We start from the raw sequence: 70,663 nt of genomic DNA on the forward strand, positions 1-70,663 counted from the left end.
GGACCATATTACTCTATCCCCCCACCCCCATTTTCCCTAATTTGCTCTTTTTTACTTTTCTGTATTTGGCAGGCTGGTTATATTTCTTGGTCTAGGAGGAGTGGTGTCTTGAAGGAGATGACCTATGCATCCCAGCAGTCCACTGCCCTTTTGTCACCAGAGCTCTATGCTCTAGTGTTGCCCCCCTATGGGGACCACGTGGTCCCTTCTGTTGTGGCAGGCTGACTGGTGTGGGCAGCCTGGTAGGCATGGCTGGCCCCTGGTCTGCTTGGGCCTTGCCTTGTGCCGAGGCTGCTGATCACTGGTGGCCAGGGCTGGGGCATGAGGTGTCTGGCTGCAGAGACCTGGCTGGTCCCAGGCCTGGTGCTGGCCCACCGGTGGGTGGAGCAGGGTCCTGGGATGGGTGGTTACAGGGCCAAGGGTTCTCAGATCTAGTGTCAGCCTGCTGTTGGCTGGGGCTCTTTCGTGACATAGCTGGTGTCGGGGTCCAGGGTGCCCTGAAGCGGGTGTTGGCCTGCTGGTCTGGAAATCCAGGGCCTAGGGGGTCCCAGTTCTGCTGCTGGCCTGCTGAGGGGTGGGCTTGGATCTGACATAGCAGGCTTCAGGACTACAGTGGTCCAGGGGCTGGTTCCTGCTCCCTGGTGCATACAGCCCGATCCTGGGGCTAGCGTCAGACCACTGGTGGATGGAGCTGTTTCCTGGGGTCTCTGGTTACAGAGCCTGGCCTGCTGGAAGAGGTGCCAGCTGGCTGGTAGGCAGACCTGGGCCCAGGGTCTCTGGCTGCCGAGCCCTGGGGTTGCTGAAGTTGGTGTCGGCCTGCTGCTGGATGGGGCAGGGTCTGGACAGCTGGCTGCAGGGCGGAGGGTCCCGGGGCTTGTTCGCCCACACAGGTGGCTGGAGCAACCTCCTGGGTGCTCTGGTGGCAGGCCAGGTCCTGGTAGGCTGGGGCTCAGAGGGTCCTAAATCAACTGGCCTGCTGGTGGTAGAGCTGTTTCCATGCTCACCTAGTGGCTTGGCCTGAGGCTTCCCAGTCCTGATGCCAACAGGCTGGTGGGCATGGCTGAGTCCCCTTGCCAATAAGCTGGAGGGAGGCCTCCAAAATGGCACTTGCCAGCAGGAGCGTCCTTGTGCTACAACGAGCGCCTCCACATGGCTGCCACCAGTATCCATGCCCCAGGGTCAGCTCCAGCCACTAACTTCCTCTGCAGGAGGCTATCTGTGATGAGCAGGTGGGTCTGATGGAGACTCTTTCAAATGACTGCTGCTGCACAGGGTCTTGGAGCAGGTGAGATTTGGTGTGCGTACTTTAAGAGGGGAGTCTCTAGTTCCTACAGCTGTCTGGCTCTGGTGAAAGTAAGACCCGCTCATCTTAAAAGCCAAATGTTCTCTGAGCACGCGGTCCTGGTGCATGAACTCCAGGCTAAGGTGCCCAGTGTGGGGCTCAGACCCCTCGCTTCTGGGGGAGAATATCTGCAATTGTAACTATCCTACTGTTTGTGTGTTGCCCACCCAAAGATATGGGTCTTGACTATACCATGAGTCTGATCGTCCTACCCATTTTGTTGTGGTTTTGTCTCTATATCGTAGTTAGGTATATATGTAGATAGATAGATAGACGAGTACTATGTTATGTTTATCACAGAGACTAATGCAGAATCCTCAATGTTGTACCATTCCTGAAGGAAATCAATGGACCACTTATGGTTAGTTGATTACAACATCTCACTTCCATCCTGGAGGGGGAGAGGGTCATCTTGACTGCAATGTGTATCACACATTCTAGATGTGGGTTTGACTTTCCTTCTTTCAGCGCCTCGCCTGGTGCCACTAACTGAGGCCTTAGAGAAGGCAGGACGGATTGACACAGGATATTTCACAGGACTACCCGGGACTTGTACAGCAAGCGAGGGGATCAGACGGCAGGTGGCCATGAGACACAAAGCCACAGTGTCAGCCCACACCTTCCAGAAGCTGCGGGTCTTCTGGAGCAGTGGAATGGCCTCGACAAAGCACACATGAGGTGTACGTTTGGAGATGAGAGCCCATGGTGGTGGGGTGTCATCCTCCAGGTTCTCAGACACAGTCGACATCCGTCATCATTATTCTACCACTAGATGGGAAACATGGTCCTTGAACCAGAGGGTAGAGTGACCCCACTTGCCATCACTCCCGCTGGCCCACACAGGAAGTTGTGCTTCCTGTCCCCCAAGTTTAGGGTCCGTAGTTCCACACCTGGGCTGTCCAGCCATTAGGCACATCTAGCTATTGACATTTAACTTTAAAGTGTCTTAAGGTAGAAGTCCAGGCCCTGGGACACACTAATCACATGTCAGTACTCAATAGCAGCCTCATGTGGCTACTGGTACCCTATTGACAGGGCTGGCAGGACCTATGGTTCCCAAAGCGAGACTGCTTCCCCCAGGAGACACGATAAGGGTCCTACTGACCTGTAAGCCACGGTTCCCACCTGGGCACTGTGGGCTCCTCTCCCTAGAGGCTCAGGTGCCAGTTCCCCATCCCCGAGTCTGCTCTCCACCCGGCCAGGCCCTACCACGTGGGCAAGAAGGCTTGTCCCCGGAATGAGGCTAGTGGTGAGAGGGCTGCAGGGTCCTCACGGGGTTCTTTGTTTTTTGTTTTTTTGTGGGTTTTTTTTTTTTTTGCGGTATGTGGGCCTCTCACTGTTGTGGCCTCTCCCATTGTGGAGCACAGGCTCCGGACACGCAGGCTCAGCGGCCATGGCTCACGGGCCCAGCTGCTCTGCGGCATGTGGGATCTTCCCAGACAGGGCACGAACCCGTGTCCCCTGAATCGGCAGGCGGGCTCTCAACCACTGCGCCACCAGGAAGCCCCTCACGGGGTTCTTGCTTGCAGCTCAGCTCCAGGCTCCTAGGCTGCATCCCTGCCCCCTGCTCCCGGGGATCTCGGCCCCTCCTGGGTCCCTCTGGATGTACCACCCCTAGGACACCTTCTGCACTGCCCAGAATCCACAGTGTTTCCACACCAATGTATTATTTTTGCTTAAGTGGAAAGTTTCTTCTGTCTTTGTATTTAAAAGAGAGATTTAAACACCATCTTATTTTTAAATATTTGTGGGTTTACATAAAGGATCCCAGATTCCCTGCAGGCAGCTGCCAGGAAGCAGAGGAAGACAACATATGGGCCAGGACTTGGAGTGAGTCTCTCCCCTGCAATGCTGTGTACTAGGTGTTCCACAAAAAGAAGCTGCTATAACTTTGCGTTGAAAAAAATTCCATTCATTAGGTGGAGGAGCTTCCGACAAAGCCAAATGGGCCTTGAATCTGCAACTACTTCTAGTCACTTCTCTGTGACGGGTACTTTCTAATACAAGATCCCATTGACTTTCCAAGGCTCTTGTGAATGTCAACAGGGAGGGTTCCCCCTATTCCCTCCAGAGCACCTCCTGCCCTTCCCTCTGCAATCAAGCCCGTAGTCGCAGCAGGCTGAGGATGTGCCCCTTCCTCCTCACGCAAGGACGCACCTCAGCCTGGGAGTCTCAGCTGCCGCCACACGATGGAACGTGCCTGAGCACCTGCACAGGTGCCCTTGGGCACCCTGACAGCCACGACCTTCCTGTGGGGCAAGGACCAGACACCAGACTGTGGGAGGAGGGCTAGTGAGTTTTCTTGGTAACATTCCGCTAGGATATGCACAAGGAGCCTTCCTTCACCTCCAAGGAGGCTCCTGAGATGCGTGGAATTCAGCTTCACTCGGTGTTTTTGCCACCATGGTTTCTATGACCATTCCTCACCTAAGGCTTTGGGGTCTGACCACCTAGGAAAGCTGATCCATCAGTTTAAGTGTCCAGCAGCCACTTTCAAAGAAGTTGCCCCATTAAAATCCTGCCAACAGTCTGGGGGTGGTTACCAAAGCTGCTTCAACTGTATGCCTCAGGGCTGAGTAAATTGTGAGCGAAACCAAAGTCCACTCACCCCTCCCCATTTGGAAGATGTTGAGTGTATTTAGGCGCAGGCAGAATAACCAGGACTCTGAGGGTCTCTGCCCAAAGTACACCTTCTCTTCCTGCCCCAGAAGATCTATCCACGACGGAAGAGAAACCTCTAATTTGCACGTCCCATTTCAGATTTGCTTCTCACCCCTAAGACTCCGTCTACACGCCTGCTGCCACCACCACCCAGCCTCATCACCCTCACTTCCCACAGAAGGAATCCCCACTTCCCAAAGGCCTAAACTGCCCTGGCTCGGGGCACTTACCCTCCAGGGCCCGCTCCTGGAGCCCCACCACCTCGTCCTGTGTTGACTTGTTCTGTGGAAGTTAGGGGACGTCTCACCACGTTCCTCATGTGACTGCGGCTCCTAGACCATCACTCTAGGTGCGGCTGTGTGCTGCTTTTCCTAGTGGCCCCACTACTAACACAGGCCCTTCCAGAGAGCAGAGGCTCCGTGGAGGTCGGCGGAATAAACAAGCCAGTGAGCAGGGGGCTTATTGACTCAGATTAATTTTCAGCTATTTCTTAAGTGAACGATGCTAATCTGATATTTACACATACATATATGTATGCACATTAGTTTTGGAAAATGACAGATGAGAAGGCACAAGAAGTAAGAATTAACTAACTTGTACTTTTATTTCTCTTTTTCTTGACCTCATCCATTGCATTCTAAAGTTCTTTCTTATTTCCAAGAGATTCATATTCAAATGCCATGATATCTTGTTCAGGTTCACAAAATAACATGGGAATCTTACAGTTTCCTTTACACAATAGCAAAACTCTTGTCTTTGAACTGAATTAGTGCAAATACATGTGTGATTAAAGTCATTCACAAACTTAGATACCGAACGTTATTAAGCCTTCTTTTAAAAGGAACAATATTTGAAAAATACCTAAAGAAAACAGAGATGAAATTCCATGTCATCAGACACAACAGGAACCCAAAGATGCTGCACACCGGGTTCCCCCCTCTGGCCCGGGCCCTCACTGCTTAGAAGGCTGACCGCTCCCTCTTCAAACTCAGAGTGAAGGATCAGCCTCCCTTCCTGCCCCACAGGAGAAGCTGCTGGACGTGGGCCTGGAAGGAGCCTGGCTGCTGCTCTGGCTCAGGGTCCCTGTTCCTCATCGCTCACACCCTCTGCAAACAGGGATGGGAAGGACCTGGAATCCCATCCACTGACCCAGAGCAGATGCCCCAGGACCTGACACTTGCTGGTCTCTGCATGGGCCCGGGGACCCCAGAGGAACTCGTAGCGGGCGGAGTCGCTATGGGGCACCTGCCGGTACTCCACGTAGCCCTCCTGCACCCACACTTTGGTGAGGAGCTCCCTGGGGTCCCCATAGATGCAGTGCTGCTTCCCTGCATACACCCCCATGATGCTCAGCCCTTCCCAGACCTTCTCCTCAGGGGCGCGGTTGCCCTCTAGGAGGATCAGGCCCTGGATCAGCACCAGGAGGCTGGCCTTGGGCATGCTCGGCCCATCGCCCAGCACTGCATCACAGGTGAGGCCCAGGGTGGGGACCAGTTCGTACGTGCGCTCGCTGGGGTCCACCTTCTTCACGTCCACACCAAACACCAGCTGCATGCACTCGCAAGCTTCTCTGAAGACCACAGGGAAGTGGTCCCGATGGTCACGGAGGACGATATCAAGCATCTCCGCCTTGGAGGTCGGCTCCCTGGTGTGATACTTGAGGAGCAGGAATGCCACCAGGTCAGCTACCTTCAGTGGTAGTGGGTCTAGGTGCAAGGGATTAGCATCTTCCTGGTCATGCCAGGTGCTCGGCCCTTCCTCATCTTGGGGGCTGAGGCCGTCGTCTTCACATTGGCTCCAAGGAGGGGCGGCCATGGCAGTGGGGGAGGGGCTCTGGGGGGGACTGGGTTCTCCAGCATCAGCCACCTCCTCCAGGGTGCCCAGGAACAGGTCAGAGTAAGAGGAGGAGGACGAGGGGGATACGGCCTCCTCCCCCTCAGCCCCCAACAGCTGTGCCTCCACCAGGCCCTGGGCCGGGACTGGGGTCTGAAAGTCTGCCTCCGGCTGGCGGAGCTCACTCATCTCGACCAGGGGCATGATGACTGGGGTCGGGCCGCCGCCGACGGGAGTGTGGGCAGGGGCGACAGGTAGGGACCACGGACCTGGGGGAGAGAGGGCGTGTGAGCGGCCTCGGCGGAGAAAGGCACCCTGGGCAGCTCTGACAAGAGTCACTTACAGGTCTCGTCTTCAGGGGTGCCCTCGGGCCTCACAGGGGCGCTCCTCCTGGGCGGCCTGTCCCCTGCCAACCTGAAGAAGGAAGTGAGGGGGCTCCTCAGGGTGCAGCCAGCATGGCCCCAAGTTCTGGGGCTGAACAGGACGGTGGGGTGACTCGGGTGTTGTGGGGTCCCCTCTGTTCTGGGAGGGGGAGCCCCTGGGTACACACTCAGGGCACACACCTCCCCTTGACTCCTGGCACTGCCTGGGCCTCCTCTGCTCTGTAGCCTGGGGACACGGTCCTCAGACTTGGGCCTTCGCCTCCCGGTTCCTGGAGCCCCTGTAAGAGGGATGGAGGGGGCACCTCTTGTGTAGACTGTGGCACAGACCTGGGCCCCTCGGTGCTGGTAGGAGGGATGGGCTGGACTCTGTGAGATCCCCCCAGTTCTGAGTTCTGGGGTGGGTGGTCCCCTCGGGGCTCGCTCCTAGTGCTCACTGTTCCCCTTAAGGGCCTGGACTCTCCCCTTTGTGGGCCTGAGGGGAAACTCAGAACAAGACCCTGAGTCTGAACTGAAAGCAGCGAGGGGGTCCCACATGTGGCTGCACCTGTCCAGGGCCTCCCGAGGGTCCTAGGATGGGGACATCCTGGGTCCTCACCCCCTCGTAACGTCCTGTCTAGGCTCCCAGCACTGACCACAGGGGCAGGTTTCTGTGGAGGCCCCTGTACCAGAGCTGGGCGTCTGCTAAGTCCGCCCTCGGGGTCCTGGGAGTCCACCCTCTGCGGACCTGAAGCCTCACCCCTCACACCAAACACCTGACCTCCCGAGGACCCTGAGCCAGAAGTCAGGAAACATCTCATCTGCTGACCGTGCTCTGGCGCCTCCAAGGCCCCCGCGGAAGGGCAAAGGATCCCTCCCTGTGTTGGGGTCTAACGTCCTCAATCCTTGCTTCCTCGCGTGCAGGCTGGACTCTGGGCAGGACCTGGGATTGTCCCGTCTGCCAGTGTGAGTCCCTGCTCCTTCTACCAGGGCTCCAGTCTCTCAGAGACCCGGACGTCAGGACGTCAGGACAGGCCTACTGTGCTCATCTCGCCCCGGGGCCTCCCACGGCCACCTGCCAGGGCGGGGATCTGGTGGGTCCTTTTTGTCCTCTCTCAGGGTCCCCTCAGTCCTGCCTAAGGGCTCTAACCTTAGTCCACCAGGGACCTGACATTTTACCCTCTGCCCTCATGAGACCCTGCCCCTTATCCCAGGTCCCCAGCTTCTCTGAGGCCCGGATGTCAGGATGTGCTGCTGTGCTCATCCCACCCTATGGCCTCCCAGGGCCAGCTCTGTTCTGGGATCCAGGCTGCACTCAGTCCTCCCTCAGTGCTCTCAACTTGACTCCACGCATGACCTGGAATTCTCTCCTGTGCCCGCCTGAGACCCCGCCCCTTACACCTGCTCCGCAGTCTCTGTGAGACCCTGACCCTTATACCCTTCCCTGCCTTCAGCCCTGGGAGGCCCTGAGGCGGGCTGAGCACTTGGCAGCGAGTGCTGACTTACGTATCCGGGTCTCAGAGAGGCTTAGGAACAGGTATAAGGGGCCGGTCTCAGGTGTGCTATGGCTAGAATCCCAGCTCCTGGGCCTCACCTACAATGGGATGCTGAGTGACAGGCCGAGCATGCCCAAGACCGGCGTCCTGGTGCTGCTCCTGGGCCTGATCCTCCTGGAGGACGACTTTGTTGCCCCTGAGGAGGAGGTCTGGGGAGCACTTAGCAAGACTGGGGTGTGTGCTGGGAGGGAGCACTACATCTATGGGGAGCCCAGGGAGCTCCTCACCAAAGTGTGGGTGCAGGAGGGCTACGTGGAGTACCGGAAGCTGCCCCACAGCGACCCCGCCTGCTACAAGTTCCTCTGGGGTCCCCGGGCCAACGCGGAGACCAGCAAGTGGCAGGTCCTGGAGTATCTGCTCGGGGTCAATGCATGGGATCCCAGATCCTTCCCATCCCTGTCTGCAGAGGGTGTGAGCGATGAGGAACAGGGACCCTGAGCCAGAGCAGCAGCCAGGCTCCTTCCAGGCCCACGTCCAGCAGCTTCTCCCGTGGGGCAGGAAGGGAGGCTGATCCTTCACTCTGAGTTTGAAGAGGGAGCGGTCAGCCTTCTAAGCAGTGAGGGCCCGGGCCAGAGGGGGGAACCCGGTGTGCAGCATCTTTGGGTTCCTGTTGTGTCTGATGACATGTAATGTCATCTTTGTTTTCTTTAGGAATTTGTCAAATATTGTTCCACTTAAAAGAAGGCTTAATAAGCTTCAGTATCTAAGTTTGTGAATGACATTAATCACACATGTATTTGCTCTAATTCGGTTCAACGACAAGAGTTTTGTAATTGTGCAAAACAAATTGTAAGATTCCCATATTATATTGTGATCGTGAACAAGATAACGTGGCATTGGAACAGGAATTTACTTGGAAATGTGAAAGTAATTAGCAGTACAACTGAAGGCCACCCCGTTGTTCCTCGGGACACACCGTCGTCGGCTCAGTGGTGTGTGCCCTGAGGTGGGGCTGTCTGTGTCCAGCATAGGGCAGGACCAGGCCCCGGGCATGTGGGCCAGAGGGTGAGCGGTGGCCCTGGGTGGCGTGGGCATTGCCGGCGCCCATCTTCCTGGCGAGAGGCCACCCGCGGGGCCCTCAGGAAGGGAGAGTGTGGGGGGATGGAGTGCCGCCAGGTGGGATGTAGCGGAGGCACCTTGTTGGAGACCCTGGGGTGGGGGGCCGGGACCCGTGGGCTCTGGTGGCCGTTAGAAGTTCCTCTCTGTGTTATCATGCCCTTTGTTCAATGGTTTCTCTTAATAAATTTCCCTGAAAGTTTCAGCAGAGTGTGGCCTCTGCTGTGGGTAATGGAGGGAAAGGGCTGTGGGGCGGGGGGTAGGGCGGGGGTCCAGAGTAGGTTTCCTGCTCAGCACCCATGGGACACCTCTCCAGTGAGAGGGTAGGGTAGGCACTTTGCAGACCCAGACACGGTGAGGGCTTTTCTTCCATTTCATAGGTCAATTGTACAGTTTTAGCGAAAACTGATAATTGCCTGAAAAGGCAGCAGAGAAGTGAAAATGTAAATGAAAAACTTGATTATCTCATCAGGAAAAAGGGAACATCGGAGCAAAAATAGTTGGACAGACAGTGCTACGGAATGAATATTTGTAATCCTCTCCCCCTCATTCACCTGTAAAATTCTAACACCCAAAGGGATAGGATTTAGAGGTGGGGCCCTGGGAACAGATTAGCCCATGATGGGGGAGCCCTCATGGATGAGATTAGCTCCCTTATAAGAGACCCCAGACAGCTGCCTCATCCTCTTGTGCCATGTGAGAGGATGGCTAGTTGATACAACTAGACAAGAAATCAGTCCATATAAAGAAGAGCTTTATTACTATTGCTTTATTACTCAGCTGTACAAAGGAACGAAATTGGGTCATTTGTAGAGACGTGGCTGGATCTAGAGACTGTCATACGGAGTGAAGGAAGTCAGAGAGAGAAAAACAAATATCGTATATTAATGCATATGTGTGGAACCTAGAAAAATGGTACAGATGAACCGGTTTGCAGGGCAGAAATAGAGACACAGATGTAGAGCACAGACATATGGACACCAAGGTGGGAAAATGGTGGGGGCGGGGGTGGTGTGGTGTGATGAATTGGGAGATTGGGATTCACAAATGTACACTAATATGTACAAAATGGGTAACTAATAAGAACCTGCTGTATAAAAAATTACATAAAATAAAATTCAAAAACTAAAAAAAACAAAAGAAATCAGAATAGGTTTATGACATTATCAATCACAGTAGAAAACCACCTGTAAAGACAAATTGAGTTATTTGCCACAATGGGCTCTGCATCGCCAAGTTTGCTCCCCCAACTCCACAGCCTTGCAGGGAGGCCTTCCTATTGGTGGAAGGCCAATGGGCGTGTCTTTTGCTTCCTGAGGCGCCAAACCTTGGGACCTCAGGCCCTCAGTGCGCATGGCTACTGCTGCTCCCGTAGCAAAGCGCCTCCTCACGTGCTCTTGTCATCCAACCACCTTCTCTGTAAAGAGACGTCTAGAACTTTCTCCCTCATCTTCCTGGAGCTTCCGGGAGCACCCGGAAACCCACGTGGCATTCGCACAGAGTGCCTGGGACCGTCGGCTGCAGAGTTCCTGGCTGCACTGCTGAGACGAGCTCTTCAGCCCCTTCTGAGCGGGACTCCGGAGTCATCCACAGGGTCAGAGCAAGTCAGGAGACAGGCGGGGGCTTTGCCGGGGGCTGGACTCCGCAGGTACTGGGGCCCCTGGGAAGGAGTGGAGGTGGGGGGAGGGCTACGGGCTGCTCAGTTGGGAGTGGGGGAGCGGCGGCGGAGGGCAGCGGGCTGAACGGGGGCTGAGGGAAGGGTCCCCCGGTGTTCGGGTCCGAGGGGAGGACCGCTGGCTGCTGGGGTGGCTGGTGGGGGGCGTTCTGGAGTTGGGGTGCAGAGGGTGGGGCTAATGGCTAAGCGTGGTGGGGGCCAGAACGGAGGGCTTCCTGCTGGGTGGGTGGGGCCGGCTTTGGGGGCCAGAGGAGAGGACGACTGGCTGTGGGGGTGGGGAGGATGGGATGGGCGGGCCCCCGCCCCACGGGCTGACAAGGGAGGGGAGGGCTAACGGCTGCTGCGTGTGGCGGGAGGAAGGGGGAGGTACTCCTGGCTGAGGCGGGGGTCGATGGGGAGGACTCCCGGGCGCGGGTTCGGTAGTTGTTAGGGGAGCTCCCGCCGGGGTGGGGCGGGGCGTGGGGTGGGGGGGAGGACGCTCGTGGCACGAATGGGGCTCGGGCTCCCGGGTGGGCGGGGGCACGAGGGGTGGGCTCTGCGTCTGGGGTGCGAGAGCCGAGAGCCCCTGGCACTGAGGGTGCTCGGGGGAGGACTCCCCCGTGTGGGGAGGTGAGAGAGGCACTCTGATGTCTGTGCTTGAGGGGGCGCCAGTGGAGAGTCAAGGTGAGGAGCCGAGGGAGTGCTGAGGGACTCCCACGGGATCTTCTCAGCCCTGAGAAGCCCTGGGCTTGGTGGCCTGATGTGTTGTGCATAGATTCCCCCTGGGGGTCTCGGGACAGTGAAAGCCTTGGTGTGAGGGTCCGGCCTCGGGTGAACACAGGGGGCGTCCCCGGACCTGCCAGGGCTCAAGCTGAGGACTCTGGAGGGGGACAGAGGGGACCCCACTGATCCCTGCCCCTGCCATCAGCCCTGGGCAGTCCCGGGACGGAATGAGCACTTGGCAAGGAGTTTTGACTTCCGCCTCCAGGTCTCAGAGACACTGGGGACCTGGTGTAAGGGGCGGGGCCTAAAGAGGGCGGAGGGAAGAATCCCAGGACCTGCCGGGAGTCGAGGTGAGGAACCTGAGGGAGGAATGAGCGGACCCTGGACCCCAGAAGAGAGGGGGCCCTGGGGAGGCGATAGGGTGGGATGACCCCATGCAGCAGTTCCTGACATCCGGGTCTCCGAGACCCTGGTGAGGTGGTATAAGGTGCGGGTTCTCAGAGAGGCTGGGGAGGGGGTATAAGGTGCGGGGTCTCAGAGAGGCGGGGGAGGGGGTATAAGGGGCGGGGTCTCAAGCAGGCACAGGAGAGAATCCCAGGTCCTGCGTGGAGTCAAGGTGAGAGAACTGAGGGAGGACTGTGGGGAACCTGGACCTCAGAACAGAGTTGGCCCTTGGAAGCCATACGGCGGGATGAGCACATGCAGCACTTCCTGAAATCGGGGTCTCAGGTTTTCAGAGACGCTGGGGAGGGGGAGTACAGGGCGGGGTATCAGAGAGGCTGGGGAGGGGGTATAAGGGGCGGGGTCTCAGAGGCTGGGGAGGGGTTAAAAGGGGCGGGGTCTCAGAGAGGCTGGGGAGGGGGTATAAGGGGCAGGGTCTCAAGCAGGCACAGGAGAGAATCCCAGGTCCTGCGTGGAGGGCCCTGAGGGAGGACTGAGGGGAGTCCGGACCTCAGAACAGAGTTGGCCCTGGGAGGCCATAGGGTGGGATGAGCACATGCAGCACTTCCTGACATCCGGGTCTCAGAGAGCCTGTGGTCCTGGGATCAGAGGTGGGGCCTCCACTGGGGAGAGTGGAGAATCCCGGGTCCTACCATGAGTCAAGGTGAGGACCCTGAGGGAGGACTGAGGGGATCCTGGACCCGAGAACGTGGGTGGAATGTGGTGTGTCCTGGAGAAATCTGTCCTTGGCCTCAGCTTGTGGAAGCCCCATGGCGTGATGAACAGGTGGCAGCCTGTCCTGACTTCCTCATCTGGGTCCCACAGAGACTGGGCACCTGGTATGAGGGGCAGGGTCTCAGGGGGGGAGGGGGGAGAGTCACGTGAGCCCACAGTGAGAGTGAGCACCCTGAGGGAGCACTTAGGGGACCCCACTGAAACCCGCCCCTGCTGCCAGGCCAGGCAGGCCCTGGGTGGCATGAGCACACGAGGTGTGTCCCAACTTCTGCATCCGGGACCTAGAGAGAATGGGGAGCTGGTGTGAGCAGCGGCGTCTGGATGAAGACGGTCCAGTCCTGGACCTGCAGGGACGTTAGTTGGAGACCCTGAGGGAGGGTCGGCACTTGGACTCCAGAACCCCGGGGCCTCTCTCCACCCCTGCTGTGCCCCTGGGGCCTGGGCTTTTGGCTCCAGGTGTCACCCCCGAAGGGCAGCCTCGCAGGTTGGACCCGGTGAGGGTCTGGGTTGAGGGGTCAGGAGGCTCAGGCCCGGGGGGGTGGAGAGGGCCTGTGTGTGAGGCGCCCCAGGATGAGCCAGGGCGGGAAAGGCCTGATCCACCCTCGTGGAGAGCTGTAGGTCCCCAGCTCCCTGAGAGCAGTGACCCCAGGGGCCCGGCTGTCCCCTGTCCCCCATGGGAGCCCGGGCAGGGAGGCTGGGATGACGCGCCTTCCTGCTGCGCCATGCTTGGGGGTGCTGAGCGGCTCAGGCTTCAGGGGGAATCGGTCAGCAGGGGTCAGGTCAGGCTCCACGGGAATAGGGGCGAGGATCCTGGGGCCGGACTGAGGACGCAGCCTTCCAGAACAGAGGGCACCCTGCGTGGGGTCAGGGCAGCCTGCTGGGGAGGGGGGACCTGGCGTGGGAGGATGGCGTCAGGGCATCTAGGGAGCACATCTGCTCAGCAGCGGGAGGAGCCCCAGAGCCGCCAGGAGTCAAGGTGAAGACCCTGAGGGAGGGGTGAGGGGACCCTACCCTCACCACAAAGAGGGAGCCCACAGGAATCCCTCCAGCCAGCCCTGGAAACCCCCGCAGGGCCCGTACGTCAGCCTCCTCATCCAGACGGCTGGTCTCGGCCAGGGGGCCTTGCTCCGTGGGTCTGGCCTCAGGCCCTGGCAGGGGGAGTGGTGAGCACTGGGGAGACCCCTCCTCACACAAAGGACTTGGAGCCCAGCCGGCCCTGCCTCTTTTGTCACCCATGGGTGTCCCAGAATAGGTGGGAGCATTGACGGCCCTCATGTCCTCTCCTGGTGTCTTCTGGAGGTGAGGCCTTGGCTGAAGGAGATTGGTCACAGTCAGCAGAGGGGGCTGTCCCAGGCCCTGCAGGGTGTCAAGGTGCAGACTGAGCCGACCGCCATCGTCCCAGCACAGATGGACCCCACGGAGTTTGATTGTCCCCTGTGACCACTGTTAGCCCCTGCGCAGGTGTGGCCAGTATTCAGGGCCCCACACTTCTTTCCAGTGCAGGGAATTTGTCTTGAGAATTTTGCCTCAAGACAGCAGACGGCAGGGCCCAGGCCCTGCCAGGGGGAAGGGGAGGCCCTGCCCTGAGTGAGCACAGAGGGGGCCACCCACGCCAGGACAGTGGGAACGTCACAGAGTCCAGCCCAGTCCTCCTACCAGCACCGAGGGGCCCAGGGCTGTGCCACAGTCTACACAAGAGGTGCCCCCTCCATCCCTCTTACAGGGGCTCCAGGAACCGGGAGGCGAAGGCCCAAGTCTGAGGACCGTGTCCTCAGGCCACAGAGCAGAGGAGGCCCAGGCAGTGCCAGGAGTCAAGGGGAGGTGCGTGCCCTGAGTGTGTACCCAGGGGCTCCCCCTCCCAGAACAGAGGGGACCCCACAACACCCGAGTCACCCCACCGTCCTGTTCAGCCCCAGAACTTGGGGCCGTGCTGGCTGCACCCTGAGGAGCCCCCTCACTTCCTTCTTCAGGTTGGCAGGGGACAGGCCGCCCAGGAGGAGCGCCCCTGTGAGGCCCGAGGGCACCCCTGAAGACGAGACCTGTAAGTGACTCTTGTCAGAGCTGCCCGGGGTGCCTTTCTCCACCGAGGCCGCTCACACGCCCTCTCTCCCCCAGGTCCGTGGTCCCTACCTGTCACCCCTGCCCACACTCCCGTCGGCGGCCCGACCCCAGTCATCATGCCCCTGGTCGAGATAAGTGAGCTCCGCCAGCCGGAGGCAGACCTTCAGGCCCCAGTGAAAGCGCAGCTGGTGGGGGCTGAGGGGGAGAAGGCCACATCCTCCTCGTCCTCCACCTCCTCTGGTGACGCCTATGTCGAGTTGTTGCCCCAGGAGGCACTTCGTGTGCTGATAGTTGACCTGGTGGCGTTCCTGCTCTTCAAGTGTCGCACCCAGGAGCTGACCTCCAAGGCGGAGATACTGAACGTGGTCCTCCGTGACCATCAGGACCACTTCACCATCGTCTTCGGCAAAGCTTGCGAGTGCGTGCAGCTGGTGTTTGGTGTGGCCGTGAAGGAGGTGGTGCACCTCCACGAGCGCACCTACGTCCTGGTCCCCATCCTGGGCCTCACCAGTGATGCAATGCTGAGCGATGGGCCGAGCATGCCCAAGGCCAGCTTCCTGGTGCAGCTCCTGGGCCTCATCACCCTATACGGTGACCACGCCCCTGCGGAGGAGGTCTGGGGATTGCTTAACAACAAGGGTCTGTGTGCTGGCAGGAGGCACTGTATCCATGGTGAGGTCAGGGAGCTGCTCACCAATGTGTGGGTGCAGGAGGGTTACGTGGAGTACCGGCAGGTGCCCCACAGCGACCCCGCCTGCTACGAGTTCCTCTGGGGTCCCCGGGCCCTCATGGAGGCCAGCAAGTGTCAGGTCCTGGAGTATCTGCTCAGGGTCAGTGGATGGGATTCCAGGTCCTTCCCATCCCTGTCTGCAGAGGGTGTGAGCAATGAGGAACAGGGAGCCTGAGCCAGAGCAGCAGCCAGGCTCCTTCCAGGCCCACGTCCAGCAGCTTCTCCCGTGGGGCAGGAAGGGAGGCTGATCCTTCACTCTGAGTTTGAAGAGGGAGCGGTCAGCCTTCTAAGCAGTGAGGGCCCGGGCCAGAGGGGGGAACCCGGTGTGCAGCATCTTTGGGTTCCTGTTGTGTCTGATGACATGGAATTTCATCTCTGTTTTCTTTAGGTATTTTTCAAATATTGTTCCTTTTAAAAGAAGGCTTAATAACGTTCGGTATCTAAGTTTGTGAATGACTTTAATCACACATGTATTTGCACTAATTCAGTTCAAAGACAAGAGTTTTGCTATTGTGTAAAGGAAACTGTAAGATTCCCATGTTATTTTGTGAACCTGAACAAGATATCATGGCATTTGAATATGAATCTCTTGGAAATAAGAAAGAACTTTAGAATGCAATGGATGAGGTCAAGAAAAAGAGAAATAAAAGTACAAGTTAGTTAATTCTTACTTCTTGTGCCTTCTCATCTGTCATTTTCCAAAACTAATGTGCATACATATATGTATGTGTAAATATCAGATTAGCATCGTTCACTTAAGAAATAGCTGAAAATTAATCTGAGTCAATAAGCCCCCTGCTCACTGGCTTGTTTATTCCGCCGACCTCCACGGAGCCTCTGCTCTCTGGAAGGGCCTGTGTTAGTAGTGGGGCCACTAGGAAAAGCAGCACACAGCCGCACCTAGAGTGATGGTCTAGGAGCCGCAGTCACATGAGGAACGTGGTGAGACGTCCCCTAACTTCCACAGAACAAGTCAACACAGGACGAGGTGGTGGGGCTCCAGGAGCGGGCCCTGGAGGGTAAGTGCCCCGAGCCAGGGCAGTTTAGGCCTTTGGGAAGTGGGGATTCCTTCTGTGGGAAGTGAGGGTGATGAGGCTGGGTGGTGGTGGCAGCAGGCGTGTAGACGGAGTCTTAGGGGTGAGAAGCAAATCTGAAATGGGACGTGCAAATTAGAGGTTTCTCTTCCGTCGTGGATAGATCTTCTGGGGCAGGAAGAGAAGGTGTACTTTGGGCAGAGACCCTCAGAGTCCTGGTTATTCTGCCTGCGCCTAAATACACTCAACATCTTCCAAATGGGGAGGGGTGAGTGGACTTTGGTTTCGCTCACAATTTACTCAGCCCTGAGGCATACAGTTGAAGCAGCTTTGGTAACCACCCCCAGACTGTTGGCAGGATTTTAATGGGGCAACTTCTTTGAAAGTGGCTGCTGGACACTTAAACTGATGGATCAGCTTTCCTAGGTGGTCAGACCCCAAAGCCTTAGGTGAGGAATGGTCATAGAAACCATGGTGGCAAAAACACCGAGTGAAGCTGAGTTCCACGCATCTCAGGAGCCTCCTTGGAGGTGAAGGAAGGCTCCTTGTGCATATCCTAGCGGAATGTTACCAAGAAAACTCACTAGCCCTCCTCCCACAGTCTGGTGTCTGGTCCTTGCCCCACAGGAAGGTCGTGGCTGTCAGGGTGCCCAAGGGCACCTGTGCAGGTGCTCAGGCACGTTCCATCGTGTGGCGGCAGCTGAGACTCCCAGGCTGAGGTGCGTCCTTGCGTGAGGAGGAAGGGGCACATCCTCAGCCTGCTGCGACTACGGGCTTGATTGCAGAGGGAAGGGCAGGAGGTGCTCTGGAGGGAATAGGGGGAACCCTCCCTGTTGACATTCACAAGAGCCTTGGAAAGTCAATGGGATCTTGTATTAGAAAGTACCCGTCACAGAGAAGTGACTAGAAGTAGTTGCAGATTCAAGGCCCATTTGGCTTTGTCGGAAGCTCCTCCACCTAATGAATGGAATTTTTTTCAACGCAAAGTTATAGCAGCTTCTTTTTGTGGAACACCTAGTACACAGCATTGCAGGGGAGAGACTCACTCCAAGTCCTGGCCCATATGTTGTCTTCCTCTGCTTCCTGGCAGCTGCCTGCAGGGAATCTGGGATCCTTTATGTAAACCCACAAATATTTAAAAATAAGATGGTGTTTAAATCTCTCTTTTAAATACAAAGACAGAAGAAACTTTCCACTTAAGCAAAAATAATACATTGGTGCGGAAACACTGTGGATTCTGGGCAGTGCAGAAGGTGTCCTAGGGGTGGTACATCCAGAGGGACCCAGGAGGGGCCGAGATCCCCGGGAGCAGGGGGCAGGGATGCAGCCTAGGAGCCTGGAGCTGAGCTGCAAGCAAGAACCCCATGAGGACCCTGCAGTCCTCTCACCACTAGCCTCATTCCGGGGACAAGCCTTCTTGCCCACGTGGTAGGGCCTGGCCGGGTGGAGAGCAGACTCGGGGATGGGGAACTGGCACCTGAGCCTCTAGGGAGAGGAGCCCACAGTGCCCAGGTGGGAACCGTGGCTTATAGGTCAGTAGGACCCTTATCGTGTCTCCTGGGAGAAGCAGTCTTGCTCTGGGAACCATAGGTCCTGCCAGCCCTGTCAATAGGGCACCAGTAGCCACATGAGGCTGCTATTGAGTACTGACATGTGATTAGTGTGTCCCAGGGCCTGGACTTCTACCTTAAGACACTTTAAAGTTAAATGTCAATAGCTAGATGTGCCTAATGGCTGGACAGCCCAGGTGTGGAACTACGGACCCTGAACTTGGGGGACAGGGGGATTCTATGGACAACACATCAGGCCCCCAAGCCCAGGGCTTCCCAGGGCTGAGATGGTCCCGCGGGGGTCCCTCAGCGCTCCCTCGGTCCTCACTTTCCCTCCCAGCTGGTCTGGGCCCCTCCCTCTGCCCAACTGCCTTTGGTCCCCTGAGACCCAGGCCCTCCCCTGCCAGGACCCCTGAGAGGGAAGCGGGGGTCACGGGTGGCGCTTATACCCACAGCCCTGCCGGGGGTCTCTCAGGGCTGACAGCACGGCTGACCTGGATGCCTTGCAGCCTCCGAGTCCCCCTCACGGTTGTACCTTGAGTCCTGGTGGGGCTGGGCTCCTTCCCTCTGCCGACCTGGCCCCAGCCTCCCTGACCCAGGCCCTCGCCTCCCCCTCCCAGGGGGATCAGTGCACGTCCCATCTGGACAGCATGCCGGAGGGCTCCCAGGGATGTCGGGAGGGCCTCAGATGCACCCCCTGGGGGCCCGCAGTCCTCCTCTGGTCCTCACCTCGACTCCAGGCAGCACCTGGGCCCCTCCCTCTGCCCACCTGAGACTGTGCCCCTCAGACCGAGCCTCTGACCCCCCGAGATCCCTGAGGACTTGGGGGCGGTGGGCGGGGATGGGCAGCCTGACAGCCCAGCCCGGTGTGCCCCAGGAGTCCCAGTACGGGTGGAGTTGCATGCTGGGGGGCCCTCTGTTCCGGGCCTGCTGGACCCCTCCATCCTCACTCAGGAGGGTCCTCCTCAACCCCTCAGAGAAAAGCGGCAGTCCCAGCACAGATGCTGGATGGGGGGCTGCCGTGCCCATGACCGTGGGGGGAGCACAGAGAACCGCACACCTTCCCCTCGGGGCTCCTCACCAGCCACCAGACTTTGGAAACCTGTTTTAAGAAAGGTTTAGTTTTAGCTGAAGAGGCCTGAGCAGTGGCAGGTGATTTAGGGGAACACTTGGTTTGATGATTAGATCATGTTACCTGTTGGAGTTACGTGATTGTCACTTTTTCATCCTGATTCATAGTGAGAAATACATTTTACATGTCTGTGTAGTGTAGTGTGTGTCCTATACATATACCTATATATCTATAACGTGTGTGTAGAATATATGTGTTTATATACCCATGCATCGACACACCACATGTATGTATAGGGAACGTGTCATGTATGTTCCAGTACCCACACTGAGGTCATCCACAGGGCCCTGAAGGGCACAGACACTCAGGCCCCCTGGGGATGCTGAGAGTCCTCCAGCCCGGCCGTCCCCGTGCTTTGAATGCAGGCTTGCCGCCTGCCTGACAGCCAGTGTGCCCGGGGAAGTGAGCCTGCAGGAGAACGTGGGGCCACCACGCCGCTGGGAGAGAAGGAAGCAGAGTGGGCAGTGGAAGGAGAGAGCAGGGCCCAAGCCTGAGCATAAGAGCCGCCTTCAGAGGGCCTTGCCTCGGACCCCCACGTCCAGGACCCTTCTCCATCCTCACGCCCTCAGTCCTAAACCCTCACCCTCTTCCCTGGCCCTCGTGTCCATTTCACGAGAGATGGTGACCTGATGGGTCTGGGGAGGCCACGGAGAAGAGAACCAGGAAAATGTCACCAGACGCCGGACCCGCAGAGAAAAGCAAATGTCAATCCTACTGTCCAGACACCAGAGAGCACCCCCAAACTGAACACCCACAGGCTCCTGGCAGGGACCGTCCCCTCCACACCTGTGTGTCTCAGGACAGTAAGGGCTCTTTTCAGGCCTCTGACCAGGGCGTCTGAGGGCCTTCACCGGGTGTCTGCTAGGTGCCCGCACTGTGCCGGGGGTGGGCTGTCACCTGTCATCGTTTCCTGCTGAGGGGACTCAACTGCTCAGCCAGGCCCAGGACGGAGGCGCAAAACACGTGTTGGGCGGAACATTGCTCTCATGTCCCCACGCTCTTTATTGCCCTGCAAGGTTCTGACCGCGTTACCACCTCCATGTGTCTACAGGGTCTGCCTGGTCAGGGTCTTCTGTGGGCCGCCCGGAGGGGCCAGGTATTCCAGGAAACAGCGGGAGCCCTCGTAGTAGCGGCAGAAGGGACTCAGGGGCCGAGGGATCAAGGTCAGGGGAGGTGGCAGGCCTGGCGGCCATCTTGGTCATCAAGCGTGCGCGAGAGGCAGCGGCGAGGCCACCGGAAGCCGCGCGGTGGGGCAGGCTGAGGAGCTGGGGGGGCGCGGCAGCCAGGCCCAGAACGGGCCAGGGAGGACGCATGTGGGTGGGACGCCAGGCGCAGCAGAGCCAGGGGACCTCAGCGGGCTGGGCCAGCTCTGCCAGGACAGGGACTAGAAGGACTAGAGGGACCAGGGCCGGCGCGTTGTGATCCAGCGTGGGGGGCTTGGCTGCTGTCCGAGGAGGGGCCGGAGGGACAGAGTCAGTCCTGGCCAGGGCAGAGGCATGGTCGAGTTCCAGGTCACTCGGGGTCCCCTGGATGTCCTCAGCATAGGGTGGGAGGCCGTCCTGTGGCTCCGAGGTGCTGGGCGGTGGGAGGTACCCCAGGGCTGCCGGCTTGCCGCCCACCTGCCCGGATGCTGGTTTAGTGTGCTCCCTCCTCTTCATCCTCACGAGGAGGTGCGGGCAGTCTCTCTTAAACAGGGGACTGCGGTAGAAGTGTAACTGAGGTCGCAGTTGAGAGAGAAAAGGAAACCCCGAGTCACAAAAGAGTTGCTCGCAAGCAGCAGCCCCCTGGCTGGGCCCCTGGCCGCCCTCCCCCAGCCAACCCAAGGCCTCTTTGGAGAAAGGGGACCCGGTCCCAGCAGGACGCTGTGCCCCAGTTTTTACATCCCCGAGACTCGCTCACTCACCATCCCCTTTCGCCCTTGGAAAATGACTGAAAATGGCCCCTTAGTATGAGTACAAGGCCCACGAAAGGGGACTTGGCGTTTGAAGATACGAGACTGCAAGAAGGTTCGGTAGCTTTCTAAGGAAGTGTCAGAATCCCCCCCACCGGCCAGCATCGCCTGGGGCGAGACCGGGGACACTGACTGCTTCCCAGGAAAGGACCTGCGCCCCCACTTAAGTGATGCTCTGGAGCTATGGGAGTCAAGGGGGCACAGAAACGTCCCCCCTCCCCCCGCCGGGCCACTTGTCCCTGAGCAGGAGGACGGGAAGGGCCAGCATTTCAGCAGTGTCCTCTTGTCCCCCGGTGTGACTGCGATGTCAGGGACGAGCAGCACTGCCCACGTGTCAGGAGGACAGTGTGATGCCTTGCCCCCGTGTACTGTGAAATGATCACCACAGGGGGGTCAGTTCACACGCATCATCTCACACAGACACACCAAAGGGAAAAAGAGGAGGAAGAGAAGTGACGTCCTTGTGCTGAGACGCTTCGGGTCCCCCCGTAACAACGTCCCAACACAGCGCACGGCACTGCCAGCTCCAGCCATCACGCCGGTCCCCAAGTACCACCTTTAAAGGAAGCTCTCCCGACACGCCTGCCGCCGTCCCAGGTGGCCCCGGGGTTGGCACCCGCCCCCCACCCCACCCCCACCCCCGGGCCCAGCGGCTCAGCCCCTGGAGAGGGCTCCTTCCCCGCCGTCCCCCACCCTCGTTACCTTGCTCAGGACATGGGCAGGCCACTCATTCGTGGAGAAGTTGTTCAGGCGGAGGGACATGTGCTTGTCCTGGCACACTTTCCTAGATCCACAGACATTGAGCTGGTGGACGAAGCTCTCCATACAGTCTGTCTTGAACACCTTGTCCAGGCCGTCCCTGTCCAAAACCTCCTTTTGAAACAGCTGCATGTTGAAGCCTATGCAAGTCCCGTCTTCATTCCACCAAATAGATGTAAAGTGACTGCTATTGACAAGTATCCACAACTTCCTGGGAAAGGGGAGGAAGAGGAGGCTGCCTTCCCACATGGCCTCGCAGGTGGAGCAAGGCCTTTCCAACAAAGGCTCTTCGGTCAAATCCTGGAAAGCGGCTTCTCCAGGCAGCAGCCTGAGGTCGGGGTGCCCCGCGGGCACGGGCTGGGCCAGGGCGAGGGACTGCGGGGTGCAGCTCCCTGGGCCGAGGGCCGGAGCCGCTGCGTCGGGAGGAAGAGGTGCCTCACCGAAGCCGGGCGCCCTGCCCGCGGTGGGGCCCTTCTTGTCCGCAGCCATGCGGAGGGTGGCATGTGCCTCTGTCATGTGAACTGGACAGTGCAGCGTGGCTGGCAGCACCCTGGGTTCACACTCCCGCTCAGCCCCTCACAGAAGTGCTCCGGTTGCTCGGGGGTGACATCACAGCCCAGCCAGGAAGTGACATCATAAAGGGCAGGCCCGTCAGTGTGTCAGCCTCCTGCTTCACGCCCGTCATTGCAGGGGGCACGATGATACTCATGCACGGGTGCAGAGCCCTGGGCCGAGCACTCGTGCAAACCGGTCACGGCCTTCTGATCCCAGAGCCCCCGGGCCAGGCAGATGTGAACGGACCCACGTGTGACCCACAAGATCACAGGTCCTCCTCTCTGTCCACTGGCCTTCAGGGCCTTGCACAGCGCCCATGGTTTCAAGCATGAGCAACGTCCGGGACGGGGCCCACGGTCAAGGGTGCTAAAACTTTACAATTCACCTATGAAATGGAAGAAAAGCCCTCACCATGTGTCGGTCTGCAAAGTGCCTACCCTACCCTTTAGCTGGAGAGGTGTCCCATGGGTGCTGAGCAGGAATCCGATTCTGGACCCCCGCCCTCACCCGCAGCAGCCCTTTCCCTCCATTGCCCACAGCAGAGGCCACACTCAGCTGAAACTTTCAGGGAAATTTATTAAGAGAAACATTGACTGAAACTATTGAACAGAGGGCATGATAACACAGAGAGGAACTTCTAACGGCCACCAGAGCCCACGGGTCCTGGCCCCCCGCCCAGGGTACTCAACAAGGTGCCTCTGCTACACCCCACCCGGCGGCCCTCCATCCCCCCACAGTCTCCCTTCCTGAGGGCCCCGCGGGTGGCCTCTCGCCAGGAAGATGGGCACCGGCAATGCCCGCTCCCCCCAGGGCAGACCCTCCATTTCTGGCCCACATGCCTGGGGCCTGGCCCCGCCCTATGGCAGGCACAGGACAGTCCCACAGCAGGGCGCGCGCCACCGAGCCGAGGACGTGGAGTCCCGAGGAACAACGGGGTGGCCCAGCAGAACACAAGCCCTGGGGGGCCTCCCGCAGACCTCCTGCAGCCGCGGTCCAGGTCTTCATTCCCAAGGTCCCAGGTGGGCTCCCAGGTCCTGGGGTGGGCACTGGCTGTGACCGCATCCATGCCGTCCTCCCCGCCGGCTCTTGAGACTGGGCTCGGGGTCTCTGCGCCGGGGCCGGGGTGGGGCGAACTGTTCAGAGGAGAACACACGCACATTTCCACAACAAGAAGCAGTGCTGGGCCTGAATGTATGCCCAGAAAGCACACGTTGAGCTCACGACACTGGCCCACAGACACCACAGCCTTGGCTGGCATGTGGCGCACCTCAGGGCTCTGCGGGGAGGACGATGGCTAGGGTGTGTGCGTTGGGCCAGCCCCAGTTGAGTTTGCAATGAGGTCACACTTCCCCCTTGGGCTGCTCTCATCCAATGATTCAGCATGGCAGGGATAGTAGTGTTGGCTTGTTCCAGCCTGAGCAGGACCAGAGGGTTCAAATAATTATATGAGCAGAGAGCTCAGATCCCCATATCACCCACTACAGTTGCACCAGCACCCCTTCCCCAGCTTGCACCTATGACCATATAGAGTTTCTTTAGGCCCTGGCTGGTTTAAGCATGGGCTGGTGCAGTATGTGGGTACAAGTTGAAAATGGATAGTGGTATTGAAAGAGAGCTGGGACGGAAAATCTTCCTAATAGGCAGAGATGTAAGCAGTGCACCTGGCCTGGGGTGAAAATGGGCTGGCTCCTTGGTTGGGGCTGGGAAAGGAGAGGATTCAAAGAGGCCCCATAGTGAACAGGGTGTTGCCTAAAGGCACACAGAGAATTCCAGACAGAAGGGAGGGCTGGGGTCCACTATTTCCAATAAATTTTTAACCTCCGTTCCTCATGTGATATTATAGGGAGACTCTCTAAGATGATTTGTAATTGAAATTGAGAGATTTACAGTCAAGGATGCAGAACTGCATTCTACTGTAGCAAGTCTTAGCCTGGCCATTGGCAGAGTTTATGTTCAAATTATGGCCCTTGCTCACTGTACAGTCCCTGAGTTGCTTCTAGACCATTGGAGAGAAACTTGTTTGAGTCCCGTGAGGAATAGGTCCTCATCATCCATTACTTTTTTAAAACAAATTTTATTTATTTATTTTTGGCTGCATTGGGTCTTCATTGCTGTGCATGGGCTTTCTCTAGTTGTAGTGTGCAGGGGGCTACTCTTCGTTGTGGCATGCGGGCTTCTCATTGTAGTGGGTTCTCTTGTTGCGGAGCAGGGGCTTTAGGTGCAGGCTTCAGTAGTTGTGGCACGTGGGCTTCAGTAGTTGTGGCTTGTGGGCTCTAGAGCACAGGCTCAGTAGTTGTGGCACACGGGCTTCGTTGCTCCGTGGCCTGTGGGATCTTCCTGGACCAGGGCTCGAAGCTGTGTCCCCTGCAGGCGGATTCTTAACCACTGCTCCACCAGGGAAGTCCCCCCATTACTTTTGTTTTTGATCTTCAGTTTCTTTTTTCCCCATTTTCCCCTATTGCTATTAAACATATCAGTATAAAAAATGTGCTTAAGGTTATTAAGTAAAATAATCCTTCCTCAGTCCTGTATACCTTGCTAATTCCCTTGAGAGTCTTATCAGGAAGGCAGCTTGGGAGAGACCTGGTTGGGGGAAGTGGCACCATGGCAGTACTAAGGGGTCCCTGGAGGCCCTGCCAGGGCTCAGAGGCAGCTGAGCCAACATGGGAGGCTGGGAAGAGACCTTGCTGAAAGCCTGGCGAAGTTGTAGCAAGGGTTCTTTCACCCTGAGAGTTAGGGAAGCTGTAAATGGGGAGGGAGACCACATCCCCCTTCTCTTACCCCATGTCCATTAAGGTGGTTGTATAGTTGTTGGGTAGCAAGTTACGGTAGGACCATTCAAGGGTCACAACTCCACCTGGGGTTGCAGGCCAGTTTCAGAACCTGAGTTACTGGCAAGAAATTAGCCAGAAGAAGAGAACTCAGTAGCTAAGGGCTTACTCCACACATACTGTGAAAACTACCCTTTTACCCCCAACTGCATTTTCTCTTTCTGTATGTCCCTGTGACAACACCAGCCCCCAGACCCTTGGGCAGATCAGACCTGTTGGGTGTGAATGCACAGCTCTCCTGTCCTGCTTTGGGTACAAAAGGGACCACAGAGGAGGAGACATTAGGTCTGGGTTCCTGCTGCAACTCCAAGGTTTTCAACAAAAGGTGCTTGGAGGCGGGCACACTGACAAATGTGGGCCACAGCAATGACCTTCTGCAGCATCAGCAGGATGTTTTAATGTGACTCTGCAAACTTTTTAAAACCTGAGCACACCATTCTTCCCACCTCTACAGGGCCTTCTTGCTTTTTATTCTGCACATCCACATGGGTAATGGAGATTTAAAAAATTTTTCTTTATGAAGACCTTTCTCCTCCAGCCCCCCACCACGAATGGAAATAAGTGTGCACATTGTATTTGACACCACAATGACTTGCCGTGTTTTTAAATTTTTGTCTTAAATAATTAGAATGATTTTTGCAAGAGCATAAACTAATTTCAACTGTGACATCATTATTTCCCCTCCTCTTGAAAACTATGGATTCAGATATCCCAGGGTATGGGGAGGTGGGTGTGCAAAGCTGTGGGGAGGCAAAGGTGATGAATGGAAGACAGAGGCTTCCTGGACCCAGATGAATGTCGCCTTCCAACATAATAGAGAGGAAACGCAATATGTATGTGTATTTGCAATTATATACATTTATTTTGCCCTTTTGGCTATTTACAAACCTTTATTTCAGCACATTTTCAGAAGCATAATTTTATGTTTCTTCATGTTTTCCTTTTTAAAAGTCAGGATTGGTCAAGGTCTTTTTCATGCAAAAATGTGCATTTAAAGAGGACAAAGAGGGGACTGGGTCATCGTGGGGGCTCTCTGCTGCTCTGGGCCCTTTTGCCAGACAGACCATCCAGGACACATGGGTCTTGGTCTTCTTTCTTGATTTTCACTGCCTGGGCCCAGCACCACTCCTGAAGACCTGCACGTGTGCACTGTATTTCATCTGCTTCCAGAATGGAACGGCCTTGGCTGCCCTCTGAAGAATTCACTTCCGCTGATGACTATTAACCCCGGAGATGCAGTCCGGCAAGATGGTGGGTACAAAGTCTTACATATGTTGAGTCAATAGAGGTGACCCTGACCAACTGGGGGTATTTCACAATTGAAGTATATCAGGGAGACACTGTAACGCCCTCCCCCCTCCCTACCCTGAAAACCTAACACTGATAATAAAGATTTCATATTGATCACAGGACACGATACAACCTACACAAACACACTGCACTTTCAGTAGGACAAGTCACAATTTCCTTTGGTGGTCATCACCACAGCAGAGTACCATGCAGGTGGATAGCTTAGTGAATGCATTCATTAGTTAATAGCTCAAAGGGTTAGCTCTTTTATGTACAGAATAAGGAAACTTCATTAGGAATGGCCACAGTCTCAGCAAAACTCAGCTCTAAATGTGCAAACACTTTGCAGCTGCTATTAACAAGATGACATGGATCGTAAGAATACATTTGACAAGCTCCAGTAAGACCCAAGAGATCGTCTGTTATCTCTGCAAAGGTGTCCCACAGTGGCACATGCAAGAACTTCATAGGAATCGTGTCACACATCCCCACAACAAACTGACACATTAAAGACACAGAGGTCTCCTTCCCGTGGTAGTGGTAGAGGAGCAATTTTAGGGGGAAAAGAAAGAGAAGGTGGGTAGACGAATAAGGTCCGGGCTGCTCCATCCCAGACTAAGCAAGACCCTTCCCTCTGCCCAAGCTCCAAATTCTCTGTCACCACAAACACTCTCTGACTGAGTTAGTTGGTGTGAGATGAGGAGTGGGAGGGGATGTAGGCAGCCAGCTGGAGGACGACGTGCTTGTACAGCTGGGGGCAGCTAAGAGTGGGGCTCAACCACGACACTGACGACAGAACACACAGAGAACGAGACGGGAGATCTGGCAATTTTCAGGCTAAAGTGACCAATTCTATGGCAAACTCAAAGGTTCAAGTTTCTGATAAGGTGTCACTGCCAAACCTCCGCCTCACCTTGACACTCACTCTCACACAGCATTGCAGCACACTAGGGCAGGGTATTCTTTTTTAAAAGTATAATATTATATCTAGCTACATGGATCTGTAGAGATATTTACAACTGGTCTCTCTGCCCTTCCTCTGCACTCTGAAGACTTCCTGAGCATTTCTGCCAGATACATCTTAAAACCTTCTTTTTTTGTCCCCACTCCTCCAATCTATCTGTATGATCTCCTCCCAAATGAACTGCTTGCCTCCTGCAGGGCTCAAAGGCACTCCTGGGGCCTGGAAACCCAAATCCAAATCAATCAACCAATGTTTAGGCCCCAGGAAGCAAGGTTTTCAATAGCCATGATGGGAGCCTCAGATGTGAGGTCATTGCTCTCCCCGCAAACCTGATTTCTCTGTGAGGGGTGTCCAAAAAGAAAGAGGCTGTCTTTGATATTCTAGCAGCAATTTTCTTGTTTTTAGCTGTCTCATAAGATTTGTGTGTGTGTATGTGTGGTTTGTGTGCGGATATGGGGGTAAACGTGTGATTTTGCATGTGAACATGTGTGTGTGTGGCTGTATGTGTTTGTGCATATCTCTGTGTATATATGTATATGCTGCTGAAGGTGAGTGCCCATGTGTGTGTACATGTATGTGTTACTGTGTAGGTCTCTGTGGGTGTGTTAGGATGCTATATCTGTATGCTGTGTGTATAGAAAAGAAGAGACAAGCTGGGCTGATCGAGGTAGTCAGTCCCTGAGGGCTCCTTTGCACTTCTCTCCTTGGTCAGCCCTCTCACTCCTCTGACTATTCTTTCCCTGGAGGGGGTGGAAGGAGGGAGCTCTGGACTACAAATCCCAATCCAAGGCTGCAGTGCAACTAACAACCATGCCAGGATGGGCTACCAAAGTGCCCTTTGGTTCTTTGCCTCCAACTGCTAGCAGCCAATCCCCTGAGCCGTTTCCTCATATCACCCACCTGCTTGCAGCTGGCTCCGCCCTGACATGTTTCAGACTTACAAGGTGACTATAATAAAAGGATGAATTATAAAGGCTATATACAACCTCCTCTCCAACTCTTTAGCTCTCCCATCCCATTGTGTACATCATATTTTTGTTCTTACTGCATCTTCAAGGCTTCCCCACCCCAACCCCTACCTTTGTTACTCCCAAACACGTCCTTCCAGGACAAAGCAAAATCTCTGAACTCCCATCCTAGCCCATGATCGAGCATTTCCTACCTCAAGGCACTAAATTATCACTTCCTGGGACTACATTCACTTCTTCTGCATCTTCCATCCAGGAGACAGCACAGATGGGTGGAGGGAGGAGGAGAAGAGTGGATGGGGACCGGGAGACACCGCTCCCTGGAACAAGGGAATTGGAAAGAAACGGTCAGTTAAACAGCCCGGCCAAATACGGCCCCCCTTATGTGGGAACAGGCCAAGGGAATTCTGGTGGTTCTAGAAGAGCCACCAAAAGGGAACGCATATGCTTTCACACATATTTCCTTTCACACCCATTCAAATGAGACAAATAAACATAGGTATGCACACATGCACTTATACACACGTATGCAGAATACACCCAGTGTGTACACACAAGCACACACATAAGTCATAAGTTTACACACTCTTTCATAGGGGTGCACACATGCACACACATATGCATCTACATGTTTTTATATATACAATCTTATACACACCAATATAGATTTACACTGATGTACATAGAACTATACAGCTTCTCAAGTGGTTGTATGTGCACGCAGAGCTACCTTGATGCAGACACACACCCAGGTATACACAGAAACACAAATACAGAAACACGGTTAGAGGCATAGGTGGCTGAGGGGCTGCAGTAGAGGCTGCCTATGGAGGAAGGAGGAACGTAAGCTGAGTGCTTGGCGAATCTTGCTCCCCCACCTCCTCTGTCAGTGAAATGGAGCTGCTTGGCAAATTGGCATGCAGGCTACTGCCCACTTCCCTTAGGAGCCCCATCGGGTGGGCAGTACCTATGTTCAGTGTGCTCAGTTCACACTCATTGGCTGGTCACTGGTCTCTTTCTGCAGAGATGCTCCAGGTGCTGTAGGATGAGGTCTGATGCCTGGCGCATAAGCAGAACCTGATGGAGCACCCCCTTTTGTAAAGGGGAGGAGAGACAGGGGAGCACCTCAGCTGACAGAGTTATGAGGACAAGAAGAAGGAAGAGCAGGTGGGGTGGCTCCACCACTCACTGAATGCATGTCCTCAAGCATGGTACATAAATTCCATTTTCTCCCCCTCAGAACACTGGGGACAATGTACTTTGCCTTCCCTGGCTCACAGGACTCTTGCGAGGGTTCAACAGTGTGATGTGTGGGTAAGCTCTTTGACACTTACTATGCACTAGACAAACAGAAAGAATCAGTATACAGATTCACAACAGTTGTCCATCTGCTGTTCTAGATCAGATGGGGAACTTTCCAAACCCTAGTCTTCATTCACCAAGTGCTTGCACTGTGTTTAGTGCTCAACTCAGCATGTGACCTAGACAGATATATTGAGTCCCCATTGTCAAGCGTTCTGAAGCAGAAATATACGCAAGAGAAGTTCCAATCCCTCCAAAGATGCTGCCTCAATCTGAGTGATCTCCAACCCAACATCATTCACCCTCTGCGAGCTCCTGCTGGGAACATGCTCTCTCACTTACCCTGACATTTCACTCAGCACCCCTACCCACCCACCCACATTCCATTCCCAACCGCGTACCACAACACCACACTCAACATACAACAGGAAAAATAGTGGGGGAAAGGCACTTTCAAAATCCCCCAAGTTCCCCAAAGTCAGTTGCCTGCATTTGTAAGAGATGGCTAGCCCTTCCCCAACCCAGTCTGGCTTTCTCCTGTAAAACCCTAAGCAGAGGGTGAGCAAGGACCATAATCCCTAGGAGGAAAAAAAAAAGAAGAAAAAAGTAATGAAAAAGAAAACTCAACACTTCAGTGGGACAGAAAAGCCCCCAGAAATGTTTTTGTGTACAGGGCTTGGATCCTTCCTGTCCCCCAGTCTGGCTCTTCTCTGTCTTCTAAACATTGCCATTTCCAGGGGGCTTTTCTGTGCTTATTAGATGTTAGAAGGCTTTGAAAACATGATAGCACTTGAAGAAAAGGGAAATCAATGTGCTATTTACCTCCAACTCCTCCTCAATCCCTTTTCTTCCAGCCAGAACACAACCTTTCCAACTACTCCCCACCTCATGTTTGTAAAGAGAAAGGTGGAACTGGTTCAACTGCCCAAATAACCACAAAGTAAAATGAAAAAAGAAGGGAAGGAGAAACGGAACCAAAAGGAACTATGAAAGGAGCATAGTGTCACTCTGGGACACTATGGAACTAATAGATATGGTATACCCAGTAAACAGTGTTGAACACCACAAAGGCAAGAGGGAAGAGGAGCCGGGAGCACTGGTCGACCTTAGGGACATAGTCAGGGTGAAAGAGCTTGGAAGAGAATGCTTTACTGAAGGAGCACCCAGGGCTTGGGGGGGAACTGTCATCAGACTCTGAGTTACTGTTCTTGTCTGGATCAAAGCCCATGACATTACCATAAAGGCTCCAGGTACTGTCAACATTACACTTGAGTTGCTTCTCAAGGTCAAGGTAGCCACTCTCAACTCTGATGTCATCAGGCAAGCTACGAATGTCATGAAGGGTGCTATGGATCTCATAAAGGGTGTTATGGATCTCCTCAAGGTCGTAGTTTGCTTCTTGCACACACCTCTGGCCGTGGACAAGCAGATGCTTCCTACTGGGGCCGTGGTCTTGGCTCTCATCGGAGTTGGAGCTCTCTTCAGGGTCTTCTGGGTCACAGGTCTCAGCACAGCCATGGGCCTCTGCACAGTTGCGGATTTCAGTAGGAATAACACTGTCATCAATATCAATATCATTAACGCAAATGCCATAGCTGGGCACGGCCTGCTCTGAGGTGAACGGGAGGTCACTCAGGCTTTCTGCAGTGGCCAGCCAGGACTGGTCCGAGAGAGAAGACAGTGAGCTGAGGCTTTCTGAGGAGGCCAGAGGTGCCTGCTCTGAGATGGAGGCTAAAGAGCCGAGGCTTTCTGGGCTTGCTAGGCCAGCCCACACCCGTCTGGAGGGAGGAGAGCCATTTCCATCTTCTATGTGCAACTGGTCATCCTTTAAGGAGACAGTGGATAGACTCATGAGGTCGAATGCTGCACGAACAATCACTTTCAGGGAGTGTTGGGGGGGACTTTCCTCATGAGCACTTGTAACATGACTGATGGGCTGTTCCACTGGGAAAGCCACCTCTTCCTCCTGGGGCCTCTTGTGCGCAAGGTGCTGAGGAACAGGACCGAGAGGCTGTTAGCATGCAAGGGAAGTTCATGGCTCTTGCTGCCCCACTGGGGCAGCTGCTCCCTCTGGAGTGCTGTGTAGTGGACAGAGGCAAGACCTCCTCAGGCAGGTGGGGTTAAGTTCCCTATAAAGGAGGGACATTAACATACTGCCAGCAGCAAAAGACTCAGCATGGCTTTCGGAGTCAAAAGAGCAAAGGAAGGAGGGTTAGGTCAGCCTCTCTGATGTCTCTTCCTTTCAGCTTCCCTGTGTTCCCTTTCCCTCTGGCTCCATTGCCTGCCATTGGAGGTATGCTAAGTAGACCGGATTTGAAGCCCAAAGGTCTTGGGAAATCTAGCTCTGCCACTTATGACCTTGGACAATGACTCAACCTATAAAGGAGTGATGATAAATTGTTCTACTTCTTTCTTATCTGGAGAGAGAGAGAGAGAGAGAGAGAGAGAGAGAGAGAGAGAGAGAGAGAGTGTATGTTGTATGAGGATTAAAGGAGCTAAGAAATTTGAAAGGGTCAAGTGCTAATCTTAGGTTTAAGAAGTGCTCAAGGAAAGCAGATTGTCAGTCAAAAAGCCAAACCTGCATCGCCTCTTGGTAGCGGTAGCGGGCCATGACTCTTTGGGCTCTTCTGAGTTGCCTCTGAGAGCACTGAGGTCCTCTTCGGCTGTAGAAAACATAGTTGATGTAGACGTATTCTAGCAAGGACAGGAACACGAAGAAGAAGCATACGACCATATAGATGTCAATGGCCTTGAGACAGGAAAATTGGGGGAATTTATTCTGCAGATGTGAGTTGATGGCATTCAGGATGAGCATTGAAGTCAAACCTATAAACAACATAGCACAGGGTTAGTCCCCTCAGGTGGCTGACGTTCTTGGAAAACTGTCAGGCCCACATCCCACTGGAAGGGAGCAAAGGCCATCTCTGAGATTGGGAGGTCCCTAAGCAAAAGGCCTTCAGCTTACCAGGCTTAGGGCCCTGGCTCAATTGCTGTCTTTGCTTCTCCTCCCCCATCTTTACAACCACCCTGTACTTCAATAGTTTAGTGATTTCCCATTGCTCTTAGGATCAAGTCAAAAATCTCCAGCCATGGTTTCATAGTGATTTACATGTTCAGCCCTGTTTTGCCCTATGATGGTCCTTTCCCCCTTTGCCTGCTAGTATGTAAGCTTTCCTGTAGTCCATCCCTCAGAAGGTTTTGTGACCCCTAAAATATTACATAAATATAAAGGTTTAGCCTAGCGTGTGCTTCTAAAGAAGGAGGCTGAAAAGTCTGCCCCAAAGATGGTGAAGGAGAAAGCAGACCAGGGTCTGGGATACACAGGCATTCTGCAGAGTGGGACCAAATAAATTTGGGAGCTGATCTCTTTAGGCCCCTCCTTAGTACTGCTCAAAAGCCTCTGATGCTCCCCGCTGCTTATACATGAAGTTCCAACTGCTTAAAATGGAATTTCAAGTTCTTCCCAAGTCAGCTCAAGCTGTCTTTCTGCTACTCTCCCCACTTCCCCAGCTTGTGCTCCAGGCACCCTCCTGGAAGTCCTCAAAACCCAGTTTGAGGAATACTTTCTTGGTGCAGTTTTAGCCAATAAGACCTGGGTCATTACCTGGGTCATTTCCTCCTCTGGACTCTGATAGCATTTGTCTCAGCATTCCATTAGACACTTGCCAGGAGCAGCTCATCTAGAAGCCCTCTGCTGCCTAATTGGGCATTTTGATATGTTGCTTAATCAATGTTTATTGTGTTGCATTTCTGATCTAAATTTGTGACTTGTCCATTCATTTATGTATCCAGCAAATAATGAATTCTGGTACTTTGGACCCAACATACCAAGATCCCAACCGTGATGTTTTTTTCACATCTGTCTCCAATGTTGGTCTCTCTGCTGTGGATTGCCTGGGCACCTGTAGCGTGCCTGTTAGGTCCCATCTTGTTTCCTTGCCTGTGCAGTCACACACTGTTCCTTACTCTCAACTTTTTTCTGAGCAAGACAACCCAAGTTCCTTCCTGGGATGGGAACAGGACCTACCTACTGTCACCCTGGCTGCAGAGGATTCATAGTTCATCCAAAATGATATCCAGGAAACAACAGTGGTGAGGACAGTAGGCCAATAGATCTGCACAAGGTAGCTGGTGACTTCCCTCTTGACCAGGAACCTCACTATCAGGCGCACATAGGAACCTGGCAGGGAGACATACTGGTATTATGGTGGTAGGGCTGAGGGGATTTTCAGAGTAAAGTACACGATGGTGGAGGGGAAACCAATGGCCAGTTCAGCCTCTAATATTCCAGTCTGGGCAGTATGCAGACCTCACCCCATTTGCTGCCTTAAGGCCAGTGAAAATGGCATGTGTCAGTAGGCCCATATGGCGTAGCAAGACTGCTATCTCTTCCTTCCTTCCTCACTTTCTCCATGTCAACTGAAGTTGAAATGGGAAAGACATGAGATATTTCAAAGCTACAACAGATGGAAGGGGAGAGGCTGGCCCTGGAAGGAGGCCTGTGGAGTGTCAAACCTGGCCAACTGCTTCCACACGCATTTCCTCATTGGCAGAGGGTAAGCCATTGGGACTTTATGAAGGGGGCTTTGGAAGGTGTCCAGAACAAGAAGGGAATAGGAAAGAAGGAAGAAGAGAGTCTAGAGGTCAAAGGCAGAGGTCACCAGAGTTTCCTAGCGTACAAAAGAGACAGCAGATAGGAGAGAAGGAGGGGGTCAGACCCACCTGTGTAGAAAAACACCTCTTTGCTAGTCATTGTCTTTTCCAGGAAACTGAACTGAGGGATGTGCAGCTTCTCAGTACCCTGGATGGCATTCCCATTGCCTTCCCAGTATAATAGGATGTCTTCAACTGTGTAGCCATCTAGGAGGGGGAAGGAAGCAGAGTTAATCTCAGAAAGCAGGCATAGGCAGATTTCACACCAGAGGAGCTTGTGAAAACCAAAGGGTAATTGGAACCTGCAATATTGGGGTACCTTTGTGTTTTGTGGGTCTGAGCATAGGGAAGGGGGGCATGTGGAAAGAGAACTCTCAGTTTGAAGTTTCTTATCCAGGAAGGAAAGCACAGCAAAGAGATGGGCTCCTACCCATTAGCTTGTGCACAATTTTTCCATAGCTAGGCACGTTTCCCTGTGGGACTCTTTATAGCCTAAAGGCCACCTTCTCCCTGATACCATCTGTATATATACCCCTCTCTCTCTATCTCTCTGTCTCTCTGTCTCTATCTATCTATCTATCTATCATCTATCTATCTGGGAGAGAGAGAAATGGGGGAGGGAGGGAGTAGGGGAGATATGCAGGCCCTCTCACTGTCAAGTTTGCCTTTGGCTTCCTCATGGCCCCAACCCCGGGTAGGGAAAAAAGGGGCCTTGGGAGACATACGTACAGCTCTCCACCTCCAGCTTGCAAGTCTGCTTGTCCAGAGGGAATTTTTGCAGATTCATGGAACAAGCTGCTGTGGTGGTGAGCCTGCAAAGGAAAAGCAAAAGGAAGAGAAAAGTGAGTCAAGCCCAGGCAAGTAACTGTTCCTGAGAAAACTGAAGGGGTGGGGTGGGGAGAGGCACCCCAAGGACTGACCCACCTAACACCTTCCCACACTGCCCACATTTGAGCCGGGTTCTCCTTCCCTCCCTTTCTTCTTTCCTTCTTTCTACTCCCTCACCCTGCCCCTGCCCCACACGCTTCCTTCCCTCCTAGAGGAGAGATGAGTTGCAGTTGCGTAAGGAGGAGAGGGAATTTGTATGTGACAAAGACACCCAAAAGTCTGGTAGGACTTACACAGAAGACAACAGATGTATGGCATGTCAGGAAACCTCAGGGTGTCAGAATGGGAAGGGTCCTTGAGGAAACTGAATGCAGAGACAGAAAGAGGACTTTCTTGCTGAAGGAGCAGCAAAGCTGTCAGGAGGAAACCGAACGCTACACTGAAGCAGCTGAAACACCAGATCTGATGTGGAGTGCCTGTGTGTGGTGTGCGGGTACCGATGTGGGCAGTGGCCCCGGCCTACCTTTGGCCATGGGAGCTGCTCTGGCAGCAATCCCATCTCTGTGCATCTGCTTATGAGGGTACTGGGGCTTAGCAAAATGCCAGTGGGTGTAAATGGATAGGAGGGATTAATATATCTGAGGTGAGCTATGGAATGGGGCTTCAAGTTGTCATGTGGTAGGTCCAAGAGAGGAAGCTGAGGAGGGATCTTGGAAGACCTGGGGAAGTGGGAGAAGTGAACAGTGGGGAAGAGGATAATTAGAAAAGTTCTTTGCAGCCCCAGCTGGGAAGCTCTGGCCCCTTCCTTGTCCTGCCTTTCCCAGTTGCTGATACCACCCTTGTCCCTTTCAACTCTTGAAGTGATTTCCATTTTGTACAGTGGGTAGTGTGTGTGTGTGTGTGTGTGTGTGTGTGTGTGTGTATTTCTCTCCCTTCTGTGAATTCTACATGAACATTAATCAGCTGAGGCCCCCTTTGTGACCAGTGACCTGTTCCCTGTAAGCTTTGTTGTTCTCTGACTCCAGTCTCTGACTTGGTCCATGGGAAAGTGGAGAAAGAAGAGGGAAACAAAGGGATACAGAAAGAGAACCCCAGAGGAAGAGATCCAGAGAAAGATCTGTACCCTAGTAGCTATCTCTTGGAGAAATTTTCTGAGCTAAATTTATGTCTCATGCTTGTCTTAAGAGATGGTTTGTAAGAGATGAGGCTGTGCAGAGGGCTTTGGTGACTGTCTGCTATGCTCTACATAGGCCAGTGAGGAGCTCCAGTGTGCACACATTCGGTTTGTGCAAAGCCATAGGCAATAGACGCACACTGCGCACCCTTGGGTCCCCTGCATGTTGCATATATGATCAATGGCAGAGACCAGTCCCCCTCCTTCACTGCATGGGAGAGAAAAGACACAAATAAATAACAGAATATACATTCAATGCTAAGGCAAAGGGAGAGCTCTTCCAGTTGAGAGTATCAAAGATGATTTCTTGACAAAGGGGGCATTTGAATTAGGGACTGAAGGATAGGAAAGCTTCAGACTCATGGAAAGAGGAACGGGTCATTCCAGACAGAAACAACAGCATAAGCCAAGGTGTGGGGACAGAACAGCCAAGGATGGCTGTGGGAAACTCTGAAGGTTCCACTTTGACTACTGAGTGAGGGGGGCAGTGAAAGAGAGATTTGGAAAGCAGTGGGTTCCTCTGTGTGTTCCTTGGAGTGTGTTCATGGGATAATTAGTGGGAAGAAGGTAGGCTGTCTCGGTGATCCCCAGGTCCCTGGGGGAACTCACCGGATGCCATACCGCACCGTTCCATCTGGCTGAAGATGAAACACGCGATTTTCTACAGTCACATCATGCACAAAAGCATCCTTGCTATTTAGAAAGTAGCAGTCAGGGACCCACAACTTCTCAAGCATCTGATAGTCCAGGGTCAGGTTCAGATTGGTCTCATAGTATGCTAAACGTGGATCTTTCCAGGTCTGATGAAAAAACATTGTAATAGTGTAGTCCTGAGGAAAGAAAGGTAAATCCTAGTTGTAAGCGAGGTTGCCCAGCCTTCTGCCCTCAGTGTTTTTGTGTATGCAGGTGTATGAAATACATCCTAAATATAGATGCGTAACGAAACATATGTAAGAGTGTTCAATGTTACAAATAATAAAACGAGCCCCATATAATTAAAATTCAGGTTCAGAAACAGAACATTCCCAATAACTATCAATCTTCAACGTGTCTCTTGCAGAGCATATTTCCCACACCTCCCAGCAGTAACCATTATCTTAGAGTTTAATGATAATAATCCCTTGCTTTTCCTATTTTTTCCTCTATGTTTTCCTAAGTTTTATTGTCTATGTATTTCTAAGAAACATATTGCTTAGTTGGACTTATTTAAATTTTTTTCTGAATGGAATCACACTCTATGTATTCATAAGTTGCTTCTTTCACTCAACATTATGTTTGTGTGTTTGCTCAGGTCGATGTGTGTAATTAAAATTTGTTCACTTGCATTGCTGGATACTATTCCCTTATATGAATATACTATGTGTATTATTATGTGATGACACCATACATATCAAAATCGCAATTAAATAAAAACTATAAAGCAAAAGTTCCAGTTTATACCCCTATAAAGTGCAGATAAGAGTTCCCAATGCTCCTGCCTTGCCAACATTGGTATTGTCTGACTTTTGACTTTTTGCTCATCTGGTGGTTATGTAGTGGGTTCTCACTGTGGTCTCATTTTGCAGTTCACTGATTAATAATAAAGTCAGGCATCTTTTCATAAGTTTATCTGCTACTTGGTTTTCTTCACAAAAGTGAAGTTCTTGTTCAAATTTTCTGATCATTTTTCCATTGCTTTAAAAATATTCTTCTCAAGAATAAAGACGCAGATGTAGAGAATGGACCTGAGGATATGGGGAGGGGGAAGGATAAGCTGGGACGAAGTGACAGAGTGGCATGGACATATACACACTACCAAACGTAAAACATATAGCTAGTGGGAAGCAGCCGATTAGCACAGGGAGATCAGCTCGGTGCTTTGTGACCACCTAGAGGGGTGGGATAGGGAGGTGGAAGGGACATGCAAGAGGGAGGGGATATGGGGATATATGTATATGTATAGCTGATTCACTTTGTTGTAAAGCAGAAACTAACACAGCATTGTAAAGCAATTATACTCCAATAAAGATGTTTGAAAAAAAAAAAGGTCATGAAGAACCTAGGGGTAAGATGGGAATAAAGACACAGACCTACTAGAGAATGGACTTGAGGACACGGGGAGGGGGAAGGGTAAGCTGGGACAAAGTGAGAGAGTGGCATGGACATATATACACTACCAAACGTAAGGTAGATAGCTAGTGGGAAGCAGCCGCATAGCACAGAGAGATCAGCTCGGTGCTTTGTGACCACCTAGAGGGGTGGGATACGGCGGGTGGGAGGGAGGGAGACGCAAGAGGGAAGAGATATGGGGACATATGTATAATTATAACTGATTCACTTTGTTATAAAGCAGAAACTGGCACACCATTGTAAAGCAATTATACTCCAATAAAGATGTTAAGAAATAAAAATATTCTTATTAATTCACAGGAATTATGTGTATTTTCAATACCAGTCCTTTGTGTTGCAAATATTTTAGTCGAATCTGAACTATCTTTTCAAACTTGTCATACTCATTTTGCATGCCAGAAGTTATTTGCGTGCCAGAAGTTTTGGCTAAAGAGAATATTAATATAGTTTAGTTACCAGTATTTATTTTTATAGTTTGCGTTTTCTGTGTCTTTTAAAAAAAGTCCTTACCTATCTCAAAGACACTAAAAGAATATCCTATATTATATTTTAAAAACATCATAAGCCTTTCACTTTTATGTCTGTAATACATCTGGCTTTATTTATTTTTAATTTCAGGTGGCTGTAGTTTCCAAAACCTACTGTGTTCCTCCATGTGGCCTCTGCTGCAGGTCAGAACAACAGGCTTATGACACTGCTCCTTGTCTCATGGCTGGAGCTGACACACTTACCATAGTCATTTCTGAGATCTGTTCAATACTGGAGACATAGATAGATACTCCCACTGACACAGGGGCACCTACAATACAGGAAGACACTATTACATGCAGGGTAGGAAAAAGGGTAAAACATGGACTCAGGAGCCAGACTGCCTGAAGTTTGAACCCCATTTTGGCACTTACTAGCTATGTGACCTTGAATAAGCTACCTTACCTCTCTGAGCTTAGTTTCCTCATGAGTAAAATGGGGATAATGATAGCACTTATCTCATCGTTAATGCAAGCCAAGCACTTAGAGTACGGCCTGGCTCACAATATGCTGAAAAGAAAGGGTCAGGCCAAAATGAAGAAAAAAACAAGGGAATGAAGCACTCTTTTTCTAAATGTTTCCTTGATAAAAAACTTAAGAGCAATGAGTCCCAAAACAAGATTTGTGGTGGGCATGAGCATATTTGTGTGAGTTCATGTGAATGTGTCCATGTATGAGTTGATGTGTGTTTTTGTGTGAATGAATGCGTGAGCTGTGTGCATGAGTGTATGTGAGCATGTTCACATACCTGAGTAAACTTGTGCATGTATCCATGTGCAGGTCAATGTGTCAATGTGCACATGAGTGTATGTGAGCATGTTTGTGTGTGAGAGAAGGCATGAGCATGTTTGTATGCTTGAGTGTGTTGTGTGGGAGTGAATTATGAGTTAATGTGTTTGTGTGATCATGTATGAGAGAATGTGTGACTGTGTGAGTGTATGTGAGCTTGTTAATGTGCAAGGGAATGTGTGAACATGGGCATGTTTGTGACCTTGTTTGTATGTGTGTGAGTGAATTTGTGAGTGTTTTCATGTATGTGAGCATGCTTCTGTATAAGTGAATGTGTGAGTACATTTCTGGGTGAATGAATGTGTCAGCATGTGTGTGTATTTGAGTGTATTGTGTGGGAGTGAATATGTAGGTTATTTGCATGAGCCTGTTCACTTGTTAGTGTATTTGTGAGCATGTCCATGTGGGAGTGAGTGCATGATTATGTTTGTGTGTGTAAAGTTGTGTTTGGGAATGTAAGTGAACTTTGGGTGTATGTATGTGTGAGTGAGCAAGTTCATTGTGTGAATATGTGAATGTATTTGTGTGTGTGACCTTGTTCACATGCAAGTGTGATAAATGATTACACTCACACCCATCACACTTATAACTGTGAGTGTGTAAGTGTGGGTGTATGTAAGCATTTTTATGTGCTTGAGAAAATCTGTGAACTTGTCCATGTGAGTGTGGCTGAATGTGTGAGTGTGTTTGTGTGTGAATGTGTGACCATGCTGATGTGCAAGTGGACCCATGAGCATATCCATATGTGTTAGCATGTCACTACACAGGTATGAGTGAATGTGTGAGCATGCTCAGGTGCGTGTGTTTCTGAGTTGGTAAATATGTAGATATGTTTGTATGTGTGTCCATGTGTGAGTGAACATGTGGGTATGTTCATGTGTGTGAATGACAAAGCATGTGTGAGTGTGTGTGTCTATGTGTGTGAGTGAATTTGTGTTTGTATATGTGAGGATGTTTGTGTGCAAGTATAAGTGAATGCATGAGCATGAGCATGTGGATGTATGTGGGTGTGTTTGAATGAAGTCGTGAGTGTGTTTGTGTATGTGAGCATGTTTGTGTGAGAATGAATGTATGAACATGTTCATGTGTGTATGCAAATGTGTGAGCATGTGTGTTAGTGTATGTGAGGGTGTATATGTGTGTGAGTGAATTTGTGTGTTCATGTGAGTGAGTACATGGGCGAGGGTGTTTGTGTGTGTTAATATGTAACTGTGATTGAATTTGTGCGTGTACATGTGCATGTGTGTGTGTGTGTGTGTGTCTGTTGCTGCCTCCTGGCTTTCTTTTTCAGGACTAGGTGTTAGTGCTGCCCATTCAAATGTGATAATGGATGTGAAAATATGTACTAAACTATAAAGTACTGTGGAAAAATACATTTTAATTGTTTCCTCATTGACTCAAAACTCTTCACTGGGCCTCACAGCTAAGCCATTAGTCTATGTGTATTACATCACATTGCTGTTATGGAAACACGTGTGACGCTTCCAATTCAGCCTGCTGGCTTCACTGCAGGCTGGCTGCCTAGAAGCTGAGCTGCAAAGTGCTATTGGGAATCCACGTATGAATGGCAGCTGAGAAGTAAATGGGCCTCTGTGTGAAGGCATAGCATTCACAGCTATTGTGAATGATCACTATGTAGTGACGGGTTTCTAGAAAGGCAGTTTTTTTAATTACAGCCTTTCAGGCTCCCCACATGCGTTTAGATGAGGATGGAGGCTGTGTTCCACAGGCAACAAGCCCCAGAAGGGCCAGGCAGTCATCCTCTCAACTACCTCACTCTAGTGTCAAACTTATAATCCTATGCCATTCTGTGTCACTCAGGCAATCCAATCACTTACAGCAGAATCCTGGGGACCCGAACCCTAAAGTGCCAGGGCTCAGCTTTGTCCAAAGACTCCCAGTTGAAGAGGCAAGTGGGAACTGAAGTGCAGTCCACATTCCCCTCACCAAGGCATGAGCCTTGGCCCAGGATTGTGGCCTGGAGGAAGGGGACCTGGGACCTTTTTCTAATTTATCCACCTAAATTAGGAGGGAATACCTTATGTGCTAGTAGTGGGCAGAACAAGAGCTTAGCTAAGATATCCCACATCCTTACAAGGATAACAGAGGGGAACAGGATGCTTCCAAGTAAGGTATCTAAATGCTATCTCTGGGGTGATGGCCTCTGTCCCATATCCCATCACTGTCCTTCCTGATGGACTCAGGAAGGCAGAAAAAGTGGGAGGGGGTAATCACTTCCCTCCCTCTTGGAAACTTTGCTACCCAACTCTACTTCCTCCCTCGCATCCATCAGAGTACCAGAGGAAGAGGAGGTAAATGAAGGAGTGATGAAGATGTCCCATTTATTCCTTCACTCCACACCTATGTCATACCAGGTGATGGGCTAAGCAAAGTCCTTAGGGACTTGCCTTTTGCAGCACTATGGAGTCCCACTTCTCTTGCTCAGAAAGAAGCATCTTTGTTAGCTTTCCCTGGTCCCTCCTCCTCCTCTTCATCCTCCTCTTCTTAAGGAAGTTGTGTCTCCCATTTGAACCTAACCACAGTTAGGTCATGTCTCTGCATGTGGGGGGCATGTGTGCCTGCGTGTTAAGCTCTGAAACTCCACTTAACTTCAGACACAGAGGGAAATTTGACTCTGTGTCTAGTGGGAGCCATGGGCTACCCCAACTCTAAACCCCCTGGCCCAGCTCTCCAATTGACTGCCTCCCCCCAACCCAATAAAACAGCCCCAGACTTAGAGCCTGTAGTTCCTCCTTCTGTCTAAATGCTAGAAGGTCCTGCACTGTCCTTGCTCTCCCACCTTCATCTACTGTTTGGCCAAACTGGGGACCCAGCTATTCCCATACTCCCCAGGTCTGCATGCCCATAAAGCTTAGGTAACCCAGAAGGTTAGGTATCATGTGTAAACAAATCCAAGTTAGCTCAAAAAATGGCGGTGAGGTGCCTTGGAGATACCATGGGCCAGACACACCTGACAATCCCCAGAGGGTGGTCCTTGCCCCTGTTCTCCCCATAGCCCCAGATGCCTGCAGAGATGGCAACCTGAAGCAGCGGGGAGAATGTGCTTGATGTACTTGAATGGCTGTTGGTTAGCCTTTGCTGAGAAACAGGAAAACAATGAATGGAGAAAATGTAACAGCTACACCCTTGACACCCACTGTTGCTTTGTGCAACTGGTCTAAAACCAGTGTCATGCAATGGAGTGCTCGCTGTGCCCTAACACCTGAATTTCTATAATGAAAGAACTTACCTTCTGCCCTCTCCACTCCAGCCTCCCAGTCCCCAGTGCGCACTCACCTTGGATCCAGGGACAGCACGGCCTCCTGTGCTCACACTTGGAGGAAGCAAAGCAGCCAATGGGATACCAGTCAAATGTCCCGCCTCCAAACCTTAGGGCATAGGGTGATCAACTTGGTTTACAAGGGGGCTCCCTAGGCAAATCACAGAGCCCCCACTGGTCTAGCACAAAGGCAAGTGCTAACAGCTGTGTGCCCTTTAGGGTGGAGGCTTTGTGTATTCAGAAGGCCTCTATTCATAGGTACAAATGTGAATATTAGCATTCATTAACCCTTTAGATTGGGTGTCTAGTTCTACCACCTGCAGGAAGGAGATCGCTTTCTCTGACTTAGCCGCCCTACTTTTTTAGCTCTTTCTCTGTTTCCTTTGAGCCAAAATGTGACTAACGTCTATTTAATGCACCCTTCCTCTTGTCTGTCCTTGGTCTGGGTTTCTTGGGTGTCCCCTCAGCCAGAGAATGCTATTCCTGTTCTGTGGGGTCAGGGGAGGTTGCCTGTTACTTTAAAGCTGTGTGATGGAAGCCAGTCACCCTTTCCAAATCTAGGGGTAACGGGGGAGGTGAGGCTAGGCAGAAATAGGAGAAATTGATGTATTGGCTCCCTGGAGGTTTGTATTTCAGTTTCCTTGTCATTTCTCATATTTGTGCTTAATATCTGAGTGCTAGGCTAAGGAGTTTGATTTTATTTTGCAGTTAAATAAAGCCATCAAAAGTTCCTGAGGTGATTAGGTGGGGTTAATAAACATCACGCTGACTGCAGTGTGTTGAATAAACTGAACTTGGTAGGAGCTGAAGGCTTGGGGAGGGGGAGCAGAAGCAGAAGTGCCTGGGACCCAGGTGGGTGAAGTAAACTAGGCAGAGAAGTCCATGCCCTTAGTTTTAAGCCAGCTGAATGGGTAAGTGCCCAGTGTGCAAAGAATGTGTTCACAAGTGGAACATGTGTCCTCCCCATAGATGGAGCAGAAAACTCGAGCATGAGAAGCACACCTGGTGTGATTAGTGCTTCTCCAGCCACCCCAGGTAGGGTGCTTCAGGCTCAGTACCACTGTAAAGGAGTGTGGAGGGGGCAGAGGCCTCTTGCATTAGAAGGCAGAGAAGTGGGAGAAATTCCAGGGGCAGAGTGGACGGCCTGGGTGTTGGGGGCCGGGGAGTGCTCCGCTACAGGTCTCTTCAGGGTGGGGAAGGTGGGGTTTGGAGAGGCACAAGTGTCCGGTCTAGAGGACTGCTCCTGGTCAGCTCAATGGGTGGGGCTGGCTTGTTGTGTCTCAGCTCTAGTATCTGGACGTGTCTTACCTCCAAAATTGGGCCTCAGACGGACATCATATTTCGACAGCACCCTGTCCAAAATCTTGTGAACCATAGCTTCATGTGCACAATTTTTGCTGAAACAGAGAAGTCATTGGTAAATATTGGTCATCAGTGAATGCCACACTGCTTCTCAGAAAACAAAGAGCACCCCAGGCATCAACTTGCCAGGGCCTTCTCTCCTGCACACATGCGGACATATACAGTCATACATGTACACGTCTCTCCCTGCTCCCCTCCATCCCTGCAGTGAGTCAGCCAGAAGCACAGCAGCAACGCAGACTCCTCTTTCCCCCTCCTCCTCCCCAGCTTTTATCCAAAGGGTGGGGCCTAAAGACTGGATTCTTGTTACCAGGCGGAATTGGGGGGATGGGGGGAAACTGTAGGGGAAGTGGAGAGAAGAGGGTGTGGGCAGGTGTGGGCCCTCACATAAATGTATTACTTCAACCTCCTAAGGAGCCCCACTTTACCATCAGCCTGGATGCAGCTTTCCAGGTTGGTGGGAGTCCTCTTTCCAGTAGCCTAGGTCATCTTTCACCGTCTATGTTCTCTAGCTCAGTCACGTTTCCCCTACCTAGGCTAAGGCCAGCATTTTGTTGTCACGTCTATGTGAATCTTGTTTCTGTACACCTCTGTTTCTAAGAGTTGGCATATTACATATGACACAGAGAGACAGCCTTGCTCATGTAGCAGAGTTTTATGACCCTCATCATTCACCATTTTTGAGTCTTGGGGTTCAGGGCTGTCCTCAAAAACACATGTATTCTTGGAGCAGGCATCTCTTTGGCTAAGCATGTGCTTCCAGCCTAGACATGTCTTGGGTGAGCACATGTAAATGGACCCAGCGCAACCCTGCAGAGAGCTGGCCTTTCCAGAAGTCTCTGATGTGTCCTCCCAATTCACCTAGTCCTTCATGGGGGGCTCTTTTCCCCAAAAGGGGCTTGTGAATGAGAATAGGCCCTGGGCATCACTATGACTTAGGATCTTTGATTAATTGACTATGGAATGTCAGCCTCTGCAAATCTCTCGTGTGTGTGTGTGTGCGTGTGTGTGTGTTCACTAGTGCAGTTTGGTATGTTGGGTTGAGGACATTGCAGAGCTGTCTGCTGGAACCCTGCCCAACTATGCCCCCTTTTCCTAATACATGTTCATTTCTGGTTTGCCATTTAAAAAATTATTCTCAATCATCTTTAAAAAAAATCTCATCATCTTTAATGACAAAATTTCAAAGTGTGCACATGAATGAATTAAAGCAACGCATTTGTGCCTGTTTAGGACCACACACACATTATCCACATGCCAGTGCTCAGGATCTGTGGCCACCACAAATACACATTTCCATGTGATCTACATGTAAAGGCTGACTGTTTAACAGCTCTTCAGTTATTTGCAGACCCAAACAAACCTGAAATCAAACAGCTAATCTTCAAATGTTTTCACAGGAAGCAAGTACAAAAATGCACCCATCTCAGGCCACAAGGTTATATGCTATACAGCCGCCGATTGCACTGTCTGGGCTACGATGAGGTTGAGTCAATAATTTCTATCTGCAGCATAGGAAAATGTCCCTCACTGCTCAACACACACATTCAGGAACACACGCACGCACCTCTTGGAATAGAAAAAAACTCCGGACTCAAACAGGTGTCTCTACTGTCTATGTTTTGTGAATTTCTCATCACCCTGTACCTCCATCCCCCAATCCTACAGGTGCCAAAGGACGTGACTGGGAAAAGCTACTAGGGGCCTTGGTCCCCGGGGATGGATGGCAGACCTTGGGGTGAGAGCATCTTTCCCCCCACCCCCCGGGGCTGCAGTTTGGGCACACGCGGGGCTCTGTGAGGTCAGGCGCCTCAGTAACAGGTGGGCTGAAACACAGGGCCCCCCGCGGCCCCCACTCCCATCCCACCAACCTCCAGGGACCTGTAGGCAGGGCCCGCACACCAGGACTTGGTGAGCCCGGGTCCAAGTCTTCCCCAGCCCGCTCCGTCCAAGAGGTCCGAGGCTGCCCATACTCTCCTGTCACCACCATGCCCAGCCTGGCGGCTCCCGCTTACCAGCTGAAGAGGTCCAGGACGACATCGGGTACGTTGGAGGAGAGCTCGAAGTGGAACTTCGGGGTGGGATTGAGGTCGTTGCCCTCTGCGAGCCAGGTTCTGATGAGCAGCAGAAGCACAGCGGCTCGCAGCATTCCACGGATGCCCATGGCTACGGCACTCCGGGGGTCGGAGGGCGCGAGCGACTGCCGTCAGCCGCCGGGGAAGGGACGGGGTGTGGGCAGTGCGGGGAGAGAGGGAGCTGGGGGGTCGCTAGGAGTCGCCTCTAAGGAGACAGTAGCGAGAGTATGGGGAGCAGGGAGCGCGGGGTTCGGACCGGAGCCCAGAACCCAGGGGGAGCAGTCCTCCAGTACCTCTGCCCGATGCAGCGCCCTCAGGACGCGCCCAGCAGGTGCGAGGTGCGCTCCGTCTGCGGCCGCTCCAGGCTGCGACTGGGCACCCAGCCTGGCGCCCGGCTGGCTCCGCCCACTCCGACGGTAGCACTGGCAGAACCAATCCGGCAGGTGCCAGGAGCCGCACAAAAAGGCGCGCGCTCTTGCCTCCGCCCGCAGCCAGCGCACCGCCCGCTCCCCGCCCCTTCAGGCCTCTGCAGTTGTCCCCCTGCTAGCAACAGACACAGACAGGGGCGGGGCCGGCCCGGGGGAGGGGGAGGGGAATCGGTTGCAGGGGGGCTGGGCATGCATCCGCACCTAGGGCACCCGGTGGGTCCTGCTCTTTCTCTCTGCAAAAATGCAAAATGTGCGTTTCTTTTGGAAGACCGTGTGCCCAGGAGTTTTTTTGTGGTGAGGGAGTGAGGTAATTAGACTACCCTGGCTGAATCTACATTCTGATAGAGCTGGACACATTTGGGTCCCCAGGACAAAGCTCAGGGAACTGGAAGGGTTCACCAACTGGGATCACGCTGAGATGTGACTGTCCCATAGCCAGGGCTGACACCATGAACCTCAAACACTCTCTTATGAAACAAAAGGATCTCAGAGGATAGGGAAATTCCTCCATCCAATCCCCTCTGTCCTTCCCTTCTCAGATCCTTGACAAATGAAGTTGAGAAAGACGTCCTTCAGAGCACATGGGCCAGATGGGCAATCAATAAATAGATCTCAGTCACGTTCACCAATGCTGAGCTTCCTAAGGCATGCCACTGAGAAGGGTTCCAATGAAAATGAATTTAAGGTTCATTCTTGGTCAGCTAAAACATTCACACAAAGATATAGCCCTCTTCTCCTTTCTCTCAGTATTTGGTGAAGTGAGTTGGGACTACTTGTGCTCAGAAAACCTCCAGTTGCCTGGTTGGTTGAGTGTTTCCCACACTTAAGTGTTTAACTCTTTATCCCCACTTTCTTAACCATCTTAGAACCAAATTTAAAAAAAAATGTGTCTCATAGTTCCCTGCCTTTTTTAATGAGCAGAACACCCTTGCACCTTCCTTTCCCTTTGCCCCACTATTGCAGCAAATGGTCTCCTTCTCACATGAATGTAGAAATAAAAGAAGATGGTGGAACCTGCATGTCACTGACTATTACATACAGGAATGGATCAATAAAACTCATCCCTACTGCTACTAATTCTGCCCCCATTGTCTCTGGTCATCCAGGCATCTTTGTAGAGACAATCCTTGCTTGATAAAAGTGGGAATGGCTCTTCTGGATCATTTTGTCCAACCACCTGGATTGTAATATGGAGAAACTGAGGCCCAGAGAAAGAAAAGGGATTGGCCTGAGGTCACATAACAGTAGAGGCCCAAACTAGAATCCTATTTCCAGGTTTGACTACTTCCAGAACATTATGTGTTTTGTTTTGTTTTGTTTTAGTGTGATTCAGTGTCCACTGGAAATTCAGGCAACCGCCAGCAGATGGGAGTAAATTTATTTAGATGAGGATGCTCCCAGTATCCTGGAATCAAATTCCACAGGCAATTGGTCCTTTATTTGTTAGGGGAAAACAAGCCTGAAGCTTGAAGTTTTATTCCTAGGTGCCCTTGTGACTATGAAGATTGCCAAAAAGTTGATAATGAAGAATTCACTTCCAGGCCTTACACCCCAGGGGGTCCTCCCCCACTTCTGCTCTCCCTAGAGGTAATGCTTTGTTGTAATTTCTAACCCACAAGACAAATAGCCCACAAAACAACAAGAAATACAAAAATATCACTATAATTTGCATCAATACTTGTTGAGCTTTTGTCTAGTTAATTTATTAGAATATCAATAAATCTCCAGATTGAATGGCCTTACACCTATGGGACCATGATATAGGAGAAAGAGCACTGACCTGGAAGTTAGCCCATCTGTGTTCTGGATCCAGGCCTGCCACACGGCAGTGAATGTTCCAGTTTGGCAGGAGTGTAGGTTATGTTTGGAGTAAGACAAGAGGTAAGAGAGGTAAGAGGCAAGAGATTAGGCAGAACCTGGCCTAGTGAGCACCCACACTCAGTGCACAATAAATAAATGAAGCAAGAGAGTTTTGGACTTAATTGTCCAAACAAAGGAATTTGATTTTTATTTTGGAGTCAACTGTATGCTTTTGCAAGGATTGTGCAAGGGAATGACTCAATCAGAATGGTGCCTTGGAAGAATACCTGGTTACTTTGTGAAGGAGAAACTGGAAGGAAGAGAAACTGAGGACGATGACAGTAGTTAGGAGAGTATTGTTTACTTCTGCTTCTTAAAAAGCTGAAAATAATGAGTCTAATCTATAGATTCAATGAAATCCCTATCAAACTTCCAATGGCATTTTTCACAGAAATACAAAAAAAGAATCCTAAGATTCATACAGAATGATAAAATACCCTGAAGAGCTAAAGTAATACCCAGAAAGAAGAACAAAGCTGGAGACATCACAATTCCTGATTTTAAACTTTATTGCAAAGCTATAGTAATCAGTACAGCATGGTATTGGCATAAAAATAGACACATAGAACAATGGAATAGAATTGAGATCCCAGAAGAAAGCCCATGCCTATATGGTCAACTAATATTTGACAAAGGAGCCAAAAAGACTCAATGCGGAAATAAGAGTCTCTTCAATAAATGGTGTTGGAAAAATTGGATTAACCACATGCAGAAAAATTAAATCAGACCCCATCTTATTCTACTCACAAAAATTAACCTGAAATGGATTAAAGGCTTAAATGTAAGACCTTAAACTGTAAAACTACTAGAAGGAAACATAGGGGAAAAGCTCTTTGACATTGGTCTTGGCAACTCTTTTTTTGATGTGACATCAAAATTATAAGCAACAAAGGCAAAAATCAACAAGTGGGACTATATCAAACTAAAAAGCTTCTGCATAGCAAAATAAACATCCAACAAAATCCAAAGAAAGCCTATGGAATGGGAGAAAAAATTTCAAACCACACATCTGATAAGGGGTTAATATCCAAAATATATAAGGAACTCATATAATTCAATAGCAAATAAACAAACATTCTGACCAAAAATGTGTAGAGGAACTGAATATTTTCCCAAAGAAGACATACAAATGGCCAACAGGCACATGAAAAGATGCTCAACATCACTAATCATCATCAAAATGCAAATCAAAACCACAGTGAAATATCACCTCACACCTGTTAGAATGGCCATCTTCAAAAAGACAAGAGGCAACAAGTGTAGACGAGGATGTGGAGAAAAGGGAATCCTTCTCCACTGTTGGTGGGAGTGTACATTGGTGCAGCCACTATGGAAAATAGCATGGAGGTTCCTCAAAAAATTAAAAACAGAACTACAATATGATCCAGCAATCTCACTCTGGGTATATATATGAAGGAAATTAAATCATGATCTTAAAGAGATATCTGTATTTCAACGTTCATTGAAGCATTGTTCACAATAGCCAAGATATGGAAACAGCCTAAGTGTTCACTGATGGATGGATGAAGAAGATGTGGTACATATGCATAATGGAATATTATTCAACCATAAAAATGAAGGCAATCCTGTCATTTGCGATGAAATGGATGGAGCTTGAGGGTATTACCCTAAGTGAAATAAGTCAGACAGAGAAAGAGAAATATTGTATGTTCTCACTTATATGTGGACTCTAAAAAACCCAAACTCAAACAGAGTAGAATGGTGGTTGCCATAGGCTGAGGGTGGGGAGAAATAGGGAGATATTGGTTAAAAGGTACAAACTTCCAGCTATAAAATGAATAAGTTATGGGGATCTAATGTACAGCATAGTGACTATAATTAATTATAATGTATTACAAACTTGGAGAGTAGATCTTGAAAGTTACCACCCTCCCCCCAAAAAAAAGTAATTTTGTGAGGGGGCTGGAGACGTTAACTAACTTCATTGTGGTAATCATTTCACAATATAAACATGTGTCAAATCCTCATGTTGTATGCCTTAAACTTACATATGTCAATAATATCTCGAAAAAACTGAAAAAAACCACCCCAAAATAGTGAGGTTAAAATCTAGAAGAAGAAAAGAACCCAGAGAGGGAAGTCTGGCACTAGAAGTCATTTTTCCCTGAAGGCATTTGATGAATCATAAGAGAGTTGTGAAACTGAGCTCTGGTTGTGGTGCCCTCTTGAGAAAAGGGGACAAAAGTTGAAGTCCAAGGCCCAAACAAGTGGGAAATTTGATAAGACTTCCTGTCACTTTAAATTGAGACTGAGTAGCTACCCTTTCAGGATAATGGTGAACAAGTAGCAACCAGCCTTTGCATGGACTTGTAGTCTAGATACCCATCACCTTGATGGTCCCAAGAATCTGAAGCCTTGAATTTGGATTAAAGTAGTGTTGGACAGGTAGTTTCCCCAGTCATTTGTCAGAAGCAAATGAAAATACTTTCTATAGGCAGGTACTGTCATCCTAGGCCTGAAATCATTCTTACAAATAATTTTTCAATAATATGTCAGCACATAGAAGAAACTAGGCATACAAAGAGAAATATGTAATGTGAGTTACAGCCAGCAGAAAAGAATAGATGGCAAAAACAAATTCACAGACATTTCTTACATCAGAATTATGAGACATAGACTATAATAACTAATTTATCATATTTCAAAAAATAAAAGATAAGCTTGAAAATATTTTCAGGTAACAGAAAATGTCATATGGACAATTTGAAAAATGATCAAATAGAACTAGAGCTAAAAAATATAATAATGAAAACTGAGAATTTAATGGATGAATGGGTTTAACAGAAGGCAAAATACAACTGAAAAGAGAGTTATTGAATTGGAAGATAGGTCACAAGAGACTGTCCACAATTCTGCCTAGAGGAACAAATTATGTGGAAAAAGGAAAAAGGCAGATAAGAGACATAAGGAATAGAGTGAGACGATCTAACATACATTTACTTGATGTCCCAGAAAGAGAGGAGAGAGAAATGGGGAAGAAGATGGCTGAAAATTTGAATCCACAGTTTTAAGAAGCCTGGTGAATCCTACATAGAATAAATAAAAATAATTCTACTCCTATAGACATCATAGTGAAAGTGCATAAAATCAGAGACAAACTAAACTATGCTAATGGTTCAAGTTAAAGATGAGGTCCTAATCAAGGGCACAAGTAAGAGAGATTGAAACAAGAGGATGGGCGTTAGACTCTGGCTTGCAAAATGCATTTTACTAAAATTTTCCATGAAAAGCAATTTAATAAAAATGTTATCCATTTTATTCCCAATTAACAAAATATACTTGTTAAAAATTGGATTATTTGGAGCAAACTGACATGTAGGAGCTTCACAGTTGTCATGTTTGAAAGACCATCTTCCTATAAGTATGTATTTCTTGTCTCATGGGCCATGAAAGAGGCAAGCATTCTCCATGGGTCTGAAATGCTGGTTGCAGCTGATTTCTAAGGCTGGAGAAATGTGCTTATATAAGGCTTTCTAAGAGTAAGCAGAATAAAAGTGAATCTTTGTAGAAAGGCTTCCTTTTGCTTACCCTCCCCCAAACTTTCACTCTGTTTCTAAGGAAAAGTATATAAAATAAATAATTCTGTGCTTCCCAGGGTGTCTTATTACATTCCTCAGGCTTGACCATGTGCACTCACTCACTGGTCTGCATAAGGCTGGACTGCAGTTGAATTTCTGTAGGGGTTTATATTTGGAACAAACAGAGCTAAAAATGCAATAGACTGTATTTTGAGACAGTGAAGTCATGACTTGTTACTAGAGCTGTTCATATAAAGCCTGTCAGGGATGGCCAAATAGGAGCATCAGAGTTTCTATGGTCTCCTGCACCTCTGAAATTCCCTGACAACAACCTAAGCTGAAAACATCTGTCTATAATGTCTTCTAAGAGGAATTTCAAGTGTTTTTGCATAAACTCCTTAATGTATTTCTTCTATTTGAGGGACAGACTAACATTCTTATATACCCTCTTGACCTTCCTCCCTAGAAAACCATTTCTCCAAGAGAAAATTTTGTGAGAGCAAGAAAGCTTTCTCTATTGGCTCACCCCAAGCCAATCAGAAAGTTGTCCAACAGTGAAGACATAAACCAACATTCACTTGTGGCATGCAATATGTCAACACCAATTCTGATCAAATATTAAGAGAGAAGTTGCTAGAATTTTGATTCTGAGTTTGCAGGACTTCTCTTCACTTTTGCTGGGAATTCACAATTTGCGTAGGTCACAGCTTTCTCCCCAAAGTCTGCAGAAACTTGACTTTTGATATATAGCATGTCCAAGCAGTATTTTACTCCCTTTGCATGGAAGAGAAGGAATAGGGAGAATGATCCACTAACTCTAAGGGTTTTTCCCCCTGGAACTGGTTGTAGCATAGTGTGCTAAGAAGGATTTGACTACAAATCTGAAGATTTAGATGGGAATGCTGTCACCAGCTACCTAGGCATGTGTCATTGCCTCTGAAACTTAGTTCTCTCATGTGAAATATGGGGTGATAATAATGCCTACTTGCTCATGGAACAATATAGTCAGAGGGGAAGCCCTGTCCATCCCGACTTCCTAACTCTGGGACTTCACCTCACTTAATCCCTCAGCCCCATCAGGTTTCTCAAAATCTCCTTCTCAAAAGACTGAGGTCATTACCACTAGTAGCCCACCAGGGGTCCTCAGTTCTCTTGGTCTAATTGTGGACTGACTATATTTATCTAATTGTTTCCCCGAATCCAGGGAAGCCAGGCTGACATTTACAAAAAAAAAAAAAAAAAAAAAAAAAAAACCCTTCAGCTCTGCGAAACAGAGGGGTGATAAAGCACAGGGAGCAAAGGTCCTTCTGAGAGAGGAGGTTTTAGTGCACAAATGGATGAACCTCTACTTCTATGCTGGGGTCCTAGCTGCCACTAGCTACCCTGTACCTCAGCAGGGCTGCTGATGTCTGGCCTTGGGCATCTTTGCTCTTGTTCCCAGGGGGTGAGAAGTGGGGATCCTGTACAAATGGTAAATAGGAAGCTCCTGGAGTTGTGTGGCTATATGAGGTGCTCTTGGTAAAAAGGGCTCCTTTCTTAAATATGACTCCCAGAGCACACATTTCTCAAAACAGCCCCTTTCTCCATGATCTCTCGGCAGAGTCTGTAGTGCTCATCAAGTATTTCCAGTGCTGCCCACACTCCCCAGCCCCCTTTCAGTTAGCTGGGGCTGTGTGACTAGTTCTAGACAATGAAATGCAAACTTTAGTGGCACATACCATTTCCCAGATGAGGCATTTAAGAGCCAGTGTATAATCCATAAGCTCTCTCTTCCTTTGCCCTGGTGATGCTGAAAGCCAGATGTTGAAATGGTGACATTGAAGATGGAGGGAACCTAGACCCTGAGTCCTCAAGTGGAAGAGAGTGCTGGTAACTTGCACCTGATCTTGTGTGAGCTGGAAATAAAGTTTTGTTATGCTAAGCTGCTGAAATTTGGAGACGTTTATTGTTTCAGCAAAGCCTATCCTATCCTGATGAATATACTCTTTTCCCCACACTCCTCCCAGTGCCTGTACTATTATTATAAAGGCCCATTGACAATTCTCTCTGCATGTTTTATAGGTAGCTTGAATCCAAAGTGTTCCAAGATTATCCTAATTCCCAGCAAATATGGTCATTTTGGGGTATTCTCAATCCCTGTGAATTAATATTCAGTTGTTACCTGATTGTGACCTAGAAGTCATCTATTCCATGTCCTTCTATCTCTCCACTCCCATGTTCATTCATTCATTCATCAGCTATTTATTGAGTACCTATTATGTGCCAAGTACTTTTCTGGGAACTGGGACATAATAGTAGGAAAAACAAAAACCTGTCAAAAATCCCTGCCACCATGGAAATTACATTCTAGGAGGGGGAGAGAACCCTTGGTGAGTGGGATGGTGGTGGTTGAAGGACGAGGATGTTATTTTAAATAAGGTAGCGTGTGAACAAAAAAGACTGGAAAGAGGAGAGAATGCAAGCCATGCAGACATCTGGGGAAAGAGGATCCCAGGAGAGAGGATGGCAAATGGAAAGGCATGAAGGTAGAAGTATGCTTTGTGTATTCAAAGGGCAGCAAGGAGGCCAATGAGCCTGGAAGAGAATGAGTGAGGGGTACAGGAATAGGAGATGAGGTCCAAATGGAAACAGGGAGGCAAGATCATGTAGGGCCTTGTAAACCCTTGTAAGAAATTTGACTTTTACATGGAGTGAGCTAGAAAGCCAATGGTAGATCTTGGACATAAATGACATGATCATACTAATGTTTTAGAGGGATCCCTCCAACCACTCTGTGGGGAATAGGCTGTGGGGGACAAGGGCAGAAGCAGGGAGGCCAGTTTTGAAACTACTGCAATAACGCAGGTGGCAGATGATGGGCGCAGACCAGGGTAGTAGCAGTGGAAGTGGTGAGAAGTGGTCAGATTCTGGATATCTTTTCAAGGTAGAATCAAAAGGATTCACTGAAGGGAGGGTGGGAGGGAGACGCAAAAGGGAGGGGATATGGGAACATATGTATATGTATAACTGATTAAATTTGTTATAAAGCAGGAAAAAAAAACAGAACAAAAATGGAGCTCCAATAAAAAAAATTAAAAAATAAAGAAAAAAAGGATTCACTGACTAACTGGATATGAAAGAAAGAGAGTGTCAAAAAAGACTCCAAGAATTTGAGCCTGACCAGTTGGGATAATGGGCTTACCATTTATAGAGCTATGTAAGACTCTGGGAAGAAGTTAAGGTATGTGAGAAGCCAAGGATTTGGTTTTGAACATTAGAAGTTTGCTTTGACTATTAGGTGCCTAAGTAATGATGTTGAGTAGGAATTTAAATATATAATATCCCCCCTCTCTGCCCAATGCATTCTTACTCATCTTTCAAGACTAAGCCCAGCTGTTATGAAGCATTTTCCAACTGGCCAGGCAGAGATAGTGACTCTTTCCTTCATGCTCCAAGGGTGCCTTCAACAGTCCTCTAGAACAGCATTTCCCTCCTATATTGTCATCATTGCCTCTCATCTCTCTTCCATGATGGACTGGGAGCTCCTGTAGTCTCGGTACTGTTTCTGATTCATCACGTGGCTGCCTAGAACTCAGTCTAGAGTCTCCTTTATAGTGAGAACTCAAGAGATGTCTGTTGAAAGAAGCATCCCAGAAATAAACAGAGGAGAAAATTTCTCCAAAGTCGGAGCTCATGCAGGATGAGAACTTGGAAGTGGCTATCATATTTATTGGTTAGAATGCTCAAAGATGATACCTGAGAGAGAAGAAGCCTAAGTACCGCATGTTGAGGAACAGGCTTTGCTCTGTGGCCTTCTTTGACTTTCCTTTTTTTTTTCCTTTTTTTAAACATCTTTATTGGAGTATAATTGTTTTACAATGGTGTATTAGTTTCTGCTTTATAACAAAGTGAATCAGCTATACATGTACATATATCCCCATTGTTTGGCTTTCATTTTGATGAAAGGGACCTAGAAGTTTTGTTTCTCTAACTGTACCTCAAAGAGGGCATCCTCTTTCCAAGAAGGGATGGTATAATTCTGTCAGTGGGTGGGATTTAGAGGCAGACAGATTTTGGCTTAGACTTAGCTCTAATGGAGGGAGCATCAGAGTCAGACAGATTTAGGGGCTTGAATCCCAGTTCTGCCACTCACCATCTGTATGACTTTGGACAAGTCACACTATCTGATCCTCAGGTTTTTTATCTATAAAATTTGAGGATTAAGTGGGGATTAAGTGAGATCAAGATGGTAAAGCACCTAGGGTAATTATTGACACAGTAATTGTTACAGAAGAGTGGATAAAAGAGACACACTATTCAGGGCAATCAAAAGATGGGATGAGCTCCCTATCACTGGAGATGTTCAAGGACAGACTACATGACTGCTTCTTGAAAATATTATGGAGAGAATACTAATGGTTGGACCAGCTGAAAAAATTGAGGTCTTTTCCATTTTTGAGTTTTATAATTCTAAAAATCCCCCAAAATAGAAATGGAGACACAAAGGTTATGTACTGAGACCACTCTGCTAATATAGAGTGCTTATGTCCAGATAGGGTCTTTTTAGAGCAATTGTCCTAAGCATGTGAATACATGCCGTCCAAAGACTTGTGTGTGTGTGCAGCAGTGTTCAGGGGGGAACTGGTACTGTCAGATTTGAGAGTACATTGCCAGCTGTGATGCCTGCAGCTGCACACCTGGCATCTTGCCTCAGCACTGCATTTCTTTCCAATAATCAAATAAGCCCCTGAAGCGACTGCATGTTCATTTATTCCTTGACTCAGTCAACTGGGGCTTTCCATACTGATCTCTCATTTACTCCTTTGCAGTTTTATCATAATTGACTCCCATTGGGGAGAAGATTTCAGGAGTTGGTACAGGGAGAAAGAGTGTTTATAGGTTATCGTGGCTTTTCTGTGTGGATCACCATATCTTTTCCAATTTGACCTTCAAGACTATTTCCATGATGCTTTTCCCCACACTGTCCTCCTCACACCATGGCTCCCACCTCTAGTTCCTGCCTTCTTGCCTGACTTGGACTCTTGCAATAGTCTTCTAATTGGTTTTCCCCTCTAGTGTTTGCTCCCTCTTTAACCCATTCTGTATTCAAACCATTTACTATCTGATTCCAACCGACCCTTCTAGCTCTCTCCTCTCCCTCCTTCCTGTCATGCATGCCCAGGTCCTGTCCAAAGGGGCTACTGGTCTTTCCCTGAGCAACTAACGCCCTCTTGGTGGATATGCAGTTTGCCACCTTCATCTGCCTAAATCCAACTTATCTTTTAAACCCAAGGCCATATACCTTTCCCCACAAAGCCACCTGTGAGGGCTCTGACTTTGTGCCCTGATCACATAGAGCCTTTTATTAGAGCTCTGTGTGTGCTTATTCCCCTTAAAAGTCTGTAAGCTTCACTTCTCTCATCATTAGCTGTATTCTCTCTATAACTCTTTTAATTTTAAAACCAAACCCTTTTTGCCCACCATGATTTCTCCCCTGAATCCCTACCTCATTTAACAAATAAACAAATAAGCCCAATCAGGATTTGCGTGGGTTGTACTGAAAAATAATTTAACGTCTGACATCCTAAAAACACAAATTACATAAGTTGTTTTAGGTACTAATTGACAATGTGGAAGTCTGAGTGAAAAAAAAGGCATTCAGGCTACAAATGATAGATTCCACTGAAAGTTGCCTAAGTGTTCTTAATTAATCATCAAGGAGCCACATTTGAGCCCGTGGCACCCTTTTCTCTCTTTTAGAAATGACAAACCCAAGGGAAAGTTTGCTTAATGTATTTATTTGATTCATTTCTTAGTTTCTGAGCTTGACTATCTTAAGCCTTTGGTTTGTTCTTGGGGATTACAGGGTTTTTATGAATTGAGCCTTTCTCTAGTTTGCTCTTCAGGATGTGAGCATATTGCATTCATTTAATCCTCTGAATTTACACAGGATAGAAACCAGAGATGAATATAGCATTTATTTGGGTGGCATGAATTTACATAAAATGATGACAGAAACCCCCTGCAGTGCTTCTGACAGCTCTCATGTTCCTGATGTTGTTTATGGGAACATTGCCCATTACAGTGAATTGGTTCCTCTAGATTCGTTTCTCTCTTGTGGAGCCTATTGAGTTGAGATGGAGCAGGAAGGGCCAAGATGCCTTATGGATGAACAGTGACCAAGGCTATGCTTCCTAACATCAACACTACTAAAGTGGGAGAAAAGGCTTTTAGAACAGGTTGTGCACATATTCAAGTGCATAACGTTATTCCACAAGTTATTAGGTCTATGAAAGCTTTTCTGTGAAGCTGTAGATGCTACTCAGGAGTCAGCTTTGAAAATGAAGTCAAAGTGACACTTCTTGTGTTCCATTAAATGTAAACATGTTAAGAGAGCTTCTGAAGGAAATATCAGATTCTGCAATGTTGATTTCCCATGTCCCTGGATCACCTACATTAGAATCTTCAGGAGTATTTGTTTGAAATGAAGATTTCCTCTAACTGCCCCATCCTTTACTAGGAATGGATTCCAAGATTCTGCAATTTAACGATATCTTCACATAAAAGAATTTGTGTGTGCACTAAGTATTGAGAGCCAGTGATATTGACCATAGCTAATTTGTCAAATGAAAACTTCTGGAATGTGTCTTCCATCATGAATGAATGTAGAGCTGCCTACCATGGTTCTTTAAAGGATAGGGTCAATCACAAACCATGGGAATCCTCTTAGACCATTTTCTCATCAGAAAAATTTAAAAATGGTATGTCACATACTATACCCAATTCCAATATTTCCATCTCTACCAAAACACACATACTCACACAGAATCTGCTCTAATGCATGAAGGAACATGTTAGTCCCCAACCTCAGGCCAATAAAGGGATTCAACTGTGAGAGTATCATAGTACTGCACAATACTAAAGCATTTTTTGTGAAATATAACATACCTTCAGAAAAGTACATAAAATGTAACTATCTCATTCAAGAAATAATTATAAGGTGGGTATTCATGTAAGCACTACCTAAGTCAAAGAGAACATGACCAGCCCCCAAGAATCCCCTCATGTTCTTTCCCAACACCAGCCCCCTGGTTATTGTGTATTACTTGTATCACCTATTTACACATGCCTGCTTTTAACTTTATAGAAACAGCCTCATACAGTATATATTGTGTGTATGGCTTCTTTGACTCAATATTATGTTCATAAGATTCATCTAGTTCGTTGTATGTGGCTGAGTTTTCTGTATGATATTCCATTTGTATACTCATTCAAGTTGTTTTGGTATTTGGGTTGTGTTCACTTTGGGACTGTTAAGAGCACTGCCACTTTGGACCTTCTGAGCTGTGCCCCCCAGGGCATGTGCATATGAAATTCTCTAGGTTAATGGGATTTTCCTAGCAGTAGTATTGCTGGGTCTCAGGGTAAGCATGTTTAAAACTTTATGGGATATTAACATAGAGTGTTTTTATTCATTTCTAAATAATTATTAATTTCCTACAATCTAAGGGTTAGTCATATACTATTTTTCCATTTTGCATTTTTTTAAAAAATAAAATTTATTTATTTATTTAATTAATTTGTGGGCTGTGTTGGGTCTTCGTTGCTGTGCACAAGCTTTCTCTAGTTGCTGCGAGCAGGGGCTACTCTTCATTGTGGTGCATGGGCTTCTCACTGCGGTGGCTTCTCTTGTTGCGGAGCACAGGCTCTAGGCATGCGGGCTTCAGTAGCTGTGGCATGCAAGCTCAGTAGTTTTGGTGCACGGGCTTAGTTGCTCCACGGCATGTGAGATCTTCCCAGACCAGGGCTCGAACCCGTGTCCCCTGCATTGGCAGGCAGATTCTTAACCACTGCACCACCAGGGAAGTCCCAACATTTTGGATTTTTAATGATATCTTTGTGTTATTATTAACTTCTGCAGAAGCATTATGATCAGAGAGCCTAGTTTTTATGAAATTAATCCTTTGGAGTTTATTGAGGCTTCCTTTTTCCTAATTCATATTTTATTTCTATAAAGGCGTAATGTGCTTCCAAAGAATTTGTATTCTCTTTTTGTTGGGTGTAGAGTTTTCTATTGTCTATTGGCACAAATTTATTACTATGTCTTTGATATTGCTGCTTATTTTTGTTTGTTTAAACTTTCAGTTTCTAAGAGTTGAAGGTTAAAATATCCAGCTATGATTGTTTTTCTTTTTTATGGACTGTTCTTACATTCTTAAAAAAATTTTTTTTGGAGTACAGTTGTTTTACAATGTTGTGTTAGTTTCTACTGTACAGCAAAGTGAATCAGTTATACATATACATATATCCACTCTTTTTAAGATTCTTTTCCCACATAGGTCATTACAGAGTATTGAGTAGAGTTCCCTGTGTTATACAGTAGGCTCTTTTTAGTTATCTCTTTCATATATAGTAGTGTGTATATGTCAATCCCAACTTCCCAATTTATCCCTCCCCCCTTCCCCCTGGTAACCATAAAATTGTTTTCTACATCTATGACTCTATTTCTGTTTTGTAAATAAGTTCATGTGTCATATTTTAGATTCCACATATAAGTGATATCATATGATGTTTATCTTTCTGTATCTGTCTTACTTCACTCAATATGACAATCTCTAGGTCCATCCATGTTGCTACAAAGGGAACCCTCCTACACTGTTGCTGGGAATGTAAATTGGTGCAGCCACTATGGAGAACAGTATGAAGGTTCCTTAAAAAACTAAAAATAGAACTACCACATGACCCAGCAATCCCACTCCTGGGCATATATCCAGAGAAGACCATCATTTGAAAAGATACATGCACCCCAATGTTCATAACAGCACTATTTACAATAGCCAAGACATGGAAGCAACCTAAATGTCCATCAACATAGGAATGGATAAAGAAGATGTGGTTCATATATACAATGGAATATTACTCAGCCATAAAAAAGAACAAAATAATGCCATTTGCAGCAACATGGATGGACCTAGAGAATGTCATACTAAGTGAATTCAGACAGAGCATGTTCTCTGACCACAGTAGAATTAAGCTAGAAATCAGTAACAAGCACTAACTAGAAAAATCTCTACATATTTGAAAAAAGTCAATTTAACAAACTTGACCTAATGGAGTCATATATCTGTATGCACCTATATCTAAATATCTATTTCTATATTTATACCTATAGCTATAATTACATCTACATCTTCATCTATGCCTATTTTCTACCAAGCAACTTGAAAGTACAGTTTTTCCCAGCACATGTGTAGAATTTGCAAAAATTGGCCATAGTATGTCCAGTAAGCAAGTCCAACAAATTGCAAAGGAGTGAAACAACAAAGACAAATACTGTATATCACTTATATATGGAATATAGGAGATAATACAAACGAACTTATCTACAGCCTCCTAGCTATTCTCCTAGCTCTCTCATTCTTCTACTTCCTCTACACCTTTGATCTTTGATCTTATTGAGAGCTTTGCCCCTTGATCTCTACTTGCTGACCATCTGTTCTCTCCTTTTCTCTCATCTCATTTATTTGGTTTGGTGAAATTCTCCTCTCTACTTTCTTTTCCTGTTTATGTGAAGACTTACTAAGTTGTAAATACATCCACCACCACTTATCCCTGTATATTAGCAACATCTCCTGCATCCCCACATCCATTCATGGCCCATATGCAACCAGTTGTTGATTTTAAATTCTATGTACTTCTCAGTGTGCCTTCTACTACTACCTTCAGCATTCCTTACACAGATTTTGCTATATCTGTATTGCATTATTGCCCCTCTTTTATCCTTTCTCCACATTGCTTCCAGAGTGGTACTTCCACAACACAAATCACTTCCCTAATTAAAGCCTTTTGATGGCTTACCGTAGTCTTAAGGATAAGTCCAAACTACTGACTCTGGTATGCAAGGCCCCTTCCTGCCTCTTTACCCTTGTCTCCCACCATTCTATCTCATCAAATCCTTTGCTGCAGTCACACTGAAACATTAGAAGTGCCCCAAATGCATAATATGCTTTCACACCTCTGTGACTTTCTTTGAATGCTCTGTTCCCTCTGCTTGGAGATCCCTCTTCCCTTCATCACTTCTCTCTCTCTAAGAAACTTTTCACAATTCAAAACTTAGTTTTCCTTATACTCCTGTGTGCTCACTTTGCACTATTATGGCACTTATCCAACCGAACTGTGGCCATTACTCTGCTAGCCAAGAAACTTTTTGCCACTAGACTTTTAGCGACTTTGAGGTCAGAGATAATGTCTTATTCTTTCTGTCCTTGTTGCAAGATTAAGGCTACATACATAGTAGGTGCTCTTTTAATACCTATTTATTGGTTGAGTGAAGAAATGAACTAGTATGGTCCTAATGATGCCTTGGGAAAAATAACGCAATATTTTTCTAGATTTTAGACAATTTATTTCTCACAAGACAGAGCTAAATAAGAGTAAAACCTTTTTATTTAGTACCTCAAATTATATGTGAGTCAAATAGATTGCTGTAAAGGCTGCCCAGAGATTTGTCATCTAGCTGTGGCTTGGCAAGAGACCGCCTCAAAATGAATCTTTGAGTTTATCAGTGAGTCTTGAGAGAGCAAGAAACAAATTTGAATTTAATATGCACACAACTCTTGGACGTCTGAGTAGTTGGGAAACATGATGGAGATTGATATTAAGGAGACCTGTTCAGTTTCAAGCCTCAGCAGGCCAGCTCCTCTGTGGTTTAAAGCACACCTAATAATGCACAGTGTAGCATCAATGTCACTGACTTTCCTTAGCCACACACTGAGGAGTCCCAAAGTCCAGCCTCACTGAAAGACAAAGCTGTTAGTATTAGTGTAGCTGTGAGGAGACTTGTAATGCAGTCTCTAGAGCTAAAGAGTCAGGAAAAAAAGAGTTTCAAAGAAATACAGTTACCACAGATCATTACTCTTGCTGTATATGACCCAGGACATAGAGTAGGGAAAGAATAGGGTGAAAGATGGCAACCTCTTTACAAGGCCTACATTCCAGATTTTCTTTCATTCCTTACCCCAAACCAGGAAGTTAGAGGCAGCAGTTCCCTTCTCATGGGGGTGCAAAGAAACATCTGAAAGAAGACACAGCAATGAGAAGCCTCAATCTGCCTTCTTCTCTCAGTTCAGACCCAGCTCAGGCTGGAGGCTCTCTAGTTAGAGCCCCAATCCCCCTCTCCACTCCCACTGCTCCACTGAGCCCAGGATCCAGCCATGGCATGTGGAATACATGGCTCTTGTTCTGCTCCCTCGTCATAGCCTCCTTTAGGTATGCCTGATGGCTATCAAGGACGCACAGAGCAGGATGGCTGGAGGAAGGACCCAGAGCACCTAGGGATGGCCCAAAGAGAAAGCCTGACTATACATTAGCCAGCGAAGGCCAACCCTGGCAAGAAAGGCAGCAAAGAGCACAGTTCTCCCCTTCCAGCTCTTCTGGAGTCCATCTCTCCTCTAGATCCTTTGGATGCCCACATCATAAGTCTTGATTGAAGGAGAAATACTGATGGACGATGGGGGCTAAGGATTGGTTGGAGACTGGAAAACATTAGGCTCCAGGCTCTGGAAGCTTCCTAGAATGAACCTTGGGAGCTGCTTCTTAGCTTTGAGGGTTTGGGGTAGGGGAAGCCAAGAGAGGATCAAGAAGAGAGCTATCTTGGCTGTTCTGTTTATTGCTACACTTCCAGCATTTAGAATGGTGCCTGGCACATAGTAAGTGCTCAGTTAAAGGAAATGTTTATTAACTGACTGACTGAATGAACACATGAATGAACAAATGACTGTAAGAAAGGGTAAGACTTCAACGATAAAGATGACACAGAGAGCAGAAAAATGCCAGAGCTTATTAGAAGAGCACCAAATAGGTTGGTATTACTAGGTATATAGAGCTAGTGGAGCCTTTTGTGTCGGTCTTGAATGCCATGCTTATTTTGTTTGCAGTAGAGTCCACAAAAGTTTCTTCACAGGAATTTGACATGTTCAGAGTTGGTTTTTAGGAAGTTTAATTTGGCAATAATATGAAATATGGATATGTGGGGAAAGAGATGAAAATAAGAGAAAAGGTAGGATGCAAAGTAGGAGCAAAAGTTCAGGCAATAAGTAGTGAAGACAATGATACTGAGAATTGGGGATAACATTGAACAACTACAAATCTCATCCTCTGCCCCTGGGAGTGCAAACTGTTACAACCACTTTGCAAGATAATTGACATTGCCTAGTAAAATTGAGCTTGGGAAAACTCTATAACCTGGACATTTAATACGTAGTCATATACTCTAGATTAGGGGTGCTCAACCTCAACATCATTGACATTTTGGGCCAAATAATTCTTTGTTGTGGGTCTTGTCGTCTGCACTGTAGGATATTTAGCAGTATCCCCAGCCTCTACTCATTAGATGCTGGTACCACTTCTACAGTAATGATAACCAAAAATGTCTCCAGATATTGACAAATGTACTCTCAGGTGAAAAAATCACCCCTGGTTGAGAACCACTGCCATAGAGAAACTCTTGTACATGGGCATCAGTGAATAAGTATGAGAAGGTTCATAGCACCATAATTTGCAAAAGCATAAAACTGGAAACAACCCACATGTCCATTAACAGGAGAACAGTGAGATTTTCATATAACGAATAACTATACAGCAGTGAAAATTAATTACTATTGCTACACACATCAACATAGATAAATCTCACAAAGTTGGGAGAAAAAAGGAAGAGGCAAAAACATAATAATATAGTATGATTGCATTTATATTAAGTCCCAACATGGACAAAATAAAGTAACATTGTTTAAGGGAACATACCTTATAAAGAGAACATATAAAGAAAAGCAAGTGAATGATGACAAAATTCAGGATAGTGGTTACCTCTGGGAGGGAATGAGGAGAGGACTCAGAGAGGGCACATGTGGCTTTCAGAGGTATTGATTATGTTCTAGCTCTCAAGCGTGGTGATGGGTATACAGGCTTTCATTTTATTATGATATATACTGTGTGGAAGCAGCCATCGTGGGACCTACTGCCCCTCTTCAGAATTGCCCAATTATTAGTGCCCTGGGCCTGGAACATTCCTCTATATGGAATATAGCTGTCCCTTAGTGCCAGATTCTTCTTCCTTATTAGGAGAAAACTTTCCCTTGTTCTAGGTATACAGTGAATGTCCTTTTTTGCTTAAATGTGAGTGTCATGTGGCACCTGGCCAGCCCCACCAGTATTTCTGGCCCCTGCAGGAAAGGAACAAGGTCTTCACCTGCAGCGCAACTGTCCCGTGTCAGCTATCAGGAGGGATCAGCTATCAGGCTGACGCTGACCTTGGTGTGTCTCTTCTCCTGTGTGTGAGGAAAGCCTTGTTTCAACTGGTGCCTTATGTGTTGAGCCCTCCTTGGCTGCTCTGAATCCACAGAAGGTGCAGTGGGACAATGTCTTGGGCTCCTCCTTCTGGTAGTGGGAATTGTTATGATCTTTGTTTTCCTTCAAGTGGAAATCTTCACTTGAGATTGGTAGCTGCATCTGCCTGCTTGACATTTACCTTACATATATACAATTTTCTCTTTGTATGTATCAAATATTACATAATATTAAGGAAGTAATGGGGTCCAACATAAGGCAGGAAGAATGGAGAGGAGGGCATCAGACTCAATAACTAAATGGATGTTGGATAAGAGAGAAAAGCCAACCTTTAGGTACCTCCTGAGTAGATGCAAGAATAGTTTTAAGCTTGTTTTCTTCATAGATTTGAGATCAATGGCTCCTTACCTTCTCAATATATGAGTGAGTCACAAGACTTGACTACATGTGTTGTACAATAACTGCATGTTTAACAAAAATCCATTATCTGAGAATTCTGCCCCATTAGACTTCTAAAACGTGTACTCGGGCTTCCCTGGTGGCACAGTGGTTGAAAGTTCGCCTGCCAATGCACGGGACATGGGTTCGTGCCCCGGTCCGGGAAGATCCCACATGCCGTGGAGCGGCTGGGCCCGTGAGCCATGGCCGCTGAGCCTGCGCGTCCGGAGCCTGTGCTCCACAACGGGAGAGGCCACAGCAGCGAGAGGCCCGTGTACCGCAAAAAAACAAACAAAGAAAAACAAAAAAAAAGTGTACTCATTTATATTCCTTGAAGTCATAAGCATCCGAAAATAGGGGGCTTAGAATGAAAGTGATTCTTCATCTCTAACTTTAGTATCATTAGAGTATCTCCAACAGGTACAGAAAGATGTTTCCAACTCTGGCATCCACTCTGTACCCCCCCTTATTTTTCTCACTAGTCATCCTCCAGGTAGAGGAATGAAAGGCAAATTCATGACCAAATCTCTTCAAAAGACTGAGCCATAACCAAGGAAAACATCAAAACATCTTAACCTTTCCTGAGTGTGTGGGGGAGGAGAGGCTGGCCTTTTCCTAGAAGAGGCACAAGGTGTTCAAGGTTGAAGGACTGGAGGACTCATTGAGAACATATTTTACCCACGTGAAAATAGAAAACCCCACAAATACGCAGAGAAACAGGAAATGCAGGAAATGGCCCTGATCCAAATTTAGGGACGAGCATTCAGACACTCAGAGAAGCCCGATACATTAGAGCTGTATTGGCCTGCTAAGAGCAGCAAGTCTAACTTCTGCATGTGAATATGGGAGGGGAATTGGGGCCCGGAGAGTGAAAGCTTCTTGATCAAGTTCTCCTAGCTATGCAGAGGCACAGCTGAGGTTGGAGTCCAGATCTCCTATTCCAAGCTCAATGCCTTTGTTGTTTCAGAGGTTAGGATTACATAAGAAGCCATGGATATTGACATTTTGAATGTCAGAGCTGGAAGTATCCTTAGATTTTGGAGATTTGGTAAAATTCCCCCATTATACTGGTGAGAAAACTCAGACCCAGAGAAGAGGACTTGTAAAACTCATATCCACAGGGTAGGCAATGGGGAAGGGAAGATGGATGTAAAGTGGGGGAGAGCAAGGACAGGCTGGGACCCAAAAGCATGAGCTGGAGCCCTCAAGGGTAGACTAAAATCCATGTCAGTTCTCGTTGCCTCTACCCTCGATGATGTGGGTATCATATAGAAGTTAGATATTTGGCCCTTTGTCATTGAGTTAAACACACACCTGGTTCAGAAGTCAGAGAAGCTGAACTAGGATCCAGAGGAAGGTGGAGCAGCTGAAGGCCTGACTACTGCTTTAAGTCAACAAGGTGAGTCAGCATATAAGTGACAATGTGTGTGAGCAACAAAATAGCAACTGCTTACCTTCTACCTTCTAAATCTCCCATAAGAATCTGTCTTGTGGCCCACTGCACTACAGGAAGGTAATTCTGTGAAATGTAGTTCAGTTTGGCCAAGCTGACATATTACAAAGCCAAGTGCTCTGTGGAGACATAGGTGGGGAATACTGTCTGACTGGAAGGGAGAAGGGATACCAGGCAGAGGGGGCATAAATGGGAGGCGTGGACTGTGTTTGGGGATCAGCAAATAGCCCAGTTTGTCAGACACTTGTGTTATATATAGGAAATATGCAGATACTAACCTGAAAAGGAAGGTTTGGACAATATTAAGTGGCTCTTGAATGCCAGGGTGATCAAACTAATACCATAATGAATGGAGAAGTCATTGAACTTTGCTGAGCAGGTAAATGGCATTTTTGGAAACTTAATCTGCCAGTAAGTACAGGGTGGATCAGACAAGGGAGACACTGACAGGAGAGAAGCTTGGTGCAAACAGAGGACTTGAACTCATTTCAGCTCCATTCTAGTTTGCAAGCATTGGAGAGACTTGAGAAGGAATGGGAACGGCTCAACAGCTCCATGGCACGCAGTTGCCAGCTCTTCTTCTCTACCCGATCCTGCAGACCTTCTGGCTCTAGTAGCCAATTGTTCCTCCCATCTCTCAAATATCCCTCCCCCATCCAAGAGGTTTTGTAACCATCGGTGGTTACTCTGAAAATGAAAGAGGCAGGGTTTCCCTGAGAGGATGAGTGCCCAGGAATATCTCAAGAGGTTGTCAGAAGCTGGCTGTACACCCAGGCCCATTAAGCTCTGCTCTGGGAGGTAGAGATGGACACATTTGCCCATTAGAAGGAAGGAAGATGAAAGGAGAAGCCCCTTATTGCCTTGAGACTTGCAATAACTCTTCAGTTCTCACCTCAGTAGGTGGTGGGAGAAAGCACTTCATCTGTAGGTGCACCACACTTCGTATATGCTTGGAAAGTCCAACAGATCAGCACCCCAGTGCCAGCCCTGGAACTTGGAGTCAGAGCCCCAGGTATGCAACCTCAGTTTCTTCATGTGCAGAGTTGAAGTCATAACAATCCCCACATTGCCTACCTCAGAGCTGCAGTAAGGGTCCCAGGAGTTGGGAGCTGTGAAAGCACTTGGTAAACTGTAAAGAGCCATGCTCAAGGGCTGAGTCATCATTGTGGTTATTATAAAAGAGGATCTTTACTGGCCTGAGCAATGCTGTGGACCCAGGGGTGCTTAATTAAAGAATTCCCGATGCCGCTGCTGCAACTAATCATTTGACTTAGGAGGAAAAATTGCAGTTAGGAAAAGAAACTGGGTTACTTCCATTGTGAAGTAAAGGTAACATAGCAGCCATCAGTAAGGGTCTGAGAAAAGGGGCCCCTCCTGCTGACTCCGTCACCCCTTCATTCCCTCCTCTGGATGTCTCTCTTTTCAGCCTTTGCTTCTCTCACTTTTTCCATCGACTGAGTTCATCTTACATCACACCTCCTGAACCTCTCTCCATTTCCCCTTTCCCCTGAATTCATTCTCATTATGTCTCACTTATTTTCTTTGTTTACTAAATTCTCTCCTTTGCTTGTCTTTTTCTGTCTGTCTTTACATTTCACTCTGTCTCTCTCTGTCCCTTTCTCTTTCTGTTTCTCCTCTCCCCTCCCCTCTCTGTCTCTCTCTCACAGACACACACATGCATACACACACAGTTTTAAAACCATTTCTCTCTGCTGAGAAGCTCAGGAAGGAGAGGCTCCCAGCCAGTGTTGCTAGGTAACCCAATATCACATGGCCAGCCCTACATTTTCTGTCTGCTTCTTCAGAGCTCTGCTGCTTATACTCTGTGCTATAGCTCACACTGAGCAGATCTGAAGAAAGAAAGGGCCCATTTGATTCACTTATATTTGGCCAAAGGTATCAGCTTTGCTGTGGGATATCTATGTTACTGGAAATACAGTAGGAAAAAAAGCTAAGGAAATAAGAACTATAACAATATGACATGCATTTTTATGAACAACTCTCTGGAGTGAGGAGAGGGGAGGTTCTTTTTTTTTAAAACAGGTTTATATTTTATTTATTTATTTATTTTACTGATTACATAATAACTGTTCATCATAGAACCATTTAAACACTATAAAGAGTAGAAAAAAGAAAAAAAAGCAACTGTACTGCAACTGTAAACCATTGTCTATAGCTATACTAGCTACTTAAGTTTAATTAAAATTAAATAAATTAAAGATTTGGTTCCTCGGGTCACACTAACCACATTTCACGTGCTCAGCAGCCACACGCATCTCCTGGCTACTGGTTTGGACAGTGCAGCATAAATACAACACGTTTCCATCATCATAGAAAGTTCTGATCGGCAGCCCTGAGTAATTTGGCCTCTTTTTCATAGTTCTCTGGGACAGTGAACAAATACATGTAATTTTATATAAATGGAGTATTTTGCATGCAGTCTTATTGTGGGACTCTTTCGTTATTCTCTCTTATATACAGCTTATTTTTTCTTGCTCTGACCCCTCCCCTCTCTTGTTGGGATAAGCTAGGTGGGTAGGAGCCCTTCTGGGCCTTCCAGAGGGGAGGTTATTAACTTGTATCCATGGAACTCCTAGGTACGTACAGTATAGAGAGGCCACAAGCATTATAAGATCCCTTGAAATGTCATGTAAAATCAAATATTCATAATTATTTGCACATTTTTCTTTGTTGTGAGGATTTGTAGCTTTCATGAAATTCTCAAAGGGAAAAAGGCTTTCCAGGTAGTTCTTACATGGGTTTCCAACTCCTAAATTCTCTGTGCTGAATGTTTTCCATTGCCCATCCCCAAACCCAAGCTTCCTAATTCTCCATCCTGCTTTGACTTACATGCTCTGCTTCATTGGGCCCCCTTGCCCTCTGGCTTCCAGGTGGGTTCAGCCAATGGGAGGCACTGAGAGAAGATCAAAGAGAGAGGCTGGAGGAGAGTGCAGACAGAGTATTTATTCCCCAGGCTTCTCCCCACCTACTTGCCAGAACTTTGTTGTGCACCTCTGCTGAAGATCACAAATCCTGTCTTGAAGCTCTATCCATATAGATACCATCTCCTTCTGGATTCTGGTAACTGCTATGTCCTCTTACTCCTTTAGATATAGGGATAGTAAGGGCTCCTGCAGTTAACATTCCCAGGGAACTTTGTTGGTTTCCTTAAACCATGACCACACCTCAGTAAATAGTCTCTTTATTAAACCCTTCTCAAATAACCCAGTTTGAAAGAGTTATACATTTCCTGTAGGGCCCTGACTAATAAATGGGGTCATAAAAAATTAAAAGGTGCAGGCAAGGAGCTTCAGATGGCGGAAGAGTAAGACGTGGA

At 48.8% G+C, this 70,663-nt stretch overlaps 3 protein-coding genes across 3 annotated transcripts; 1 reads left to right on the forward strand and 2 right to left on the reverse strand.

Moving 5' to 3' along the window:
• Nucleotides 1-5,077: 5,077 nt before the first annotated feature.
• On the reverse strand, nt 5,078-6,025 carry LOC132482640 (melanoma-associated antigen 8-like). Its single transcript, XM_060087951.1, has one exon. It carries the CDS (start codon nt 6,023-6,025, stop codon nt 5,078-5,080), a length of 948 nt encoding a protein of 315 aa, XP_059943934.1.
• Nucleotides 6,026-13,265: 7,240 nt separating this feature from the next.
• LOC132482641 (melanoma-associated antigen 8-like) lies at nt 13,266-15,326 on the forward strand. The gene is made up of 5 exons (XM_060087952.1): nt 13,266-13,336; nt 13,608-13,796; nt 13,996-14,181; nt 14,331-14,401; nt 14,476-15,326. The coding sequence occupies exons 1-5, from the start codon at nt 13,266-13,268 to the stop codon at nt 15,324-15,326; spliced, it is 1,368 nt and encodes a 455-aa protein (XP_059943935.1).
• A 15,185-nt stretch (nt 15,327-30,511) lies between these two features.
• On the reverse strand, nt 30,512-46,374 carry GABRQ (gamma-aminobutyric acid type A receptor subunit theta). Its single transcript, XM_060087964.1, has 9 exons — nt 46,226-46,374; nt 44,157-44,245; nt 38,983-39,050; nt 36,752-36,972; nt 34,870-34,952; nt 34,210-34,347; nt 33,515-33,667; nt 32,070-32,313; nt 30,512-31,334 (listed from the first exon to the last, which is right to left on the reverse strand). Exons 1-9 carry the CDS (start codon nt 46,372-46,374, stop codon nt 30,512-30,514), a joined length of 1,968 nt encoding a protein of 655 aa, XP_059943947.1.
• Nucleotides 46,375-70,663: the final 24,289 nt, after the last annotated feature.

Source organism: Mesoplodon densirostris, chromosome X (genome assembly GCF_025265405.1).
Source record: "Mesoplodon densirostris isolate mMesDen1 chromosome X, mMesDen1 primary haplotype, whole genome shotgun sequence".
In the NCBI taxonomy this organism is placed as follows: domain Eukaryota; kingdom Metazoa; phylum Chordata; class Mammalia; order Artiodactyla; family Ziphiidae; genus Mesoplodon; species Mesoplodon densirostris.

Bases quoted from the DNA above. Each gene is read 5' to 3' on its own strand.
- LOC132482640 (XM_060087951.1), bottom strand. From the start codon at position 6,025: ATGAGTGAGCTCCGCCAGCCGGAGGCAGACTTTCAGACCCCAGTCCCG.
- LOC132482641 (XM_060087952.1), top strand. From the start codon at position 13,266: ATGGCGTCAGGGCATCTAGGGAGCACATCTGCTCAGCAGCGGGAGGAG. The intron at 13,337-13,607 runs GTGAAGACCCTG...TGGGTGTCCCAG, and splicing joins CAGAGCCGCCAGGAGTCAAG to AATAGGTGGGAGCATTGACG. The intron at 14,182-14,330 runs GTGCGTGCCCTG...TTCCTTCTTCAG, and splicing joins GTGCCAGGAGTCAAGGGGAG to GTTGGCAGGGGACAGGCCGC.
- GABRQ (XM_060087964.1), bottom strand. From the start codon at position 46,374: ATGGGCATCCGTGGAATGCTGCGAGCCGCTGTGCTTCTGCTGCTCATC. The intron at 39,051-44,156 runs GTAAGACACGTC...CCTGTATTGTAG, and splicing joins TCTGAGGCCCAATTTTGGAG to GTGCCCCTGTGTCAGTGGGA. The intron at 34,953-36,751 runs GTGAGTTCCCCC...TTTCCTTTGCAG, and splicing joins ACGGTGCGGTATGGCATCCG to GCTCACCACCACAGCAGCTT.